This window comes from Telopea speciosissima, chromosome 4 (genome assembly GCF_018873765.1).
Source record: "Telopea speciosissima isolate NSW1024214 ecotype Mountain lineage chromosome 4, Tspe_v1, whole genome shotgun sequence".
Lineage (NCBI taxonomy): Eukaryota > Viridiplantae > Streptophyta > Magnoliopsida > Proteales > Proteaceae > Telopea > Telopea speciosissima.
Window position 1 is genome coordinate 27614786 of NC_057919.1, and position 72089 is coordinate 27686874.

The following is a 72089-nucleotide window of genomic DNA, read 5'->3' on the forward strand; positions in this document are numbered from 1 at the left end:
ATATGATGCTATGAGAGGAGCCCCCTCAGGGTCACAAAGGTAAAAATATAAAGGAACCTTCATTGGGAGGCTGTTCATAAATTACTTCAGTTTAACCAACGCTTGTAGGGTTCAATTGGTTCGAGTGGTCAGAATGCCTTGTTTTGTTTAAATTATAATTGAAATAGAAAATTTTCACACCACCATGCTGCACCATGCTTTACATTTTTAGTAGAGCAGGGGTTAGAACTGACTCAACTCGCCTTGCCCCAAAAAATTCACTTGGCCTGTCACTGAGTCAGGACGAGTCAAGTAATTATATTTATCGAGTGCTCATGAAAAGAACCCTGCTCGGTAGGGTCAGGGTCTTACATGGGGTAGTGAAATCACCACTCGGCCTCTTCCCTTGGATGCCTGTGTGCACACTCGCATTGGCTCCCGTGCTGGCTCCTAGTTACACAGCCCAAGTTTTTTGATGATTTTACCCTTTATCTGATACCGATACTGTGATACCCGATTCAGGATCAACGAGTTATCAGGTATCGGCCTTGATGGATACCGCCATGATCTGGCTGATTTCGATACCTATATATATGACTGGCTATACCTCAAACCATGATGCAGCTTGGCAACAAACTCCTTCCCAAATTAAAAAATATAGAAAATTTGGAAAAAAAAAAAAAGGAAAATAAACTCGAAACTCTTTATGCGTGAGACATGGGTGGATAATTCTTATTTCCGAAGGAGTTTATTATATTAATTGCTAGAGATATGATTGGATACTTCAATTCTTTATTTCTGAAGGAGTTTATACCGGGTAAATCTGTGTTTGCAACCAATATGGTTTACAAATTAAGATGTAACCTCTCCTCTGCCCAACCAATGTCACATGTTTATTGCCTTTACTAAATTGACATTTCATTTGGACTGGACAGTATAAGCTAAAAAGCTAACTTCTTCAGAATCTTTATCATATTTTAGGGGTGGTAAGGTAGTTTCATCAATTTTCTTTTAAGAAAAAAGATTGCACACCGCACATAGCGTTTGCAACACAGGCACGCACCATCGACCAAGGTTTTAGGAAATTAAAGGGTAATTTTGTCCGATACAGCCAATCCAGGCCAATACTGTATTGATATTGTATTGGTTTTTCATGTTGCCAAGATAATCGTTTTGATACCGTGCATTAAAACCATGCCACCGACCACTCAATCTGCATTGATTGGTTCACTATTATCTGATGTTGCAACCGCTGTCTTTCATGCTCTTCAAAACCCCAGCCTCAATTTCAATGGCAACACAATCAACTATCCACTACATCCCAGAAATTTGATCTCTGCCCAGCTCCAGCTCCTAATGCAGCTCTACCCACACTCCACACCCGAGGTTCTAGCTCCAGTTAGAACTCCTGCTTTGCCACCACCGAATGACTCCAACACCAGCTCCACTTCTGCTGGGCTCTGTACATCTCAACCTACATTGCCTACCCAGTGCTGGCGCAGCAGATGTGGGTTCTTGCATAAGATGAAAGTGAAACGTGATTTATGGTCCGAGAAAGTGTTCTTCCATTCTTAAATCTAAAAAGTGTTGGTGCCTTCATTGAAATATGAAAGTGGCCTGAGTTCGAGCCATTAGGGTAGGATTGAAATGAATCGTCCTGCACGTATGTAGTAGATCTTTGTAACTGGGAAGGTATTTGCTGTACCGTTCCCTCCTTTGCCTTATTAGCTTCTGAAATTGTTAGGGTGGGTGGGTAGTTGTCGAAGATGTGCGATGTGAGAGAATTGTAGGTGCCATTGCCAGACTCACTCGGCATAGAAAATGGAGTAAAGCTTGGCTGGCCAATAACATTATTGGGTCTCACTTGAGTTGATGTCTCGCTTTTGAAACAACTGTCTTGTGTTTTTTTTTTACAGAGATTTTTTTCCAAGGTTCATTGTCTCTCTGTTAGTAGAGATTGTTGAGGTTTGGTGTCTTTGACTTCTGATGATTGGATTGGATTGTTATTTTTATAACTTCGTCCTTGTTATGGTTGTCCTGTTTTCATAGTTGGTTGGAGTATTTAGGGTTAAGTTTAAGCCAAGAAATACTTTATATTCTTATTTACTCGATAATCAAAGAAGAAACATCATCTCCGTGAACATAGGCACATTGATTGAACTACGGTAAATCGTTTTATCTGTGTATGTGTGTTCTTCCATTATTGCTATCGATTGCAGGTTCCACATGATGAGCATACTGAACTTTTCATTGCATTGGAAAGCTAATTTGAATACCTCTTTTTTACAAAGCAAAAATTAATGATTGCCTTTGACATTTGGTTAAGTGGTGTCACTACCTGTATGTCACCTCATCCACCTGTCATCATATTGTGGCCCTTTACGATGGGTTAAACTGGCTTCTAATCATTACTAAAAAATTAAAAAAAAATACTGCTTCTTATCTTGCTGTGAGTTTGTGACTGAATATGGGGCAGTGGCAGGTTTTACCAAAGAAAATAAACAGAATCCAACGCATCGCTCAATTTCCTATTCTTTCATGTTCTAGCCCTTTTACCGGAGCAACATTCACACACCTCTTTCACAATATTTATATATTAAAATCCATTAGTTCTTGACAATCGGTTCAAACGATGACGGTGGTGGTTCTTAATGAATTTACTCTTTAGACTTGAAAGTCCCTTGTCTCTCTCTCTTGAGCATATCATGCACAATACATATATATATTTTCCAAACGCATTATAAGTTTCAAGACATTTTTTATCATCCAAAATACAATTCCAAATTTATACATCATAAAAAAATGCCAAAAGTCTTGTTGAATACTCTAACTTGGCTATGATATTGTTCATTGTTGTCTAACATAGCCAACACACTCTCAGAGTAATGCATGTTCAATTAGAGTTGGCAGTCCCAATACTTTAGAAACCATTTTAGTAGACACATCAATTTGTAGCTCAATTTCAAGATCTGTGCATGGAACATGAGTTAAAGGTATCGCCCTTCAAGTCAGCCTTACGTTGCAAAACAATCAGGTCAATCTGAGTTCGGTAAAGAGAGACAGGGTCAATTAAATAAACCATTGTAAGTCTAAAAGGGTGTACCTAGTGCACGATATTCCTGTCACTACAAGGTCTGGGGAGGGTCATAATGTACGCAGTCTTTTGCTTTCATAGAGAGGCTGTTTCCAAACTCGAACTCGTGACTACTTAGTCACAATGGAGCAACATTTACCGTTGTAAGTATAAGGTCTTAAAAAACGCCAAAAAAATAAGAATATATTTGAAACACGTTTACGTGAATTCTTGTTGTTTTTCATTGTTTCCCGTATAATTAGAAAACAAACAACAAAACATGTTTAAAGGAGTAAAAACAGAGGATTCCAATTTAAACTCATTTTTGCTAACTAGGATTGGGACACAGAAGTAATAGGGGAACAAATAGGACGTTGGGGGACAGAAGATGAAAGGTTCAATTCGGAGACCCAACGATTGATGGTAGTCATTATGTCAAAATAAAGTAAACTGGGATAGACAAAAGTGAGAGGAAGAAATTCTTCTCAGCAAGAGAAACAGAAGGATTAGTAAAAATAGAGTTAGCTAAAACAAAAAGGATTCTATTTGGAGTAGGGATGTAAATGGATAACCAAAAATTCGAATCGGTTCCGCATTCATATCCGTTTAGGGACATCCATATTCGTTTAGAGACTTCTGAAAAAAAATCCGAATACTCCAATAAAAATTTGTCAAAAAAGAAATCTGAATATTTAATAATAAAAAAATTAAATAAATAATGATCTTGAGGGTTTTTTAAGATTCAACAGGTTCTAGAATATGAGGAAAAGAGAATCATGATCTAAGAGATATGGATTGAGAGTGAATTGTATCCGCTAGGGAGAGGAAGGTCCGGGTTACACAAGGCAGAGATGAAAACGGATGGTCAAAAATTCGAATTCGATCCGAAATCCGAATCCGTTTAGAGGTATCCGTATTCGGCCATGGAATATCCAGATCCGATCACATCCGATCCGTAACCGAGCCGAATTCAATTCGTTTACATCCCTAATTTGGAGGTACTCAAGCTACTTTTGGTAACTCTCCTGGTGAACAGTTTTTCTGTGCTGCGGGAATAGAAGAACACCCATAATGCCTTTGGTAAACCTGTTTGTTCTTCTATTCCCGTAGCACAAACCGGTTGCCAAATTGAATGGTTTTTGCAAGACAACTTTTTGTTGTTTTTCTCTTTTTCAAGGAAACAACACCAAAATTGTTACCAGTTGTTCACGATAAAACAACCCCTCAAACTCTTTCAAGTGAACTTCATCTTCGAGCTCTCCTGCTACAACAACTCTTTCTCTCTCTCTTGTTAGTAGTTTCTATGTGGACTTAATTAATTACTTGATTAATCAGTTAGTGGGAGGTCTACGCATGAGCCGGTTTGGTTCGTCACACACAAAGATAGGCTAACCCAACTCACTGTGGAAATGAGAATGGGATTGTGATAGTATTATATATACTAATCTTGGGTCCCTGCTTCCTTCGTTAGATTTTCCCCTCTTTCTCCCACAAAGAAGAGACTCGTGAAGTGACGACAGGTTGAGGAAGACTCAAGTCTAAATGTGGTCGACAGTGTTGCGACAAGAGATTCAATAGCCCAATTGTCGTCAACATACGCGGTGCAAGGTGCTTCTAATCATCACATTTGCATTTATGCATTTGTGTTCTAGGTCATTTTGTGGAGTTAGAGTTTCAAGTTTGAAACCAGAATGTTTTCATCTAACAATTGGCATCAGAGCATGACCATACATACCTAGAATCAATGCATTGGCAATTCTTTATTATTACTTTGGATTGCAAAATGGTGCAAGTCGATGTTGTGCTATTAAAAAAAATTTCGAAGCCATGGCTGCAAGAAAATTTCCTTTTTGACTGTAATAATCTATCCATGGCTTATACTTGTTGATAATGGAATGGTGGTGCAAGCTACAGTACTAGAACTTTGAGCACCATTAGAATCTGAAGGTTTGAAGCACATTCTTTATTCTCAAGAATTCATACTCTCTTGCATCTTTGTATTTGGTTCCTCCAATCCAAGCGCAACTCTATTTGTACCTGCCATTCCCATGGCAATGGCTCTTCCTTCTAATTCAGATAGGATATTAGCAAGAATGATACAATTTCATCGTCATTTTTCAAAACAATTTATTTGGTCAATTGGTGGTTAATTAAAATGGAAAAGGATTTTAGTGGGAAGATTTATGGATTAAAAATTTAGATCTATGGGTTTCGCGGCAATGGCTATTTGGGTAACAAAATTTTAGGTCTAGTGTGTTTTTTCAGTGTCTGTGAGTCTGTGATCACTACTCAATAGTCGCCATAATCCCACCTCTGCTTGTTGGGCTTTGTAGGGCCGATGGATATCTGTTTGGACGCTGGTTGCAACACAAAAAAGGGGAGAAACAGGGGTTGGTTTTTTGGATTTTTTGCCGACGGTAGGAGGTTTTTTCAGCCGAAGGATGGCTGGCTACCGTCGCCTGATGTTGGCAATCTTTTTCCGAGCGGTGGCATAGCCGGTGGTGACCTGGTGTACCATTTTCGGTTGTTGCTACAACTTGCGGTTCACAAAACTTAAAGGTTGAAATTGTGGAAAGAGGATAGGGATGAAAACTATAATATTCTTTAGGAATATTTCAGATTCCTTGCCATATAAAAATGAACGGTCAAATGACTTAACCTAGTCAAGGATAAACCGATCAGGCCGATTTTAACCAAACCAAAACTGAAACACAAATTGGAAAGGATAGTAATCTAGGGGTTCCTTCTACCCAAAGGTGATGGAATTTTCAACAGTTATTGTTCTTTTCACGACAAAATATCCTATTCTTTTATAGTTTTGTTTCAGTAGCAAAGTTGGTGACATTTGCCTAAAGATGATGTCATATAAGTTAAAGAAAGCAAATATTGAAAAGAATGTAACCTAAGGGTTCCTTCTGCCCAAAGGTGTTGGATTTCCAAAAATTGTTGTTCCTTTCACGGTAAATGCAAGTTTGAAATGAAAAACAATGCCAAAGAATACTTGGAAGCTGTAAATGCAAAGTTTGAAGTTCACAAAAGTCTGAAAGGGGCAACTTGATGAGTACGCTCACGAATGCCAAGTTTGATGGTAATGGTAGTATGAGAGAGTATAGTTTAGAGTTAGCTTCTATTGCTGGGAAGCTTGAGGATCTTGGGACTACTATAGATGATGATTTTTTGGTCCACATTGTACTTAATTTTCTTCTAGCATAGTATATAATTCTTCAGGTGACACATAATTCACAAAGAGAAAATGAAACCTGAATGGAGCTAATTAACATCTGTACATAGGATGGAGGAGGATGAAACAGAAAAGGATTAAGAGTGTCACTGCGACTATGCATAAGGCACTGAGTGATGGACCTAAGGGTGAGTCTGGCATTGGACCATACCGAAATAAAAGAAGATTTTCAAAGATAGGCAGGTGGAAGCCACGTGATAAGACCAGAGGAACTAAGCCACCCCAGTATGATCAGAATATTGAAGGTTCTTGGGACTTCAGTAACATAGAGTGTTTTTGGTGTGACAAGAAATGACAGTTGAAAAGGGATTGTAGAGCTAGAAAGGCTTGGTTGGATAAGCGGAAGGACTCTGAGGTTCATAAACAAGAGGGTACCAAGCAAGGATGATGTTAGCGTTTTAGTGTAGATCGTGGTCGGGGCCATAGGAGTAGTTAGGATTCATTTGAATTTAGATATCTATGTTGATTTAGAAGATATAATTTAGTTCCCTCCATGAGGAGGAATTAGATTTTTTATTTCAAACTTACTAGAGTTGAATGTTCTTTTGGTTTCAATAAAGATGGCTTTACTTTATCTTATGGTTCTAGTACTATTGGCAATGAATGTATTATTGATGGGCTTTATAAGTTGAACTGTGATCCTATGTTAGTTATGAATGATAGCTCCAAGCATCCCTCGCTTGATGAGCGCTCTTGTCACACACCCAATCCACGCTGAGGTTTTAATGTAACTAGGATGATTACCATCATCCCAAACCACCACCATGATCTCGATGCAGTGGCCTAATCATAGTCAACTCAATATAAATATCACAAGTATATCAGAGTGCGGAAGAAAAGACATTACATTTGCATAAATGTAAATCGAAAGAGAGTGCGAAAACGTTTACAATAATAAAAAGATGTTTATTCGTCGAAGTTATAGATAATTCAATGTATTATATTTTATCTCAAAGACTATCAACAACAAGAACAATAAGATAAGTATACAAAGTTTATACATAAAAAATGGTATAAACCAAAAAGAGTCAAAAGGTATGATTTTCACGGCCATCCATTGTCGTGATCCTCAAATGTCGGTCCTGAGTCATCGGCACCGAATGAGTCATACCCAAAAGAAGGAGCCTTAGAGCTCTTCATCAAAACATCACCTGCAATCACATCTAAAAGATGTACACAAAGGGGGTAAGCTCCACTGAGCCCAGTAACGGGATGGGGAACACACAAGAAATAACACATAGTCCATGATACATGATTTAATTAACATAATTACCACCTAGCAACCATATCTAAGTAGGGATGTAAACGGATCGATTCGGATCGGATACGGATCGATGTGATCGAGTCGATATTCCTACAATTCGATACCTCTAAACGGATTCGGATGCGATCGGATTCGGATTTTGACCATCCGTTACATCTCGCCTTTGTAACCCGGACCTTCCTCCCCTAGTGGATACAATTCACTCTCAATCCATATCTCTTAGATCATGATTTTCTTTTCATCATATTCTAGAACCTATTGAATCTTCAAAACGCAAAATCATTATTTATTTAATTTTTATTATTAAGTATTCGGATTTTTTCGACGGATTTTAATCGGAGTATTCGGATTATTTCCCGGATATCTCTAAACGAATACGGATGCCCCTAAACGGACACGGATGCAGATTCGGATTCGGATTTCGGTTATCCATTTACATCCCTATATCTAAGTCACTTGGTCGATGCTACTACAATAATTCAGAAAACATCCACGGGTCACTTACGCTATCACAGCGATGCAACCTCAACCATTGTATTAGGAGCCCGCTTTCAGTCTCGATTTCGCATACCAACAGTTTGATAGACCCCGATAACCAATGGTCATCCCCCGATAACCATGGTTATCCAACACCTGAACCTTTGTTGGTAAGGGTCGCAGCAAGGGGAACATAACCCTAACCACATGATATTATATGATACTATCATATCAAGAGGTATTCTGGGTGCATCAACGTCCCATACTATCTAGTACCCGGGTACCAGCACGACATGACACATGACAGACCAATTATAACACCTCACATGATCCCGGTGTCAGCATACCCCGATCACCATATCCCATTCCACATATTACCAACCATATTTGCATCGCATAATCATCAACAATATACACGTGAATACAAGCATAGTTAAATAATGCAAGCATGAAGTTATGCATGGAATATGACATACAATCATATATTATAATGCTAAACAATCCCAAATTAAATCACACCCAAACCCACTCACCTAGTAGTTCAAGAATCGGAGTTAGGGTTCGTCGTCCGCTCGTCTCCTAATACGTCTCACCGTAGGTGCATGATAGTAGGTGTTAAGAAGGGTGGAAGAGATCCCCAAGAGATCCCGTCAACAACCCAAAGGTAAGACATTTTTAAAACAAGGGCGGTTGCATCAACAACTAAGACCTTCCCCGCGACCGCCCAATACAATTGCCTCTGATCAATAGTGGTTGCATAAATATTTGCAACCGGCCCTGCAACCGCCCACCTACAGAGGCTAACGGTTGCATGAGCGGTTTGCAACTGATCGTGAGACCACTGAGTACAAAAGCCTTTGGGGGTCTAACGTTCATGTGGTTGCACTGGCGGTTGCATCAGCAACTACAACTGGTTGTGCGATCGCCCGACATCAAACCCAAGAATTTAAAGTCTTGACCTTCCCAAATCCATCCTTCTTGGTTTCTAAAGATTCAAGAACTTGAGGGGAAGTTCCCTAGGGTCTCTAATGGTTCTAGCAACCTATTCAACTCAAGGGATCGAGTGGTTCTAGGGTTAATCCCTCCATGTACCAAATTTAGGGTTTTAAGTGGTTGAAACCCTAGGTTACATAAATGAGGTTTAATGGAGGGTCAAAAGGGCATTAGTAGGTGGGACTTAGCACCACAAAGGTTCACCTAAGAGTCTTACAACCATAGCCTTAGAACCCAAGAAGAACCCAAGCCAAACCCAACCTAGGTTATACCCAAAACCTAAAAGAGGGGAAAGAGATGTAAGGGGGTATCCATGGACTTACCTAATGCCAAGGGTGAGGAGTGCTCCAATGGCTGAGCTCCAAGGTCCCACACCCTCACTTGCTCCCTTCTCTCTCCTCTGATCCTTTCTTGCTCCACGGTTTTTGGTTGGTGGGGAAGTAAATGAGCCAATGTATGCTCAGCTCCCCCCTTTTTTAACCTAAGTAATCACTAGGGTCTGTTTGGCTGTCCCTTTTAATGTTCAAAACCCATTAAAGGCCAAGCTAGGCAAGGTGGGCCCACCTACTTGACCCCACATGGTAAGGAGAGATGTAGATGGGGTCTACGGTGGTCAGGAACTCCAACTCATCGCCTAAAAACACGTGACAAGTGGGTCCCATGAGATCCCTCACTTGGAGTCTCACAGCCCAGGCGGTTGCAAGCCCGGTTAGATCCGCAAGTACAACTGCCCATGCGACCGCCCTTGCTGAAAATGGTCTTTTCACTAAACAATTACCCCTGAGCCTTGGCCCACACTTCAAGGGAGGTATGTATACATAACATTCAGGGGTAAAAGCTCACCTTTGGGTGGTCTCATCGCCCATTAAGGTGGAATTCCATCCTTTTGATTAATAATTCTATCCTTGGGTACTACGGCTCAAGGTCACCAGTGTCGACAGTTGCCCGTGCCGCAACATCTAATATTAAAATTTCAAATTAGCATGGATTTTTGGGCACGTGTATAACAGCTCTTTTATGCTTTGGCGTAGATGTTTGAGTCATTTCTCTACATAGAGAATGGAGAAACTTGTAAAGGACGGGATTTTGAGTATTGATCTTGGGTTTACCCCTCCTCCACCCATACTCTACTATGATAATATTTAGGCCACATACCTTGCGGTGAATCCACTATTCCATGCACGCACTAAACACATCAAAGTTGACTATCATTTCATACGTGAGCAAGTCGCTTTGGTCATCTTTGCGTTTAGTTTGTTACCACTCTTGACCAAATTGCAAATACATGATCAAGAGCCTTCTTGCCTCGAGGTTTCACACTCTCTGAACTCTGGGACAAGCTCCCCATTCGTAGACAACCTCTTCATTTGCGAGGGCATATTACGAATCATCAGTCTGTTACCCAAGATGGCGTGGCTAAACTCAAGACTCAATCAAACATGTCATCTCTAGTTCCCGTCTCAAACTGTTTGACAGCTAAGAGCTTCTTATCTCTTGTAATTAACACTTATCATTTGTAATCTCTTATAACCATTTTTCAAACTCACTATGAATACAAACAGTAAACCCATCGTCAAATATAGGAGAATAATTAAATTAATATATTTTGTTATCAGTTTGCAATTAAAGAAAGAAGGAGAAAACAAAGAGTAATAGAGCTTTCCTATGGGGAGAATAGAACTAAGAAACTCCCAATCAAATTGCTACAATTAAAATCCAACATAATTCCACAAATCATGAGAATTTGAGTCTCTTTTCTTCCTTGATCCTGTCAAAGAAGAATAAACTAAGAAGATAGGTTGCTCTTTCTAAAGAAAAATAAACAAAGAGGACGATAAGAAAACTCTATGAGTGTAACACCCCCAAATCCGTCAAGGTGTTCATTAACGGTCCACAAGATCGATAGTCTTAGCCAAAAGGAAATGTGAAACACATATAAATCATCATAGCCTCAAATTACAGTGGCAGCGGAACTAAACATAATCATTTAAATAAACACAGCGGAAATCTTTAATTCAAACCATAAATCTTTTACTCCAAAAGTCATAATCAAACCATTACATTGTCTCCTAACCAAAACTAAACCGAAATTATATCCTTCCAACCTTAAACCAAAAGTAAATCAAACAAATATATACAAATAAGGTTAGTCCGCGCAACAATTCACCTTTAACCTCTTGATTCCTCTTGTAGTTTGATTTACTTTTGGTTTAAGGTTGGAATGATGTAATTTCAATTTAATTTTGGTTCAGAGACAATGTAATGGTTTGATTATGAGTTTTGGAGTAAATGATTTATGGTTTGAATTAGAGACTTCTGTTGTGTTTATTTGAATGGTTATGTTTAGTTCTGTTGCCATTGTAATTTGAGGCTATGATGATTTATAATTGATTCACACTCTGGTTCCTTTTTGCTAAGACTATCGATCTTGTGGATCGTTAATGACATAAACTCCTGGACGAATTTAGGGACGTTACAATGACAACACTCAAAAGTCTAGGGGTCCCTAATAACTAATCTACATAATAATATCTCACTTGAGCAGGCAAGGTTCAAATGGATAATGCTTTCTTATGGAGGCCTTCGACTCCTCAGTTCAAGTAAATAGATACTTTTCAATTATCAAGTGAATCAAGTACGTAAAAAAATCATAATCTTTTGTTGAGATTGGACGATGCATGTCATCAATCAAATTTTCTCACAATAAAAATTTATTGACTTCTCTTTGTATTCAAGTTAATAAAAGTTTTGGTTTTACCCATAATTCAATTAACTAATTGACTTCCAAGTCAAGAGGAGCTAATCCATTAATTATCAGGCCGGTATCCTTAGCTTGATAGACTTTTAAGGTAGTAAATGTTTTGCATTGTAAAACACTGTAGGTATGTCTTATTGCTACTAACCATTTGTACACACCATAGTTCATAATAATCTTCATCAACAAAATATGCCCATATGAATAATACAAGTTAGACACAAAACTTGTTTTTCACAAAAGATTAAGGATAATCTTTTTTTTTTTTTATGGGAATTGCTTTTCAGCACTAATGGTGTAAGAAAGATTTTGAAAATTCATGACGCAAAGGGATGATCTAGTCATTTAAACTATTGGATGGAACTGAGTGTTATCTAGATTTTTTTTTTTTTTGGATAAGTGTGTTATCTAGATTAGTCACATAAAATTGGCAAAAGTTTTCCTTCACCAATGGGGGAGGAAGAATCCCTAGCTCACTAGTGATGTGACCATATAATTAACTCCCACCCCAATTGACGAATTCAAAAAAACTTTTACCCTTGATCATCTGACGATAATTGATGACCATGAACAATGGATTCTTCTTTTACCATGGGTAAAGGAAAAGGTGGCCCTATAAAATTAGTTGGAAGGGAAAAAAATCTGAAGAATAGTTTTCTACGCACAGTAGGATTAAAATTTTTTATTTTTGTAATGAGGAACCTATGACCAACCATAATTTTATTGAATTTTTTATACATTTGGATTGAAATATTTTTTTTTTCTAACGAGGAACCTATAGCAGACCCTAATTTTGTTGGATAGACTGGGTAAACCTGAGCTCATGTAAGACCCTGCAACCCACATGAACTGGGAAAAACCGAGAATCATGAAACCTCATGTAGGTGACTCCAACTCTGGAGCTCTAATTCCTTAGGCATGGTCTCTTGTCATCTGAGCTTTACCCATTGGGGTTCACTAGGATTTATATTAAAATGGAAACGGTTTGCTATCAGGTTACACTGGCGCAGGGGCCAATGGGATCGCACACATGGGCATCCAAGTGGAGGGGCGGGGTGATCATTTCATTGCCCCTTGTGAGAGGGCACATGAGATGTTGTTGGGCAGCGTTCTTTTTCCTTTAAATTAATGATCATCTTAAGTTGCGCTTCTTTGCTCAGAGAAGTAGGGCTTTTTGATGGAAGACATGTTTTTTAAATGAGAAAGATTATTATGCTTAATTTCGTGCATTGTTTACCATCAGAAAACTCTTTAACTTCTTGCTGAGTGCGCTAGTGTGTCCAACATTCTTACTTTGAAGGGGGTAGCTCGCAAGCATGCAGCAAACAGTGATAGGGTTTCCGGGTGCCCTAACTGGACTACTCTACTTCGGCTTCCTTTCTGTCTAGAATGGCGGGCATTAAGAGCCTCGACTAGATTGGCTCGTTTCCGAGTCGAAGACCAGAAAGAGCATAGAAAACATCCATCATTCATATGGCAATTAACATCAATCAAGAAAAAGATCTGATACACCATATTGTATCCAACCAATTATTGGATGACACGTGGCAGAGTGGGGGGGGGACTTAGAAGCATATTCCTTCGAGGACTCCTACATCCTAAGAGGCAAGGAAAATATGGAGGGACACGTTAGCAGAGTTAGTTAGAAAGAATCCTGAGGCCGTTAAGAATGGAAAACGCACTCCATGTATGGAAAGACTCTTAATGACTAAAATTTAGGAAGAGATCACTCCTCCAAAGGGAATCCAAAGCTTAGAAGCACTTAATCATCCGGAGAAGAAGGAAGGCAATTTTGCATGTCTTTGGAATAAGAATCGTGGGGGAAACATGTATAAATAGAGGCCATAGTGCCATAAGAAAAGGATCGATCACTGAATCAATAAAACTTTTTTGCAGAGTTCTTCGTTTCCAATACAATCTTTTGTGTTGCAAAGAGGAAAACCTCGCTTCTTTCTTTGTGCAACAGGATCAAAATACTAATGCATGTCATTGATGAGTAATCTTGATTTGCAAAACTTCTAGCCCCCTACCAATTGGAATAGAAGAAGCACTAAAGCAAATATTGCAATCACTCAATTACCTAATTCAAATGACTTCCCCCACTTGTTGCTGCTCCGACTTGGGGGATAGAGAGGTAGGTTTGAAACCTAATCAAGACATTTCTTTGATTTCTCCTGCAACCCGACAACTGGACTCACCATTGTCGACACATCAAAATGACGAACTTTATGACTCACCAGTTCTTGATAAGCCCAAAAATTCTTTCACAAAACAATCCATCCTTTTCCGATTTATTGGTTTCAACTTATTGGAATCCTCTAAAGCTTCACGTCTCCACCACGTAGTTTTTTACTCAGCTGCCATGACTTTCTAATTGTGAATTACGAATTGGTCCCTTTTAATATCACGATAAAATCCATATACTCAAAAGATCAAATTAATCAATACTAAATCCTTCAACCTAGATAAGATTTTAACTAAAAACTATCAAGATCGTTGATAAGATATAAACTTGCATGGCACTTGACGCGGACGAAAGCATCCTATCTTATGTTACCTACCTTCTTGCCGAAAGGTCTCTCAACTCAGATTCTACTTTCAGTTTTAGTTTGATTTTTTTTTTTGAATGTTGACGTGTAGTTGTTGGTTGGTTTTAGCTTCTTTTCTTTGGAAGTGCCTTGAAATTTCCCTAGTGGGCCCCCTATGACCCATCCACCAAAATTTGGATATAAACATAAACCCACCGGCCAAAGCCAAGAATATTTCCACCCACAAAGTAATCTCATCTCTTAAAGTGCACCTCAGTCAAAGTATATGTCTCTCTTTGTATTATTTTTTATTTGTCTGATATAATCTTTGTCCATGACCTCACACACACACAAAACAAAATATATAAATTCAACCATTGACCTGAATTTTATTTCAGAATTTTTTTTATGTTTATATATACTTGAGATAGGAGTGAAGGATACTATTATACAATAAGCTAAAATGATTCCAAAGCCACCCTTCCATCTTTGCTTGCTTAAGACAGTCTTCCACTTTTTATCGAAAAAAAAAAAAAAAACAAAAAACCAGTCGTCTACCTGTTGACAATCCGTCCAAATTATTGGAAAGACAAAATTCTTATTCAATACGATGCTTTTGTATACGCTCCCATTTATCAACACACGTGTGTAGCCTCTAAAGGCCAATTAACAACGATCTCTTTCCCATAAAACATTCAATAGTATTAGACCAATTTAAAACATGGGTTTTTTTGATTATTTTAGCATTTGTTCATTCAGCATGATATTGGAATTGGTGAGTAGCGAATCCGATTTGGGCGATATGATACCAAACCTCAAACCATGCGTACAATACTCTCGGAGCCCGATTTAATGATACATTCCGATTCATTAGACCAGAGTCACCGGACAACCCCAGAATTGTTGAGTTTCAGTAAATATGAAAAAATTTCAAGGGTAAATTTGTATTTCCGTAAGCGTGTTTCCCGTGTCGATTGTGTACTTACTGACAGCATACCGTAACAGGGGACACTCATACCTTTCCCGCCTCTGACACTACGAAAAGTCATGCAACGTCAACGTCATCAATGGCATTACCGTTATTCAAATAGTAATCCAAGGGTATTTATGTCAATTCAAATGACGAAAAACATCAAAAGCTTTTGAGTACTTACTTAATGCTTTCCTGTGTCTTTGTCTATGTTCTTGTCTTCTTCGTCTTCTCTCTCTGCTATGCTACTTTTTCTGTGCTGTTGTTGTTTTTGTTCCTGCAAGAGCTGTTTGAAGTAAAGGATTTAAAATAAATTAATGAAAAGAAAACGAAGGAGAGGAAAGAATCCAAGTACATTGAAGAAAAAAGAAGAAACCCTTACCCTTGAAATCTAAATAATGACAAGAAACAGAAATCGATGAAGATAGATGGGGAACCGTATTTGCAGGTCTAGGAGGAGTACCGTCGAAGACCGATTCACGAGGCCACAGAGACTAGTTCGTGAGCCTTCTGACTTTGATTACAAGAAGCTTCGTAAGCTTATCCTTTCAGAGAAGCTTGCACCTTGCTTTGATGGAGTTGAAGACTCAAATAATCCTGACCTTGAAGAATGCCCTATCTGTTTCTTCGTAAATGCTTTCTTCTGACTTTTGGGTTCTTATCAAAATCTCTACTTTTTTATTATGAATTCATGGTTTTGGATGGTTGTTTTGATGTTGTGGGTTTTTGGGATTTTCAGTATTTCCCGAGCTTGAACCGGTCGAAATGTTGCTTGAAAGGGATTTGCACTGGTGAGTTACTGGTTTTTGTTAACTACGAGAGTCATTCTTAATGGTTTTGTCACTAATTTAGGTTTTGTTTATATGGGGGTTTATTGCAGAATGCTTTCTGCAGATGAAGCCTTCGGGTGCTACACTTAATGCACAGTATCCTCTCTCATCTGACCATCTTCGTAATTGCCTTGGAATATTTTCTTTCTCTTTATTTATCTTCTCAATATGTGGGTTGCGTTTGGTTCCTTTATATTTATCTTTTTGTTATCTTTCATAAAATCTTCTGTTTCTGCGTTGGTATCTTGTTTCTCTTACTCTTGTAGTTCCTTCCCCCCCCCCCCCCCCCCCTTTCTTTTGAACAGTTGAGACTCTATTTTGGAGTTGTCTCTTGGTGGCTCATGTAAAGTGGTGATTATTCCGAACAGATTACAGTTGATTCCCAAAAGTGTGTATTACAGACTTTCCTCTGTTATTTTTTTTCAATGAAATGATTTCAATATAAACTGACTCCAAATAATAAGTATTTGGTCAATTTAAGCAAGAACAGGGAAGGAGTCGAGGAGATCTTCTGAAAAGAAAATAAAAAAAATGTCAAATGGACTTAATTCAATGACTTTAATCTAATCTGTCTAATAATTTTACATAAAAACAGGGGAAGGGCGTCTGTCGAAAATGAATATAATTGTGATTTTATTCTTCAGTCTAAACTCTAAACAGAGTTTGTAATGATGAGTATTTGGTAAAATGACACTTTATGTTAAATAAGGGACTGCCCTGTTTCAACTTGAGAGGTTAACATGGAAGTGGAAAATCTGAGATCTCCTGATAGATAATGTGGTTGAAAACCATGTCGAGTCCAAATTTGAAAGATTGTTTGGACTTTGACTAACTCCGGACTCATTAGAAATCCTTTCCCATAGGTACTGTTCCTGTTCTGTTACAGCTACGAAAGTAATTTTTGGAAATATAATTTTGAAATTGAGAGGAGGTATGTAGAAAATAAACCATGATATTATTTGATCATAACAGGGTTGTGCTTTTTGCAAGACACTGAATTAGAGAGTTGGATCCTGATAAAGTTTGATCTATACCATTTGTTTCATGTATAACTCTGCTATTTAGTCGATGGACGTAATATACATACTTTTTCTTTTTGAAGCAATAAATATTTTTAGATTGATATCCTTAGCTGTTGAAGATGCCCATTTTGTAAAACTCCAAGCTATGCTGTTGAGTACCGTGGTGCCAGGACCCAGGAAGAAAAGGGCTTGGAGCAAGCTGTATGGGTCTTTATCTCTGATTGGTACTTTGTTCTTGTGATATAGAGATAGACTTGGATTGTGTGGATAGTGTGATAGGCCACTAGAAATCTGACTATTCTTTTCCTGTTTTAATATTTTGTCGTACAGGAAGAACAAAAGGTCATTGAGGCCAAAATAAGAATGCAACTGCGGGAATCACAAAATGCAAATCAGGTCAACTTAGTCAACCAAAATTCATCACCAGTGGAAATCCTGTCTACAACATCAGGCTCCATCGAGCCATCTAATGGTGTTTCTGCTAACCTTGAACGATTAGATTTGTTATGCATTTGTATGGGTGCTTCAGATGGATTTAGGCATTTAGCATTGTTCACATAATTGGAGGATTTTTTTTTTTTTTTGGTGGATGCTTTGCCCCTATCCTCATTATACTGAGCTCTATTTGGTGGAACAAATAGGTGGTGAACAGAATTTAAGAGGCTCGGAGCTGTCTTTATCAGGTGGAATTGTTGAGGTTGCTGGATCTCCTGTAAATGCCTGGAATGAAAGGTTTGCGTTTCTTGTGCCTCAATTTATGTTATTGGGATTTCTTAAATGGAATTATTTCAACCAAGTAATTGTGCTTAATTAAATTCTGTTTGGAATGATACCTTAGCATGAGAACTTCAATCTAATAACATGAGTATCTTGACTCTTGAGTTGATTTTTGAGTTTAAAATGATAAAAATTAGGAATAATGTTAGTTTACCATGATGTTGTAATTAACCCACCTTATGGTTGGCTAGTAAATCACAGAAATGGGCTTGTTTTAGTGGAATACATACTTACACATGTGAGGGGCCTATGGTCCAATGGGTTGTTTGATTGAGAGGAATAATTAAACTGCCGGTGTGACAGACCTATTCTATTTATAATATGTGACATACAGGTACAAGTACAATAATGCCCCTATGAACAGATTTACCCTTATTCCCATATTTCACCCAATATTACAACTCTCCCCCTCAAGTTGGTGCATACATGGTACACATGCCCAACTTGCACACAATAGGATGAAACAGCTTACTACTTAACCTCTTTGTAAAAACATTTGCTAAATGATCTCCAGATTTTACTAAAGGAACACAAATCAGTCCTTGATCTATAATTTTTCTTTGATGAATTGACAATCTATCTCCACATGCTTGGTGTGATCGTCCTGGACTGGATTGTGGGCAATACTAATCGCGGACTTGTTGTCACAATAAAGCATCATAGGAAGGGAAATGGGAAGGTCTAGGTCTTTCAAGAGACCTTGAAGTCACATCAACTCATAGATGCCATGTCACTAAATTAAGCTTCAGCATTGAACCGAGCAACAGCTGCTTGCTTCTTACTTCTCCAAGTAACCAGGTTGCCTCCCACAAAAGTGCCATAACAGGTGTTAGATTGCCGATCATCTAGAGAGCTGGCCCAATCATCATTAGTAAGGCCTCAACTCGTAAATGGCCATGAGAAGAGAGGAGGATTCCCTTTCCTGGTGCAGACTTCATGTAGCACAAGATCCGGAACACAACTTCTAAGTGTGAGGAGTGAGGATCATGCATTGATCTTAAGCCTCCTTTGATTGACAATAGATAGTCCAGGCAAAGCTTCTACTTTGCTTGCGCGAAGGCTTGGAGTCCTTTTCACTATGTCCAAAAGCTTCCGTCAAAGTGAAAGATCTGATCCAACAGAAAATCAGAAATCCCGATACTAGCATATCAGATTAACAGAAAAGGCAATGACAGGACGAGTATAAGATAGCTAAATCAGCTTTCCAACCAATTGCTGATATTGTGCCTTATCCACTAGATCACCAATCTTACTAGTGAGATGAACATTCGCTTCAAGAGGAGTATCTGAAGGCCTACAACCCAGCATCCCTATCTCAGATAGAAGATTGAGGTTATATTTTCGTTGAGATAGAAAGATACCCTTGGTAGAGTGGGCAACCTCAATACCAAGAAAGTAACGCAACTTACGTAGGTCCTTGATCTCAAACTCTTGACCAAGGTAAGTCTTTAGGCGAGAAATTTCCTCCATGTCACTTCCAGTAACAACAATGTGATCAATATACACAATGAAAATAGCAATTTTGGATCTAGTCTGCTTAATAAACATGGTGTGATCAGCATTGCTTTGAGTGTAATCTACAGACACCATAGCTTTGTGAAATCTCCCGAAACGAGGCACGAGGAGATTGCTTCAACCCGTACAGAGCTCTCTTGAGCTTGCAAACCTTTCCCTTGGTTTTTTGACATGAGCAACCAGGAGGAATTTCCATGTACACCTCTTCTTCTAGTTTACCATGTATAAGTGCGTTCTTGACGTAAAGTTGTTGCACATCCCATCCTAGATTCACAGCACAAGAAAGAATCACACGGATTTTGCATCTAGGTAAACGTCTGCGGGTAATCCAGACCATAAGTCTGGGTAGGTCCTCCTGCAACCAGCCTAGCCTTGTACCAGTCCACTGTCCCATCCATATTTTGCTTTACGGTGAAAACCCATTTGCTACTCACTGTCCTTTTCTGTGGTGGAAGAGAGACCAGATCCCAAGTACCATTCTTTTTCAAGGCTTGCATTTCTTCAATCATGGCTTCCTTCCATTCTGGTTCTGTGATACCTTCCTGCCAATTCTGGGGAATGGAAGTAGATGACAAAGAAGACACAAAGGTATGATATGAAGGAGAAAGAGAATTTTACGAAACTACCTTAGCAATAGGGTGTTGAGTATAAGATCTCGTTCCCTTTTGAATAGCAATGGGTAAGTCAAGAGATGAAATAATAGGAGAATTAGAGTAAGTATTACCTGGATCATGAGATGACGGCTGGCTAGGTGCTGTTGAGGTGTCACAGGTGCCACTGGGGTGGTGTTTATTTGTTGTTCACGATGACGATGGACATATACTTTCATAGGCGGCTGAACGTGAATAGGAGAAGACTCCCCCTGGACTGAAGGAATTGGAGAAATAGAGTCATAGCCAAGAATAGGGACTGTTGGAGGCACATCTTCACCAAATAGAGAAGTATCCCCCTCCCCATGAAGAGGTGCTAGAGAGTAGTAGGCTGCAGCCTCATGGAATACAACATCCATAGAGACAAAGACTCGACGAGAAGGGGGGTGATAATACTTGTAGCCCTTGTAGGTAGCAGAGTATCTGTTGAAAACACACTTAATTCCCCAATGATCTAACTTGCCATAAAGATGGTGATTCCGGATAAAACAAGCACATCCGAGGACTTTAGGTGGGATAAGAAAGGTGGAAGAACCCTGGAGAACCGCAATAGGAGCCTTGAAGTTAAGGACACGAGTTGGCATCCGGTTGATGAGATAAGCAACAGTAAGAATTTCTTCACTCCAGTACTGAGGAGGATCATTCATTGGCCACCTCCAACAGATGCCTATTTTTGCGTTCAACCACACCATTTTGAGCTGGTGTATCAACACAACTGGTCTGATTGATAATCTCCTGAGTGGCAAGATAAGACTAAAAGGAACTCTCAAAATATTCTGTCATATCACTACGGACAATTTTGATGGTAGAGTTAAACTGGGTATGGACCATGATGTAAAATAGTTGAAAACAACGAAACATCTCAATTTTTTTATGCATCAAATAAATCCAAGTAACCCGTGTATGACAATCAATAAAAATCACAAACCAACGATAACCAATAACGGAAGAACAATGGGCAGAGCCCCATACATCAGAGTGAATTAACAATTACATAAAAGGAGAACTTCTACTATTCAAACTGGAATATGTTACATGAGTTTGCTTGGCTAAAACACAAGCATCACAAAAGGAATCCCTGGGATTACAGTACTAAAATCAACTAGGAAAATTTTGACCATGTACCTACCATAGCCAATTGTTTTGTCTGTCACCAGATCCTGAAAAACACAGTGGGAATGGAAAAAAGTTACTTTACAATTCATGTCAGTTATGAGACAGCTGATAGAAAGAAGATTAGTAGAAAAATCTGAAGCATAAAGAATAGATGCTAAAGATAAAGAGGGAGAACAAGTGATAAAACCCTTTCCAGAAACTGTAGAGAGGGAACCATCGGCCACTCTAACCTTGTCTTTATCAAAACAAGTGGAATACCAAAAAAAGAGACTAGAAGAGCTTGTCATATGATCAGTGGCACTGGAGTCAATAATCCAGGGACGAGAGACGACCGATGCACAATGACCACCAAAAGGAATACCTGAGTAGCCAAGGTAGGAGTCAGAGGAAACCATTGTAGATGTAGAGGCGGAAGCAGGAGCGGTGGAAGGCTCCAAGTGAGTCATCAAACGCCTGAGCATGGTAAGTTCATCTTAGGAAAGAGAGGAACTTGTATTATTCTGAGCAGGTTCGGAAGCCTCTATGTGATGTGCATCCTGGGAGGAAAGACCACGGCCATGGCCTTGTGAGAAGGAGGTAGGCCGGCCATGCGGCTCAACAAAAGTCCTCGGTATGGCGTTCCTTACCACGAGTAGTCACACATGGACCGGTTCCTATCGGAGGAGACACGTTGATAGAACGATCGCTGGATCGAGGACCACCTTTAGGTGAGTAGACCCAGAGTAAAGCTGATCGGTCTTGAGTAGTATGTTGTAACATAGCATTACGGCGGCTGTCCTCGAACTGGATCATTGAATAAGACTGCTCTAAGGTAGGGTCCCGACTAAGAACTGGGGCTCGAATCTGATCATACTCAACATTCAGCCCAGCTAGAAAATCATAAACCCGAAACTTATCTTCCCATTTCTTGAAGGCAGTAGTCGTAGCGAGCATTGCCGAAAGTTATAGAATCGAGCTCTTCGCCACGTACTACGCAACTTAGAATAGTATTGAGAAAGAGTCGGTCCCATTCTTCTCTGTTTCATGAAACTTTCGCAGCCTCATAAACCTAGGCATCATTCCCAACCCGAGAGTATGTGTCCCGAGTTTCTCGCCCAATAAGAGATAACCTCGAGCAATACGAGGTTGCATAGAGTTGATGAGAAAGGCCATTACCAAGGAGTTATCTCGAACTCCACTTCCTTTGTGAGGCAAGCGGTAGTAGTAGGCTTTGCAGTTTCACCCGTCAAGTAACTTGCATAGCCACGTGAATCAATGGAGAAGTAACAGGAGCGAGACCACACCAAATAATTGCTCCCATCTAATAAAAAAGAGCTAACATGGAATGAAGGAAAATCATTATGAGTCCCACGACTAAATACTTCAATTCCAATGGATGCAGTAGAGTTGGCCGACATAGTTACCACTCTGGTTGATGGAAAGAACGTAGAATTATCAAAAGAGAGAGGTTGAGGCCGTAAAGGGATCGATGATCATCACAAAGGACCAACAAGAGGTCGAAAGAGGGTGCAAAACCTTGGAAAATATTGATCCAGGCCTCAAAAAACCTGAAAAAGTCTATCTCGAAAGCTGAAAAAATCGATTGGAATATAGGAGGGTTTCTCATATCATTTATTCAAGAGGGATCTAAGAACCCAAAAAAGGAGGGGATGACCCTCAGTGGCCTAGGAGATAGACCCTCCGAAGGTGAGAAGGAGAGAGAAAGAGAGTGGCGGCTGCTAGGGCTGGGATCCCTAGATGGATCTCAGCTCTGATACCATGTTTGATTGATAGGAATAATTAGACTGCTGGTGTGACAGCTCTATTCTATTTATACTGAGTGACATACAGGTACAAGTACAATAATGCCCCTTTGGACTGATTTACCCTTATACCCATATTACACCCAATATTACAACAGATTTTAATTTTAGTGGGGTACTTAATGTGCCTAAGATATGGGTAGGACTGTAGGAGGTAGGAATACGGAATTTATTAGTTAGTTAAGTTGGAGTCTTAGTAGTTATCTGTGGATAGATTTAAAATTAGGGAAAGCTTGGATGATATATTCATGCCAAGCACTCTTTATTTATAAGAGTAATAAAACAGAAGAAACATCTCAGATGTAGCAATGTGGGACTAAACCACATAATACAAAACTAATAAAATAACAAAGAAAAGAGGTCCAAAATACCCCCACGGTATTCTCGCCATATATCTAACACTCCCCTCAAGTTGGAGCATATGTATCATGCATGCCCAACTTGACTAAGATAGGATGAAACACTTGCTACTCGGTCCCTTAGTGAACACATCACCACTGATCAAGAGACTTCACAAAGGGAACACAAATGAGGCCGGCCTCAAGCTTCTCCTTGATGAAATGTCGGTCAACCTCCACGTGTTTAGTATGATCATGTTGGACAGGGTTACGAGCAATGTTAATGGCCGCTTTATTGTGACAATAAAGCATCACGGGAAGATGGACAAAGAATACCGATATCCCGCAATAATCCTCTAAGCCACGAAGTTCACAAATTCCTTGGGCCATCGCACGAAACTCCGGCTTCAAGATCGACCTGCCACAACATTCTCGCTTCGCTACGCCATGTGACAAGGTTCCCACCAACAAAGGAACAAGAACTGAGATAGATTTCTGTCAGAGAACCAACCCAATCGGCATCAAGATAGGCTTCAATCTTCGGTGACCGTGGGAGATAGAAGGATTCCCTTTCCGGAGCGGACTTCAAATACCTCAAAATACGACGACTACATCCATATGAGAGGAATAGGGATCATGCATCGTGCTCACCAAACTCCAAAGAATCGCAATGTCGTCGTGTGTGAGAAAGGTAGATTAACTTGCCCACTAACCGATAAACACCCTTGTCAACAGGCTCACCCTCTTTCTCCCTAAGTTTTGTAGTAGCTTCCATAGGAGTATCTCAAGGATGACAGCAGCCTGCTTTTACTCAATAGATCAAGGATATATTTTCTTTGAGAAAGAAAGATGCCCTTTCAAGAGCGAGCAACTTCTATCCCTAGAAAATATTTCAGAGGACCAAGATCTTTGACCTCAAACTCACGGCCAAGGAGGAGCTTCAAATCCCGATAGCATCACCATCATTACCAAGTGACCACAATATCATCCACATAGACTATGAGAAGAGTTACCTTGTCACCAACTCATCTGATAAACAAAGTGTGATCAGCATTACTCTGCCTATAACCTGTGAAATCATAGCCTTGTGAAATCTGCCAAACCATGCCCTAGGTGACTGTTTCAGCCCATAAAGTGCACGCTGATCCACGGACCTTGCCTCTGGTCAACAGAGAAGCCTGGTGGAATGTCCATATATACCTCCTCCTCAAGCTCCCATGGAGGAAGGCATTCTTTACATCTAACGTGAAGATCCCACCCAAGATTTACAAAGACAAGATAATAGCACCTGACAGTGTTGAGCCCATCGGCGTGCAAAGTCTCCCGATAGTCAACTCTATAAGTTTGAGTGAACCCCTTTGCAACCAGGACGTGCCTTATATCGATCCACGTAACCATCAACCTTGTTTGACCACGAAGACCCATCTACATCCAATCGGTTTCTTTCCGGAGGAAGAGTCACAAGCTCCCATATATTATTTTTATGTAGTGCTCTCATTTCTTCCAACATTGCTGCCTTTCACTTTCCATCTGTAGATGCTTCCTGCCAAGTTTTAGGAATCGAAACAGAAGAAAGAGAAGATACAAAAGCACGAAAAGATGGAGAAAGAGAACTATAAGAAACAACACGAGATATGGGATGTAAAGTACAAGTCCTAGTACCTTTGCGGTGAGCAATAGGTAGGTCGGAAGAAGAGGGATTACCAGGAGATGGAGGATCTGGATCTGGAGCCGGCAATTGGATGGGTATTGGTGCTAAAGTGGATTGCAACTGCCCTCTGTTGGTTCTACCCCTTGTGTAGGTGAGTATGTTGGAGTTGTCAATTCTCTTCTGAAATTCACCAATAGTTCTCTGGACTGGAGTCAGCTCCCCCTGAATAGGAACATTAGCAACACTATTTTCTATGGTCTCCCCCTGTAAAGGATTCCCATTAGGTGAGGGAGGAACAGCCGGAGGAGGTTGGATATCATCCAAAGGAGGTTGGGCATCAGTCAAAGGAGGCTGGGCAGCAGCCGTGGGTGCCGTCAAAGGAGGCTGGACAGCAGCCAGAGGAACCTCTAGTGGAGGAATCTCAAAGGGCACATCTTCACTAGAACTCTCCCCTTGAAGAGGTGGTGAAGAATAATAAGAAAGGGTCTCATGAAAAACAACATCCATACTCACCAAGGTACGACGGGAAGGGGGATAGTAACACTTATAACCTTTCTGGGTTGGAGAATAACCCAAGAAAATACAACGGAGCCCACGAGGCTCAAGCTTGCCTGGAGATCTGGTATCCCTAGCATAACACACACACCCAAATACTTTGGGAGGGACAATAAAGGAGGAATGGCCCAATAAAATATCAGAGGGGGTACGGGAATTAAGAACCCGAGAAGGGAGCCTATTGATGAGATAGGCGGCAGTGAGAACCGCATCCCCCCAATATTGAGAAGGAACATTCCTCGCAAACATCAAAGCCCAGGCCATTTCCAACAAGTGGCGGTTTTTTTCTTTCTGCCACACCATTCTGGGCAGGGGTATCAACACAACTAGTTTGGTGAATAATGCCATGATCAACCAAATATTTTTGAAATTGTGATTCAGTAAACTCGGTTCCAGTATCACTTCTCAATATTTGGAGAGTAGCCTGGAACTGAGTTTGAATCATCGTATGAAAATGCTGAAAACATGAGAAAACCTGATTTTTAGTGTGCAAAAGATATACCCAAGTGTTCCGAGAATGACAATCAATAAAAGAGATAAACCAGCGATGACCAGAAATAGAGGGCTTGCGACTAGGGCCCCAAACATCAGAATGTACCAAATTAAAACAAGAAGAACTCCTTTTATTGGAAATAGGATAAGTTGAACGTGTCTGTTTGGCCAGAACACAAGCCTCACAAAAAAAGTCATCCTTAGTATGTAGGGTGACCAAACTAGGAAATAAATGAGCTAAAATTCCTAAAGGGGGGTGACCTAACCGAGAGTGCCACCGTAAAGTTCGTAAGAGACCAAGGAGTTCGATGCGCGGAGAAGGCAATGGTGGTGGAGAGAAGCGACCGTCATCAAGCGTGCAAGCCACCATGCACTTTACCCAATCCAATCGTCTTCCCGCAGTCAGATCCTCGAAAACACACAATGAGATGGAAAAAAGGTGACTTTGCAGTTAAGATCACGAGTAATACTACTAATGGAAAGAAGGTTAGTAGTAAAATTAAGAATATGTAAAACAGAAGACAAGGGAAGAGAGGAAGTGCAGTTGATGAGTCCTTTTCCAGATATTGAAGAAAGGGACCCATCAGCCACTTTGACCTTATTTTTCCCAGAAGTGGGAGAATATCTGTGAAACAGACTAGAGGAACCGGTCATATGATCTGTAGCTCCAGAATCTATGATCCAAGGATGGGAAGCCACAGAAGCACAATGACCTACAAATGGAATACCTGACCCGGCAAAGTGTGAACCTGAAGGAGCCGAGGAATTGGCAAAGAGTCGATGTAGTAGAGGCAGCAAATGGGAAGTCCTGAAAGCATACGTAGGAGGGCCTGTAGATCATCCTGGGATAGACCAGTGTCAGTAGTAGGGGCTGCAGTAACAGTCTCAGTCTGATGGGCCTTGGTCTTTGTCTTTATCTTTGTCTTGGCAGTCTGTTTAGCTTCAAAATCAGCCGGTTTCCCATGAAGTTTCCAGCACTTCTCTTTGGTGTGATAGGGTTTGTGACAGTACTCATAAACAACAGTCCCTGTAGTAGAATCACCAAGAGAAGCAGTGCCACTAGGTGCAGAAGGGGCCGGGGCAGCAGCCTTGAGAGCTGATCTATCAGTAATAGGAGGGTGCAACATGGCAGCCCTACGGTTCTCCTCAGATGAAACCAATGCATAAGATTGTTCGAGTGTGGGAAAAGGCTTATGGCCCAACACTTGAACACGAATTGGATCATACTCCACATTTAAGCCAGCCAAAAAATCATAGACCCTGATCTTGTCCACATGCTTCTTATAGGAAGCAATATCAGCAACTTTAGACGGGTGGAAGTCAGAGAAGTGGTCTAATTGCTGCCACAGACTGCGTAGAGTAGCATAGTACTTCGAAACTGAAAGTTCACCTTGAGTGGTATGGAGGACCTTCTGCCTAAGTTCATATACCTGGGCATCATTGCCAAGCTGCCCGTAGGTTTCCTTGCAAGCAGCCCAAATCTGTGCAGCTGTGTCTAGAAGAAGAAAGTTATGTTGCAAATCTGTAGTCATTGAACCAATTAAGTAGGACATGAGAACACCATTATTAGCAAGCCACCTGTCCTGAGCAGGGCCTGGGGCAGTAGGTTGAACACTAGTGCCATTAATATGGTTGATGAGACCACGGCCAACAATGGCAAAAGAGGCAGATCTGGACCATAAAAGGTAATTCGAGCCATCAAGTTTAATAGGATTTGGTGTGAAGCTGTGGTAGTCAGCCTTGTGGTGTCCATCGGTAGGTGGCTGATCTGAAGTAGCTGAAGAATCGAGAGAGTCACCCATACTGCTAGTAAAGAAGTCCAATAATGTCTTTAAGTGAAGGCTGAACTAACTCCAAAAAACAGAGACAACAGCAGTGAAGAGTCCTATATCGATAATGTCAGGTTTTTTTTTATAAAACCTGAATTGCTGAAATTGATGAGGATAATAAGGAGTCCAAAAATTCTGCAGAAAAATGGCTTCAACTAAGGTCAATTAACCCTCTATACTGAAAGAAACAGCCTGCAGAAAAATCAAGAACACTGGGCTGCAACAACTCCAAGATTGATAGGTGTCAGGGTTTTGCAAAAAACCCTGTGATAGTAGGATCGATCTCAAGGAGGTCTTCAAATCTGTAGATAAGAACTGAACCAATAAAAAAGGAATCCTGCTGCAGTTTGTGGTCTTCAAAGGAAGGAGTTAATGCCTTGTAGTTGTTGTAGAAGCAAGCTCCAAAAAAAAACTAAAGATCCAATATCGCAGACAGGCTTGGCAGGTCTTTATTGAGCAGAATTATAGTGCATAAAAGAGGTAATGGGGGCAGCTACTGGATCGTATGATCACCTCATCAGTGCTGCCCTATATGGGAATGGAGAACAAGGGAGAAGAAAGAGAGAACTAGAAGAGAAGAAGATCGAAAGAGAGAGGGAGAAGAAAACTGAAATTCGAAGGAGGGGTTTTGTCCCTAACTTGAAATCTGCTCTGATACCATGTGGACAGATTTAAAATTAGGGAAAGCTTGGATGATCTATTCATCCCAAGCACTCTTTATTTATAAGAGTAATAAAACAGTAAACATCTGTACGGTAGCAATGTGGGACTAAACCACATAATACAAAACTAATAAAATAACAAAGAAAAGAGGTCCAGAATACCCCCACGGTATTCTGGCCATATATCTAACATTATCTATTTCACTTCTTATTTATTATTTAGGAGAGGGTTTCTGACAAGGGCAGTGTAAGAAGGAATCTGCATGCTACACCAATGAGGGGCTGGAGAATGGTATTATCCATATGGGGTCCACATGGGACCCACATGGTCAGAATAGGAGAGAGAGTGTGTGCCAGTGTGGGCCCCACTGTTTATTATGTGAGAAGGGTATAAAGGAATCTGGACAAGGGTGGCTCATGCTTCCTTTTTCCCCTTATTCTTTTATCTTATCTTTAGGTTGAATAGGCTTGATGTTAGCAATCCAGCCTATCTTAATCTTATCACTGTTTAAAATCAATTGCTGTTTTTTTATTAAATTCTTTGGATAAAGTTATATGTAATCAGTTTTTATGTCATCCTACTTGGGTTAGCTCACCTTTAAAATAGATGTAAAGGTCATAGGCCTCCCAAGGTTTTGAAATAATATCAGTAAAGTTTTTTTTTTTGAATTTTTGTTGTTGTGGATTCATTAGCTGCTACAAGTCTACAATGCATTTAGTAGTGTGCTTGGTGGATTCCAAGTGAAAGCTAAGGTTGATTCCTTAGTGGAAGAGTAAATTATCTTCATGGGTTATGGTGGAGTCCATAACCACTGCAAGTGGATTTCTGCGTCATTATCCCTTTTATCTTTCTATCAATTTTATTCAAGTTCACAGATCAGATTTGTGTCAAATCATTCACCTTGCGGCATCTCTGTTTTCCATCAATTTTCTGCTTTGATCCCCTGTTCTGCTACTTGTTTGTACTAGTCTCTAACTGGGTTTTTCTGGTTCGGGATTAGTCTACATTATTATTCGTTCTCATGTTGACTCTCAATTTAATTCTAAGCCACCTGAACTAATTATGCAATTCATTTGAGCTCTCATTTCTAACTTTGTTAATACTAGTTCCAAATATTGCTCGCTTGTCAGTTAGTTTCTGAGTAGAATTTTCTGTGGAAACCTTTTTCCCTTGAGAATTTTCATTTTCTTGTTTTGTTCCCTCAAATTTTCTTTTCATCTGCTAGTACCTCACAAGATTGAAAAATATTGTAGATGTATTTGCTCAAGATTTTTTCCCATCTTTAATTATTTCGGTTTGTGTTTTGGTTTGTTGGCTAGTAACTTCAGATTTCAATTCACACCCCCTGGGTTGCAACCTTCATACAAAGGGTTAACCTTTTGCTTATTTTGTTTTAATACAGTGACTGTGGTCTATTCATAAACAGCTCTTTGATAGATTATGATTCTTTCAAGCGTCATGGAGAAGGATGTCATCTTCTCATCTTGTGTTTTTTTTTTTAATATATTCTTTTTCCTATTAAAAGTTGTTCTTGTGATGGGAAACAAGTTACACTTGGGGATTGCGACCCCAGGCCGTGCTCCTTGGCAAAAGGTTCAAAACACTTGCCCAATTATTTTCATCTTTTGCCATGCTTTAACTGACCTTGTTCCTTCACAAGTGCTGCCAAGTTTTGTCTGTATTCCTCAAGTAATAGTTACTATAGATTTCTGGAGTAATTTTGCCCATTCCTTTCATGTCTGTCTTTTCCTTTCATTTGAGATTCAGCTAAACAACCTGTTGCTGATCCCCCCCCCCCCTCCCCTCTCCAGCAAATTGGTTGATGATTAATAGTGTGCAATTGAAAGAAGAGAGGCATGGAAGAGGGAAGGTAGAAGCTAGTGAATGTCTCTTTTATATGACTGTTGACTAGATTAATTTTCATTGGCTAAGGATTATTGTATATATATATATATGGTGCATCTTGTCACCAAGTAGGTGAACTAAGAAGTTGTAACCTTACTTTTTACCTCGTCTTATTCCCAAAATCTATTTATTGTAGGGGCAATCTTGTCATTTCACATGGACAATGACAGCTTTTGAAAATGACATAATGATAAGTCACTTTCAACTTATTTTGAAAACCCTTTTTTACACATGACTAAAATAAGTTTTGAGAATAAAATCTGGGGCAAAAGAGTAAGGTTATAATCTTGTTGTAACCAACCTTGGCTACAACAAGATTTTCCCATATATATAGTGTATCTTGTTGTCTCCAAGTTGGTGAATTAACAAGTTATAACTTTACTTTTTAACCCCTTGTCTTATTCCTTAAATCATTTAATGCATATTTAATGTAAGGGTAAAAAGGGGTTTTCAAAAAGTTGAAAGTCATTTAATGCAGATCCTATTTGAAAACAACTTTTTACCCTTGCAATAAATGCAACATTAAATGACTTTTGGAAATAAGATGAGGGGTAAAAAAGTAAGGTTACAATCTTGTTGTAACCAAGATTTTTCCATATATACATAGATGGGATTTTCTTCTTGACACCCCTCAAGTTGTCAAATAATTTGTAACCTTACTTTTTTGCCCTTTTAGTATGATACACAATTTTTTCCAACGAGGATCATAGTGTCATTTCATATGTGTACTTGAAAAATGTGCATGACAATGACACCTTTTGGTATGATACATCTTTTGCATACATACATATGTATATGTATATGTAATATGTGTATGTATATATATAGGGAGTGTCTGAATGACACCTCTATAGGTGTATTTAGAACTTGATACCTTTGAATTGCCCATTGTCTTATTCCAAAAAGTTCTTTAAGATAGGGGTATAAAAGGTTTTCAAAAAAATTTTGAAAGTGACATATCATTATGTCATTATCAAAAGGTGTCATTTTCATGCACATTTTTCCAGTATATATGTGAAATGACACTATTATTCTGGTTGGAAAAAAATTGTGTATCATACTAAAAGGGCAAAAAAGTAATGTTATAAATTATTTGACAACTTGAGGGGTGTCAAGAAGAAAATCCCATATGTATATATATATATATATACCAACCTTGGTTACAACAAGATTGTAACCTTATTTTTTTGCCCCTTGTCTTATTTCCTATAGAGGTGTCATTTAGACGCTCCCTATACATATAGAGAATTTTGTTGCAACCAAGATTGGTTACAACAGAATCCTTACTTTTTTACCCCTTGTCTTATTCCCAAAAGTTATTTTAGTCATTGGTAAAAAAGGTTTTTAAAATAAATTGAAAGTAACTTGTTATTATGTGATTTTTAAAATCTGTCATTGTCCATGTGAAATGACAAGATTACCCCTGCATTAAATAACTTTTGGAATAAGACAAGTGGGCAAAAAAGTGAGGTTACTACTTCTTAGTTCACCTACTTGGTGACAACAAGATGCACCAATATATATATATATACATATAAGATTCTCTGAGAGTAAGGCGTATATTGCGTCTCTTCACATCCTATTTTTTACTGTTTTTCTCTCTCCTTGAATAAATAAAAAAACAATGTATATGTGAGGGTGGAGAGTACCCTGCTTGCTCAGAGAACCCTACATGTGTGTGTGTGTGACAGGGTTGGTGAACTGTATCATGCTCTATTCTGCCCAAGCCTGTCCAACGACACAACAAGCAAGGTCTATGGTCAACCAAAGCTGTGAGTTTCAAAAAGGCCCAAACTGATCTGGTCTAATGCAACCAAATTCCATGGGTCTGGGCTTCACTGTTGGTTATAGATTCTTTCGCTTGATTGTTTCATAATTTTGGATCTAATCATGGCACATTTAAATGTGAGTCTTCATCCTGGATCACAAGCTTGTAGTTTTAGTCCAAGCTCAGGATTTTCTGATAGCAATAGGCACTAACAATACCTTTGTGCACTGGACCCCTTAGGATTGGGGTAAAGCTCAGTAAAGACCCATCTAGTGTATGTGTTTTTTTAATTTTTTTTTCCTTTGTCTCATTTTGGTACTACGGCCCACACTATGATTTATTTTAATTGTCTATTTATGTTTGGTTTTTGTTTCTCATTTTAATTCAAGTATCCCATAGTTGACCTTTAGTTTCCAATGCTATTCTACTCCATTTCAACTGTGTTTCTGTTGAATAAGGTGCTCGTACTCATCCTCTTGTTCCAGTATTTAAAGAATTATCATCGACACCTTTTGTCAAAGAAGCTGCATCCTCAGTGCCACTTCTTAGAGTGAAAAACAATTTCTTGACATTAATCACTGGTATCTCATATCTTTTTAACAATCCTTTAGGTCTCTATTCATGAACCCCTCTATAAATTGCTTTGGAAATTTGTAGTGCTTGAATCACGATGCACATCAGAGGTCTTAAAGCTACTTTGAAAATCTTTATTCTTTCATGTACAACAATTGCCTTAGTATCATTTTGTTCAAATTCCATTGAGGCCAGATATGGTAGTCAGTTTCTCACTGTTTTTGTGTTTAGTGGGTTCTGAGGGTAGACCTTATTTGAAATTGCTTGTTGTCATTCCATTTAGGCTTAAATTCTCAGATCGCTTTTAATCATCATATGATTACTAGCATGCTGATCCTGTAATTTCTTTGGAATTTGAATTCCAAATCATGTGGATTTGGTCTTCCCTAGCCTAATGAAACTGCCTTTCTTTTTTGGAATATCTTTATAACGTTTAACATCCAGAAATTACAATGGAAGACTTTCTCATTGGAATATCACCCCATCCCCGTCTTCCTTATTCCTCACCAGGAGCAAAAAGAACAGATCTCCACAAAAATATTCCTGTTCATTACTATGCTTGCCTATTTGGTCTCAAAGTCTTTCCAGAACCATGATGGTCAACAGCCACATTTGTTTACTTCATCATTCAAATTTCTCTCTTTTGAATAAAAAATTGTGCAAACAACCGCTTGGTCGGTTGGTTGGTGGCTTGCCAGTAGGACCGGATGCCTCCTAGGAGGTCAATGTATCGACTCTCCTGGTTTGCATATTTGTGCCAGAAATAAAGGCACCCCCTCCCCCCACATTGTGGTTAGATATCTCTTGTAATTGGTAGTTAAAGTCCAATTGGGAAGATAGATAGGATAGACAAAAAAAAAATGATTCTGATTTTCTACAAGTTTGTCAGTGAACTTGTAATTATTTTATGGGAAAATGATGGCCACACTGACAGCATCATTTGCCCTCCCACACTCTCTCTCCTCCCTGACATATGGGCCCCCCTGTATATGAACCATGCGGCGTCTGCTCTCGTGTCCTATTGACTTGGCATGGGGGTTCCATTCCACACCGGCAGCGTGGCAATCCCCTAACCTTATTTATCTAGAATTTCTTGATGCAACTTCTAGGATTAACTGATGATAGTGATTTCTGTTCTGCAGGAGTGATGAATTTGGTCTGGATCTTGAAGAAATCATGGTAATGGAAGCTATCTGGCAATCTATCCAGGTGGGTCTACTTTGATTTTTCCCTCTGCTCTTTTAGTTGCATTCTGTAAAACAAAATATAGGATAGTTAAAGGGTGATTGTATTTCTGGAATTTGAACCATAATCACACCTCAATTATTTCTCAGGATTCTAGCATAGCCAAATGCACAACTCAGCAATCTTCACGTTCAAATGGCACAGGAGGTGAGACCCGTAGATCAAATCAAGGCACTGTATCATTGGCATCGGTTCATCAAGAAGAGTTACGATCCACAGGTTCAGTGACCGGTGGAATTGCAGTTGCAATTGCGAGAATGGCTGAAAGTAACATTCTTCATCCAGAAAATTCTCAGTCAATCCATGACAATGAGATGGTTCAAGACCAAAATGAAAATTCTGTAGGACATCAGAGCTGCACCCCGAGCCCCATATTTGAGGGAGGACCTGTTACATCTGATACGGAGCCAGATTTTGATGATGTGCATTCAGAAAATGCTTGCCTGGAAAGTTGTTTTTCTGCGACTGAGGATGAGTCCTGGGGATTGCACTCAGCCTATTCCTTTAATGGGAGTGAATGCTCATCAGATGGGTCAATCTCTGATGATGAACTGGCAGCAGAGGAGTTCCCTGATATTGAATCTTCCTGTCTGAGCAGTGTCCACACAATCTCTGATTCATCTTGTGAAAGCCCAAATTGCTCCGACACAGGTGGGCAACTGACCGATTCACATCTTTCAGTTGAAAGGCATCAAAGACAGTTTTCCAGCTATTATTGTTATTCAATGTCCCACTTTTAAATTAGCATCAATGGTGAGATATATGCCTTTGTTCTTATTGGTTTCACCTGATTTGCTGTATAGCTACTTCATATTCCTATATTTTCTTGACAGATATATGATGGTGGGGGCAAAAACCTGGAGCCATTATTTGGCCTTTGGAGAATATAAGGCAGGATGTGGAGAATTCAAAGAATGAATGTCCTACTCAATAAAGTTTTGTGTCCTTCCCCACTTTCGTGGAGTGCTTGTCCGTCGTATGAAGATTGCTTCAGCATCATAAGAGCATGGCTGGTACATGTGACTGTGAAGTGTTGGTGTGTGTGGTTGTACATGATTGGTATGTGAATCGGTATATATGAATGAGCTTGTTACAGGTATCAAAACGAACCCACAGGCCTTGCTATTATACATTTACTAAGATATAAAAGGGAACAATAAATAGGTTTGCAAAATTGTATAATAAGTTGATAAAGTTATGTACTAGGAAATGTTTGGATCTGTATTTTTCATTACAAGGTATTGTTCTTATTGGGGAGCTTCAGAATGTACTCTAACTTTTAAATCAGTTTTAAATTGATTTGGCTTTGAACTGATTATTTATATATTTCTCTCCTCTTTTTCTTCACAAATTTCTTGATGGTTCCGTTTGGTTGCAAGGGAAATTGAAGGGAAGGGAAGTGAAATTTTCGATCCAAATAAAGAAACTTTGTAATCATTAGTCCACATGGTTATGGTTATAATTCCAATCATTTTATATTTGATTATTAAATTTCGCTTTACTTTGCATATAATTCTTTGGATTTGAAATGTAAAATAAAATTACATATAAAAAAGTGTCATTACCAAATATGGTGAAGAGAACATTGTCATTTATGAAATCATGTTGGGTAATGATAACAAAAGTTAATTTTTTAAGTTTGAAAATGTCCACATCTCATCCCTTCCGTTCAATTTCTCTTGCAATCAAATAGAGCCTAAAGTTTTTGTTGATGTAATCAAATCAAGATTAAACTATTCATCAAAAAATCCTCACAAAGGAAATCGCAATGCCTATGATAAGGAAAGAAGCATCTTCATGTAGCAAACTCAATTTTGCATCACAAATGAAGGGTCTAAGGTGAGAGGTTGTATAAATCTTAACGAGATTATAAGAGAAGAGGTTAGCATTGAAGGAAGGTCCAATATTTTCTCCCCTCATCATAAAAAATGAAAGAAATTGATCAAAACTTCACATTTCTAGAGCCTCAAGAAAAAAAAATCTCTTTAGCATAAAAAAAACCTAGTATTTCTATCCACAACATTGATGAAGGAAACACGAAATTTTGGAAACTAAACCAAAAAATCTCTTCAGCTTCTAAGATCCAAAAAAAATTGACCAACAACCTACGATAATTGAGAAGAAACATCATATGTAGGAGCTAAAGCCTCAAGAAAATAATATTTCTCAAATAAAAATAGCTCAAGTTGAAAAATGTTGCCAGAACCTCTTCATTTAAAAAAACAAAGCTCTAAGAGAAGGATCAGGAGGGATATAAATCCCGACAAACACCCATTCGGCTACTTCATAAGTAGTATTTGAAGAAATATACTTGCATTTTCTCCCATTATGTACAAAGAACATGTCGAAATTCACAAAAACTACAAAGTTAACTCCTAGATCTGCTATAAGCACACTCCCTCTAATGGGATTATTTTTGGAGTGCATGAGTTTTACCCTAGCAGAGGAGGGTGGGACTGTGGGAGACCCCAGACTTCCCAATTCATTTGAATTGCATTAGGGCAGCCAAGGATATGAACAAACTGCGTAATACAACTTTTGGAGAAAGAATTAAAAGGAATCGATAAAACTTGAACCTAGACAGGAAAATACTAAATCCTTGGATATTATTCAAAGGGGATTAGAAACACATCAGAAGAATAAAGGCAAAAGCTGAAGCAAGTGGTTAGAACCATAGTTCAAAATCTCGCTGAAATTTCGGCGAAATTTTGGATATTTCAGTGGATCCGAGACGAGATGGTAGGTTGAAATGAAAAATGCAATATTTCGGAAATTTTGGTCATCTTGTTTCGAAAATTTCGGTCTAAAAAATGCACTGTTTCGTCGAAATTTTGATCATTTCGTTTCTGTATTTCACTCATTTCAACATTTTGCACCCCAAAATGGCCAAACAAAACTCATAGAAAAAATACAAATTTTCAGCGAAATTTCAATATCTCAAAAATTTTGGTTTGACCAAAATGATCTTCCGAGACAAGATGGTTAGAACACTACCAAGGGGATGCGTTGATCACTACATCCCTCACATTACTGTTAGAGAATTTCATAGTGAATGAGGAACAAACTAAAATTGATATGGAAATCACTCTAATTGGAACCATAGGATGCAAATAAACTCCTTTAACAAGCAAGGAGGAGGACAAGGCTAACTTACACCAAAACAAGAAAGCATAAAAGAATGATATCTCTGCCTAGGAACAGGCAACACAAGTGCTTCAATGCTTGATATTATGGGGGCTCGAGAGACGCACCATCAGGATGATCGGTTCCTTGAAAAGCCCTTTGGATAGAAGAATGATATCTCTGCCTTGTTGATCTCGACTTATGAGTCGGCTCTCGACAAGTTTTATAATTTCAAACTTGATGTCGCTGACAACAGACATAGCGGTGGACTGGTCGACAACTAGCACTACCTCGATGTTGCTCAGAGCCATAAGCAGAATAATAAGGATCTCCAAAGTGACCTTAAGTTATTTTAAAACAAACACTAAACAAAACACAAGACAGAAACAAAAAACAGAGCAAGATGGCATAGAGATTTAACGTGATTCACACTCCAATATGATGTGCTATGTCCATGAGTGAAGCTGAAGATGTTTCACTATGTAATGGAAGATAGTTACAATGGAGATCTCTCAAGACCGCCCAAAATGGCACTGCTGCTTCAATCTTCTCCAAACCCTAACATGAAAAACCCCAAAATTGACTTATTTACAACAAAACGGGTAAAAAATATAAATACTTCTCCATCGGGTCGGGTTGAACCATACCACGAGGGTGAAACACTGAAACTGTTAATGCCCTCCACTACCATCACAGATCTTAGAAAAAATCTCATTCAGGTCATCACCAAAATATGTCAGAGCGGGTCAATCTTCGAAACATATACATGAATTCAAAACACACATAACAAGTTATTAATAGATTGAGCTACGAAACCTCCCTTTCTACCATACTCATAAGCTTACCACACAATCAGACTGCACTATACCACAATCATCACAACAATACGATCTTAGAACACAGCTAGAGAGGGGTTCACAGACCCAATGAGAGACAAAGCTCCTCACTACTCCCAAACCCTTAAAACATAAATGAAGGAAACACAAATAGAAATGTTAGAGAAAGAGCAAATCAAGGTAAAGACTAGAGAAGAGAGATCATCATGTGAAATCCCCAAAGAACATCAACACATGTCCGAGATGTGCCGAAGAAGGAACAAATGAAAAGTAAATAGGGCAAAAGTTGTGGAAGGACAGTAAAGGAGGAATCTAGATGCTACACCAGCTTCTCATACTATATTATGATGTAAATGCTCTCTCTCTCTTTCCCCATTGGCATTATTCATGTGGGCCCCTGTATATGTGTTACACCCTCTATTTACAAAAGTTGTTTCGGTTATGGATGCCTTAAGGCCGTGCACTGCACGTTGCCTTCAAAGAGGTTCCGTTTTTGAATGACAAAGTGGGAAGGTGGTACAAGAGATGGTGGGTAGTTACTCAACCACCTGGACACATCATGGAAGTGGCTGGAACTACCACAACCGCTAAGGGGGCAATTATAAAAGAAGAGAGTACTAAGAAGAAAGGACAAGACAATCAACAACACAACACTCTACAATAGAGTTTTTGAGGCAGGACAAACCCTGGAAGCTAGGGAATCCCACAATAGGACAGGATTACAGGTGTAACACCCTAGTGGGGACTTAATACAAGGGCTGGAATTCGCACAACGCCACATTCAACATCAGACATAAAAACAGAATTTACTAATGGCAATTATCAATAGAAATCAAATGAATGAACACCAATAGGTCTTAGGAATCAATTCTAGCAACCTATATGGTGAATTCCACAAGGTTAGGTAAGTAAATTCATGGCATTACATTCAAGGGTTCAGTAGGCATGCATGACAGTCCATATAAGATAATAAGCCATTGATAATAAGCATTAGAAATATATGCAATACCAAAATAGCACAACTAGTATAGGAGAAATACTGTTTTAGGTATGAAATTAGTGGGAAATCATGCAAACATGATCAAAATAAAATTCTGTTTCTAGGTTTAAAGAAAGGATGGGTTTTAGTGGTTAGTTTGGGGGTTAAGATTTCAAGGTGAAGTTTGGAAATGGGGTTGGGATGGTTAGGGATTGGTTTAGGAAGGGGAAACAAGAGTTTTGGCTAACAGAGGAGGGGAATGGAGGGAATAATTTTAATGGGGCTGGGGGTGCTTCGGTTACAAGGACAGGGAAGGGAAAAGGGGGTTATGACTATGGGAATGGAAGGGAAGTGGTGGAGATAGAGGTTGGGTTATTTTGGTTGCAAGGGGCAGGAGGGGATGGGGGTTTTGGCAACAGCAGGGAGGGAAAGAAAGGAATCACGACAGCAGCAGGGGAGGGGAAAGAGGTACCACGATAGCAGGGGAAAGAGAAAGAAGAGAAAGGGGAGACGTGGGGGAAAGGAAAGAGAAAGAAAGAGGAAGAGATAAGAGGGAGAGAGATCGTACCTTTGAGAGGGAGAGAAATCACAAGGGGAGGGGGCGAGAGTCACAGCAACTGCTTGCAAATCTTTCTTTCTTCATTCGTTGCTTGCAAAGAAAGTCTCAATACAACTTAAATAAAGACTACATATGTAAATACCAGAAATACCCCTAATCTAATTAAAACCCAAATAAACAACCAAAGTACCTAAAGTGCCCTCACATAAGTTATGAGGCTAAAACAAAAGCTACAGAAATATATAAATAAAAAAATACTAAAACACCCTTCACTTATTTGACATAAGTACTAAGATAAAAAGACCAAAATAACCCTAGAAGTCTAAACAGCCCCGCACTGGCCAGTGGCCTCTGAAAGCATCGTCGAACCATAGTAACTGGCTCCGTGGTAGTCTCCTGCGCCTCTGGTAGTGCTGCACAAAGGGCCTCCAATAATGGTGCGACATGATGTCCCCATCAATCCTCCCCGCCCACGAAGAATTCACCTCCGGTGAATAAAAACTCTGGTAGAGCTCTAGGAGGTCGGGATCAATGCTCTGGAAGTCATCAAATGGAATCCAAGAATTGTCGCTCACCGGTCTTCCACTCCACTTTACAAGGAACTCTCGTCTCCCCCCTTGGGTGGTGGATATAACTCTCTCATTACGTACATCCTCAATCTCTTTGGGCCTGGTGGTAAAACGAGGTAAAGGAGGGGGGTAGTGCTAGGTAGGGTAGGGGTATGCTGGCTAATGTCAAAAGGGGAGTCGTCCAATGCATCTGGGTAAGGTGAAGGTGTGGTGTTTGGTCCATGATAGGGAGCAAGGTCTTCAGCATTGAATATATTACTAATCCCCATATCAGCTGGCAAATCAATCACATATGCATTGGCACCAAGCCTTTTGATTACCTTGAATGGGCCTGCCCCACGAGCATGAAGCTTGCTCGCTCTTCCTCTAACAAACCTAGTTGGATGGACCTGGACCATTACCAAGTCGCCTTCTTCGAACTCTTGCAACCGACGGTGAACATCTGCATAAGATTTATACTGATCATTGTTAGAAGCAATCTGTTGTCTTATCTCTGCATGCAAATCATGTAAGCGCTGTGTAAAAGACTCGGTCGACTCGCTAACTCTAGAATTGACTAGTGCAGGGGTAAGATCTATGGGTGCTTTAGGCTGTGTGCCCAAGCATATCTCAAAGGGAGACAGACCAGTTGACCAGTTCTTGAACATGTTATAGGCAAACTCAGCATGAGACAGGTCACGATCCCAAGTACCTAGACTCTCACCTACGAGACATCGAAGAGGGTTACCAAGACTCCTATTGAAAACCTCAGTCTGAGGGTAGAATGCAGACGAAAATCAAAGTTTAGTACCTAACATGTGCCACAGGGTTCTCCAAAAATGGCTAGTGAACTTGACATCTCTGTCAGACACTATAGTGAGAGGAAGCCCATGATATTTGAAGACATTATGAAAGAATAATTTTGCCACCGCAGAAGCATTAGATCTCTTCGAACATGGAATGAAATGGGCCATCTTTGAGAATCGATCTACAACCACAAAGATCGAGCCATTGCCTCTCGCAGTCTTGGGCAGACCAAGCATGAAATCCATGCTAAGGTCCTGCCATGGGGCATGGGGCACATGCAAAGGAGTGTAAAGACCAGTGTTCTGTTTCTGTTGTTTTGTAGTCTGACAAGCACGACACTGGCGAACAACTCTTGCCACATCTCTCTGTAGACCAGGCCAATAGAATCGGTCCTCAACAAGGGGAATGGTCTTGTCTCGACCAAAATGGCCAACAGCTCCCCCGCTATGCAATTCCCAGATCAGATGATCCCTTAGTGAAGTCCTGGGAATGTAAAGGCGGCTCCCTTTGAACAGGAACCCGTCCCTCAGAACATAATCAAGATGAGTCACCGATGGGTCCCTGCTGAGGGAAGTAAAAACTACTCCAAAATCAGGATAAGTGGGGTACTGGTCCTTCATCCGATCAAAACCAACAACTTGCACACTCAGACTATGTAGGAGGGACTTCACACGACCAGATGTACTGTAAAGCTTTAATAAAGCATTGACTGGACTCAAGGCATCGATGACTTTGTTCTCCACCCCAGGCTTGTGCTTAAGCACAAAAGTTTACTCCTGCAGAAATTCAACCCACTTGGCATGTCTAGGGTTCAGTTTCTTTTGGGAGTTCAAATATCGTAGGGCCTGATGATCAAAAAACAGGACGAATTCTTGCGGTAGCAAATAGTATCGCCAATAGCGTAAAGCCTGAACTACCGCATAGAATTCCTTATCGTACGTCGAGTATAGTTGCTTGGCTTCATTCAGTTTCTCACTGAAGTAAGCAACGGGGTGTGCTTCTTGACTAAAGACACCTCCTATTCCGACCCCTGATGCATCACAAGCTATTTCAAAAACTTTGGAGAAATCAGGTAAACGTAGAACTGGGGGTTCTGTTATTGATTTCTTAATTTCCTGGAAGGCCAATGAGGCACTCTTAGTCCACTTGAACTCCCCTTTTCTGATGCAATCTGTAATGGGAGCCATGATAGAACTAAACCTCTAGATGAACCGCCTATAGAAAGTGGCTAAACCATGGAAACTTCTCACCTCATGAATAGTTGTTGGTTCAGGCCACTCTACTATTGCCTTAACTTTTTTGGGGTCGGCTGACACTCTGTTCGTCGATACAACAAAACCCAAGAAAATCACCTGGTCGCTTAGAAAGGTATATTTCTTAAGATTAGCATAAAGCTTCTCTTTCAGAAGGGTTTAGAAAATCTGACTCAGGTGATCAAGGTGAGCTTTCTTGGTCTTGCTGTAGATAAGATTATCAACGATGTAGACCACAAGAAACTTCCCCATGAATGGTCGTAACACCTCCGTCATGATCCTCATGAAGGTACTGGGGGCGTTTGACAGATCAAATGGCATGACTAGCCATTCATAAAGGCCATCCTTTGTTTTAAAGGCGGTCTTCCACTCATCCCCCGGTCTAAGCCTTATTTGGTGGTACCCACTCTTTAAGTCAATCTTGAAAAAGATTGCAGCGCCAGCCATCATGTCAAGCATATCGTCAAGCCTAGGTATAGGAAACTTATACTTAATAGTAATCTTATTAATGGCCCTACTATCTACACATATACGCCACGTGCAATCTTTCTTTGGCGTGAGCAAGGCGGGTACCGCACATGGGCTAAGACCCTCTCGAATGAAGCCCTTTTGGAGTAGCTCATCCACTTACCTTTTTAGTTCAGCATGTTCTTTCGGGTTCATACGGTAGTGAGGTAAATTTGGCAGGGAGGAGCTTGACACTAAATCGATAGCGTGCTGAATGTCACGCATAGGTGGTAACTCGTCCGGTAACTCCTCAGGGAACGACTGCTCAAATTTCCTCAACAGCGGTTGTACGTCCTTGGGTGCCTCAGTGAGTAAGCGTGATACATCTGTATTACTCTGTATGGCAACTAAAGCATAAACAACCTTTGATTCTTTACACTCATTTTCAAATTGCTTCTGACTTAAGATGTTAAGTGTCTTCTTGGGGGGTTTGTTTGGAAGTACTACCTTTATTCTCTGGAGCTTTCACATCCTTAGGGGCACTAGGGTTCAATCAAATTTTCTTCCCGTTGAATTGGAACACACAAGTGTTGGACCTTCCATAATTAGTGACATCTCTATCATATAGCCAAGGTCTCCGTAGGATGATATGGGCGACATTCATGTCTAGGAAATCACACCATACTCTATCCTCATAGCCCACAAAGTGTAAGGGGACTAAACACCTCAATGTAATGGGAATAGTGGACTGATCAACCCATGCAACCTTATAAGACTTTGGGTGAGCCTCAAGTTTAAGCCCCATTCTGGACACAACATTTTGGACAACCACATTCATGCAACTCCCACTGTCAATGGCAACACGACAGTTTTTACCCTGGTGGCAAGTATAGGTAATAAAAATATTGGTCCGCCGCCAGTCATCGCTGCCCTTGGGTTGTGAGACCATGCAACGCACAACACCTAGACGAGAGATATCAACTACCTCAAGCTCATCGTCGGGTAGGGTCTGTGGTACCATGCATCGCACAACTCCTAACCTAGAAGTGTCAGTATCCTCATCGACCTCTTCATAAAAAATGAACTCATTGGGATTATGATCATCGTAGTCACCATCCTGATCATCACCCTGATCATAGTCCTCAAAATTCCCCGCATAGAGATTTTGGGTAGGGCACTCTTTAGCTGCGTGTCCAATACCTTAACATTTAAAACACGGTGTTTGACCTCCAACTGATGGTTTTGCTCCCAAGACACCCTTATCTTTGCTGTCAAAATTTCTTGGTGGGTTATTGGTAGGCTTTGAGGGGTTTGTGGAAGACTGTGGAGATCTTCTAAAGCTCGAGTCTCCAGTCAAGAAACTCTTCTTTAGGGGAAAGGATCTCATGGACTTTTTAATCTCTAAAGTTGTTCTAAAGGCTTGGGGAACATCATGCACCAGGTGGGGTGCCATGTGTAACTGGATCTCAGAATGGAGTCCAGTTAAGAGTCTAGACAATGTCTGCTCCCGATCCTCACAGGTACGACTCCTAATCTTTAACTCATTGAATTTAGCCATGTACTCCATCATGGACAGCTTACCTTGCTTCAAGGAATTCATGTCATTTAGGAGTTGCAGCCTATAAGTGATAGGCAAGAACTCCCCTTTGAGCCTTTCCTGCATTTCAGCCCAAGTAGACACTAGCTCCAGACCTTGATCATGTTCCAGGTACTCAAGTTCAGTCAAAAATTCCTGTGCGGCTCTAGTTAGCTTCATCTTAGCAAACCCGAAATGAACTTCTTTGGACATACCATAAAAATCAAAGTACCGGTCCATTTGCCTAATCCAGTCAAGCAGGACTTTGGCATCGATCTAGCCATCATAAGAGGGTGCATCTACCTTCACCAGCCTCCTGACATCAAATCCTCTATCATATGGCTCAAAGTCTTCATCATCCCTGTGTGGAGGATAGTTTCTATGAGCACAATGCCCACGGGGAGCATGACCTCTACCTTACCTCTGCCACGACCATTCCCTAGGACGGGAACCTCTAATCTGCCTTCAGCCTCAGAGTAGGCATCATCATGTTCGTCGTGGCTCGGTTGCTTGTCGATGCGTGGGACTGATGTTTCCACAACAGTAAGCCTCTCGGTAAGGGTTAGAATGTTCCGCTCGAGGGTACGGAGGTTATCGGTGTGAGCTTCTCGAGCTTCTCTGCTGGCATGTAGCTCAGCTTGAATTTCCCTAACTAGTGCTTCAAAGTTGGGGGGTGGATCCATAGGTTGATATAACCTACCACTACGAGAGGTCATGCATGGGAAGACATGGGAGATCCTAAGACACTTTGTCCCTAGAATGAAATAAAAGAAAGCTAGACTTCTAGACCATGCTCTGATACTAGGTTGATGTAAGACAAACCCTAGAAGCTAGGGAATCCCACAATAGGACAGGATTACAGGTGTAACACCCTAGTGGGGACTTAATACAAGGGTTGAAATCCGCACAATGCCACATTCAACATCAGACATAAAAATAGAATTTACTAATGACAATTATCAATAGAAATCAAATGAATAATGAACACCAATAGGTCTTAGGAATCAATTCTAGCAACCTATATGGTGAATTCCACAAGGTTAGGTAAGTAAATTCATGGCATTACATTCAAGGGTTCAGTAGGCATGCATGACAGTCCATATAAGATAATAAGCCATTGATAATAAGCATTAGAAATATATGCAATACCAAAACAACACAACTAGTATAGGAGAAAAACTATTTCAGGTCTGAAATTAGTGGGAAATCATGCAAACATGATCAAAATAAAATTCTGTTTCCAGGTTTAAAGAAAGGATGGGTTGTAGGGGTTAGTTTGGGGGTTAAGATTTCAAGGTGAAATTTGGAAATGGGGTTGGGATGGTTAGGGACTGATTTAGGAAGGGGAAACAAGAGTTTTGGCTAACAGAGAAGGAGGGGAATGGAGTGAATAATTTTAATGGGGCTGGGGATGCTTCGGTTACAAGGACAGGGCAGGGAAAAGGGGGTTACGACTGTGGGAATGGAAGGGGAGTGGTGGAGATGGAGGTTGGGTTATTTCGGTTGCAAGGGGCAGGAGGGGATGGGGGGTTTTTGACAACAACAGGGAGGGGAAGAAAGGAATCATGACAACAGCAGGGGGGAAAGAGGTACCACGATAGCAAGGGAAAGAGAAAGAAGAGAAAGGGGAAATGTGGGGGAAAGGGAAGAGAAAGAAAGAGGAAGAGATAAGAGGGAGAGAGTTCATACCTTTGAGAGGGAGAGAAATCGCAAGGGGAGGGGGAGAGAGTCGCAGCAACTGCTTGCAAATCTTTCTTTCTTCATTCGTTGCTTGCAAACAAAGTCTCAATATAACTTAAATAAAGACTACATATATAAATACCAGAAATACCCCTAATCTAATTAAAACCCAAATAAATAACCAAAGTACCTAAAGTGCCCTCACATAAGTTATAAGGCTGAAACAAAAATTGTAGAAATAAATAAAAAAAAAATAAAATACTAAAACACCCTTCACTTATTTAACATAAGTACTAAGATAAAATGACCAAAATAACCCTAGAAGTCTAAACAGCCCCGCGCTAGCCTAAAGCCTCTGAAAGCATCGTCGAACCATAGTAACTGGCTCCGTGGTAGTCTCCTGCGCCTCTGGTAGTGGTGCACAAAGGCCTCCGGTAATGGTGCGGCATGATGTCCCCATCAGTTTTTATCTTTCAAGATGTAGATCTCTCATCTTATCATCTAATTTTTGCTGGAGTCGGCTTCCAGCCACCGATGCCTCATTGGCTTGTGTTTCAAGGGGCATTCATGTAGGTCTTGCTTGGAGAATAACTCCAGCAACCATGTCTTTTGGCCCGTGTTTCAGAAGACAATCATCGTCATCAAGTTGCAAGCTTCATCAATCCGTGGCTGGCAGAGTTGTGGAAGCTTCATCAAAACCATTTTTGGGGGATGCTTGGAGAATAACTCTAGCAATCTTGTCTTTTGGCCCGTGTTTCAGAAGACGACCATTAACATCAAGTTGCAATCTCCATCAATCCATGGTTGGCAGAGTTGTGGAAGCTTCATCAAATCCGTTTTTGGGAGGTTATGCGATTTGGTCATAGAACAGTTGTAGTGTAAACACCAAGTTGTAAACCTCATCAATGTCGGATTTCACAAGTTGTACTGACTCCAATCGGATACAGACTGCAAATAAGCAATTTGATTTTTCAATCTTTTTCCTTTGCTTCGTCCATCGCGATTTCTTTTACCCAAAAGACTTTAGAGCTACTCAGGTACAGAACCCCTTCTCGTCCTGGTTAGACGTCAAAACAGGCCGTTTCTGGCCTCTTGGAACAGGCTGTTTCGCCAGTTAGAATAGGCCATTTTGGCCTGGCTGAAAGTTAGAACATGCCGTTTAGTCATTTAGAACAGACTGTTTCGTCCTAGTCGAAAGTCAGAACATGCCTTTTCGTCCTGGTTGGAAGCCTGGATAGGCCATTTTCAGTTCTGTTTGGGCCTGCGTCAAAGGCTCTAGCACGCCTGCGTTACCTCCACCACGTGCGTTGTGCCCCTGTGTGTAGATGTTGGATTTTTCACCAACAATATGATATATTATGAATAGTGAGGCACTCCCTCCAGTGTGCCCATTGGTTTGACCCCGCCCCACAACCCCCAAAAAAAAAAAAAAAAAAAAAAAAAAAAAAAAAAAAAAAATATATATATATATATATATATATATATATAAACCAAAATTATAAAATCTTGATTGGATCGATTAGCCCATATCAAGATCGAGGGTCTTCAATAAAAATCCTTCATTTTTAGCAAAACAAAAATAAAAATAAATATCCTTAATTACTTTTTGAACGTCTCAAAAAAGCATTGTTGGAAAACCAGGTTTTCTGATTCGACTCATCTTCTAGAAAAACTTGGTGACTCAACCTTGTCAAACCTAGTCAAGACAAGCCACGTATTTTAATTTTATAATGCAATAAATATATATACATTAGTAAAAAATCATAAAAATACAGAAAAATATAGGGAAAAAATTCAAATAATCACATATCAATGCATTTTGAGTCTATACCATTGAACAAGAGAACGGAGTCGAGGAGTTGAGGCTTTCTTATTGTTTTAGATTATGGATTTATTATTTAGTTAACTCCGTTTCTAAGTGAACTAGTTTTATAGTTCTTTTAAAAACGACTAAACTCGCCAATTTTGTCATGACTCGGGTAAAAAATACCGAGTCTTATTTGACTCGGACCATTTATGACCTAGTTCTCGTCATTTTTTACCCTAGCCTGTGGTTTTCCAACTATGCAAAAAAGTAGTTATAGTTTTTTTTTTTGGGTGCAAAGTAGTTTTAGGTTGAAAAGGGTGTCAAACGGTTGGTTTGGTCTGGTTTCAATCGGTTTTTTTCTTCATATAATGGTTTGGTCTATAAAATTCGATCCGAAACCGATAACTCTTATAGCCTAATTAGTTTCGATCTGTTATCGTTTCTTTGATCAGTCCTTTTTCGATCCGCTCTTGGTTGTTCAAATATATTTAATTTTATCGATTTAATTTGTTTTTTTCCTTCTTGTTATTATCGGTCTTTTCTGGTTTCAATCCAAATGGTCGGTCTTATTAATCATTTTGGTTCGATCTAATTGATTTGGTTGGTTCAATCTATCCGGTCTCATTTTTTTGACACCCTAACTGCCTACTTGTATTTGTTGCTTTTTCTAACCTCGGGCATTCCTCGAATTTTTATCACCTCCTATTTGCTGTCCGCTCCAATTCCCTCCAATTTGCTGTCCGCTCCAATTCCCTCCAATCACTCACATAGGAGCAGAAATGACCACCCTACCCCACCTTGGGCAGTGTGTTCGGGCAGTGGGTAAGGTGGTCATTTCCGTTCCTATGTGAGAGATTGGAGGGAATTGGAGCGGGCAGAAATTGTGGGTGATAACGATTCGGCATTCCTCTGCCTCAGGGATAATTGTATTTTGGTTCGGTTTGGGACCGTTGAAACCCGACCACAATCCCTTAATCCAAATATTGAATCCAATTGCCCGTTGATACGGTTACAGAATTGTAAAGAAATTAGCCTTTGCACGTGCTAGTTAATCGTTCGGACAAACCAATAGGGCCATAGGCGACCCCTTCGGTTCCCTATTCCAATTGGATTTCTCCGATTCTCTCTCTCTGCCCTTTAAAACCACCATTTCACAGCCCCCCCCATAAAAAAATAAAAATAAAAATAAAACCACCAATCTGTTCTTCAATTTTGCGTCTGCAAAGCGTTCGTAGTTTGATCTGATCGGAAAATGGCGGAGGTCAGCTCAACCATTCCTTCCTTTAACTGCTTTAATATCGTTCCCTATTCGCCCCTTTAATTCCTGTTTTCTTTGAAACAGAAAAATTACGTGAACTTTGGTAATTTCAGTGTTATTGTTTTGCCCTCGCGATGATGACCCAATCTCCCTCATAAGTTTTGGCGTATTTAAAGAATTTTTTATCCGATTATGAGAAAAGTTAAGATTTTGTTTTTATATCTCATACAATCCCTTTGTTTGTTTGGGAACTCTGGTTCTGCTTTGTGCATGTTCATTTCTAGATGTGGGTTTTGATGTGTTCTTTCTTTTTGGTAGTGCTGTTCATATTTAGGTGAAAATGTTTGTACTTTTATTTAAATTTTCGCTCAATGGAATGTGGAAAAGGCCATTGAAAGTTTTTAGATACAGAGTCAAGCGAAGGACGTTCTAGGATTGTTCTTGAAGTTTGGATTGATGATTGAAATTCCATTTTTTTCTTTGATCTAATTGATTAGGTTAAGATAAGATATTCTTGCATTTGTCATTGATGGATAGCAGTAAGGTTATACTTCTATTGGCTACAGTCTTGGTTCACAACTCGCTAGGTTGGCTAGTTCAACTAAAGGGTTAATTCAGTGTGTATGACATAGGTGTTGGGAATACTAGCCAAATCATGTTTGGCTCATATAATTTGAACATCTTATTATGCTTGGGACTTGAATGCCACTATCATGTTAGATGGGAAAAGTTCTCGCATATATAACATATGGTTCTCTTTTTCATGGGGGGGGGGGGGGGGGACCCATCTTGCTTAAAAATATCACTCATCTTCCTTGCTTATAATTAGGTTGGAAGCAATCACGCAGAAATGGATAATCTTGTCTAGCTGACTTACATATTTTGAGTTCTCAATGTCTGTGGTTACCCAAAATTACTTAATGAAAAGATATTTGTATTTTTCCAGCCTTGTACTCTTGGTTCTGGAGCATCTGTTGCATAGCTAATATGGGGAATCCATGACTCCTCAATTCAACTTTTTGTTAACCCCAGACATCCATGGGAACATATGAAGGGTCTGACTCCTAAGTGCATCTTAGTATTCCATTTTGTATTTGTATTTATTTGTTTGGTGGGGCTGAAATGGTTGTCCTAGATTATGAGGTTACTATTTAGCATATCAATTTAGTATTAGTAGTTTTTAGTCTGTAAGGGGAATTGTGCTTTCTAAAAAGTCCTCAGGTAATTAGAAATGTAGATTTAGATGGCGTTAGTAGGACTTGTTCTAGCAGTTTTGAGAGGTTCAATACAATTTTAAGGAACTCCTAGACTTACATTTTTTTTGGAACAGCTGGTACTTATTGGGAGAATAGTTGACTCTGGAACTTTTCTTTATTTGGTTTTCGATTCTTTTTCTTTTTGATTGGAAACATTGAAAGATTATAAAAAAGAAAGAGGATAACAAAGGCTCACATTTCAGAAGGTTCAGAGGCAACTCCATACAGAAATGAAAATGGACGTGTTAGCAGATACTGAAAATACCTGGTACTGACACTGCATGGAGCCATGGACACAGCGACATGGTTCCAAACTAATTTTGAATTTTCCATGTTAATTGCTGAGGTTAGCAAGAAGCAACTGATAAATGCAAGTACAGAGAAGTTAGAATGGCCAGTGATGCGAGGAAGTACATGTCACTATTATCCACTCCACTCTTAACAAGCACTCCCATCCAACCATTTACTGACCTAGGCAACCAAGTTGACAAGATGTTCAACCTGGACACCATGGTATGGGCCTCTTTTAGGTGTGTGTCTGTTTTTCAGTAGGTGAATGGGTCTTGATTTGGTTTTAGCCAATTACCCACAAAATGTTGCAAATGTTGGTGGAAGCTGAAGATTTCTGCGTGCAGAGAATGAAGAGGAACGAGAGATAGTGATGTATGACAGGTTAAGATTACACATATGTGGGAAAATTCAAAGGAGAATTTGATATAGAAGAGGGTTCATAGGTTTAATGAGCTTCTGGAATTACGTAGGAACTAATAGTAGCCTGAGCTGTGTACTCTTCAGAAAGTACAATCAACTGAAGCTGATTGCAAGACATAAACAAATATATAGAATAGAGATCGGTGCTTGGTTGCGTGGCCCTGCACCAGCGTGGGGGCCAATGAGAGTGTGCACAGGAGCATAAATATGGATGGGATTTTTTATCATGGGGGGCGAGGTGGTAACTTCATGCGCTCATGTGTCTGGGCGAAGGAACCATGCAACCAGGCAGAGTACTTTTTCCCTATAGAATAATAGAAATTGAAATGGAGGTAAACAAAGAAAACAAATTATATTAATGCTGATTAGAATAAGTGGAGTGTTAAGAATGTCACAAAGGGGTTGGAGATCAACATAGATGGAGTAGAAGAATAGAGAGGTGAAGATGAGTCCTTTCCTAGGCAGGCCTAGGGATTCACATGAACAACAGCTCAAAAACCAAACATTGTTCCTTCCATAAGGGTAAAAGAAAATAAAAAATTTCCATGCTCTGGATTAGGAGTTTATTTAAACGCCTTTAGCAACTCCTATGATGTTAATTATCCTGAGAGAGTTGAACAAGTCCAACAAGGACCCAACAACTAGGAAACTGGGAAAGCCTCTTGAAAACGTAGAACAAACTGTCTTATTATAAAAACCACCCACATGACCACGCTGAAGACTACACCTATTTAACTAATACTCAAAACAGAAACCAAATTGATAACTTCCCCACCCAAAATTGAAGGATTTAGACTCAGCCTTACATATTTGGGTTTGGGCCTCCTATGGGCTTGTTTTTTCAAGCTACTGAAGGACTATTTCATCAGACATAGAAATGTAATGTAAGAAGCAGAGTCTTAAGCACTCTTAACAACCAGTAAGCATCTATAGAATGGAGTCACATACTCACGTTACTGAAGAGTAGGTGAACCTCATAGAGAAGCCTCAACTGGCACATGAAACAATATAACTGCTCTGCAAAATGAGATGGGAGGGTTTATGTAGGGATCCATCAAGGTATGTGGTGGTCTTCGTTTTTAAGCAGGAGTAGGTGCTAGTACGCTTAATCATCTAAGAAAAGTCATACTTTGAAACTCTTACTTGAAAGCGGCAATCAATCTGAATCATAGTTGTCAAGGCATTGCCGATGCACCCTTGCTGGAAGGGCGCCTTGGTATTGCCTTGATTTTTTCCCTCCTCCAACACCTAGGATTGCTTGTATACCATGACAACTGACAACTATGATCTGAATTGTAGAAAGGCTATTGTGTTAGCAACAAGCAGTTACTTGAAGTAATGAACAGATGGAAGCAAGATTTAATAGTAACTCAAATTCAGAAATTTCTAATGGTAATTTGAAAAGAAAATCAAGGATTAACATATGGAATAGAGGCTGCAAAGTACAAAATTTAAAACATAAACCCATTGTGTAACTCTCACATTATCTGTAATGTGTTTGTTGTTTGTTCGCATCATATCCCACTTTTGCAACTTTATGCTGGTTTGGTAATTGGATAAATTCTTTAAACAGTAGAGATAAAGGTATTGTAGCATGCCGGAAACTTGTATTTCAAGGTAGCTCTTCCTATGCAATACTTCTTCATCTCTTTTTTCTTTGAACCCCAGTTGTTGGTCTCAAAATTTTCATGTGCAGTTGAAGTTCCCATTAGATTCTGTTTATATCAAACGAAAAGAAATCACCACATGCGCCTGTGCCTACTTTTGCGTTCTCCAAAATTTCTGAATATCTGGTTTTAAATTCATTCATCAACTGTTCAGGAGAAGTTAACCTCTGCCATTATACTGCTAAAATTTAATTCAGTTTTTATTTAGGTTTCATATTTTTGTATCCTGTTTTCAATGCTGTACTAGTTTACTCACTGAAAAAATATGTATACAGGATAAACACATACCATACATTTTTTTGACAATTAAGGAAATTTTGTCTCTATTATTAAAATATATTTTGATCAAATTCCTTTAGCATGGAGGAAGTTGACTCTGTTGACCCTTCTAGCACTGGAAATTTCCTACAGATGTCCTTATTCTTTCTCTTATCTTCAGGTTCATGTTCTGTTGCTTAGAAAGGCAAACATGAACATAAGATTTCATCTGTATTGACTAGTAATCACTTAGGAGTCATTTTGCAATATTTTTCATAGATTTTGAGGTTACACATCAACACAATGTCTTTTAAGCCAATATAGCTGTTATTGTGGGGGCAGTTCAACCTTGTCCACATGATGCCCGGAACATATCAGGCTTCACAAAGTAGTGAACTTTAATTTTTATTATTGAATGAAGTGGAGATATTGTGATTTAGGACATGTTTGGGAAACCACATCTTTCATCACAGTCGGTACTATTCCAGCCAAACAAGTATTATTTATTGGGGTTTACAGCTGCTGTAGTTGAAAGAAATAATGGAAAGGACTTGAGAATTGAAAATGGGGGTGGGAGAAATATGATAATTAAATAGGGATAGTTTTCTGTAGGTATAGAGTTTGAAAGAGAGGAATAGATAGAAGAAGAACATCTTGGCGAGTCACTCCATCTTGGCTTCACACCATCTTGAATTGCATAGAATCACTCATGCTTTCATTCCTTGCTTGCTTGCTTCTTATCTTCCATCTCCAAATACAGTCTTTTTAAACCTCAAAAGAAAAAAAGAACCTAATAACCAGCGTTTAAAGTATCGTATCGGTTGAGTGATTTTAAGAGATGCATCGTATCGTATCGTATCGTATATACGTATCGAACACTACAGATGCGCATCGAAATGGTCAAGATACACATGGAAATTCACTTTTGGAACAAAAAAATATAAATAAGCAATCTATAACAAGTCTCATGCATAACTACTAAAATGGAGAATAATGTATAACCAAACAAGTGCATTAAATTGAAATTGTTATAAAAGATGAGGTTTCTTACATGTTGTAATCGTCTATACCCATGAAGAGTATTGGATGATGCAAAGAATGATGTTGTAGCACTCCTTGATTCGTTTTTTAGTCTAGAAGTGTGAAAAACCAAGATTAAATGTAAGATTTTAGACTCTTGGTTGAGAGTTTTCCTTTATTTATTCGTTAGAACTGTATCGAGTCTATGAGTGAAAATGGTTTTTTTATTTTTATTTTTTTTATGGAAGATACGTATTAAACCACCCACAGAATCCTTTACTGGACGTATCGATGGTATCGATATATATACATAGTTATCAAGGTGGCCAAGCGACCCAAGGCGTTGGAGGGGTGTCTAAGCGCTTAGACAACAAAGTACCCGCCTAGGCGTCGCCTAAGCGATCAAGGCGCCCCCAAGTGTTATTTTTTATTTCCCCCTTTTCTAACAGTATTTAGTATGCTAGTAATATTTTAGTATGCTACAATATATACCTTATATCATCACAAATCAACATTAAGCCTTCTCAAGTCATAAAAAATCAACATTAAGCCACATTAAGTCACATCAAGTCATCAAAAATCAATATTAAGCCACATCAAGTCATAAAAAATCAACATAGAACTAGAAGACAATAGAATTGAAGAAGCAAGCTATTGGAAGTTTGAAATAATCAAACATACATCTGGTTTATACTAGTCTCACATTTGGTTTGATCTTATCTATAAATAATTAAATTGTTCTCGATTTAGAAAAATGTTCTTGTTCTCTAAGAAGTTTGACTAGTTAGATGATTTTATTTTTACATGAGACTTTTAGTATTAGTTAGAGCACAAAATCAGCAGTCCAACAAATCCAAAATTGCTTAAATCTGATTTATATTGAAGAAGTTATGTTCCGGTCAAACCTTATTTGGTATGCGCGAATGCTGTCAAAAATGCTTTGAATGAAAATATTTTTTTAGATATCAATAAAAATGAATATTTTACTGCACTTTTGGTTTTTAGCAATGTTTTACCATATTAAGATTTATAGAATTTTTAGATTTGAGAAAAACCCCAACATTAGAAAGTTGAAAATTTTACCTACCGTCGAAAATCCGGTTTTTGTTATTGAACTTGGGGGGGTTGACTTTTTATCCTTTTGGAATTTTATTTTTTACCTATTTTTATTGGATTCAAGGAGGGGGTATTTGCTTATTTATGAATAATATCTTAAGTAAATGAAATACCAAATATAAAACATTTATTTAAATGAAATTTGGCATAAATAAGGGCCAATACCGGGTTCGATACCAATAAAAACCAGTGCAAGGCACCTTGCAATAAGGCGGAGGTTGCCTAGGACCCAACAAAACCGCCTGGACGCCTAGGCAACGCCTTGACAACTATGTATATATGTCGGTCGTATCGTATCATATCGGCCCGTATCGGCCGATACATTTTGATACAATCCGAGATAGTCCATTTTTTAAAAAGAGACGTATCGGTACCAACCGATACCAATATGTATCGGCCGATACGATACGATACGTATCGATACTTTAAACCATGCTAATAACTACTTTTCTATCAATAACTACTTCTCCAGCAATAACTCCCTTACAACATTAGTACACAACAATTCTGGCCCCAAATAAAAATACAACAAAATAATAAAAAGAACTACATGTTATGCTGGTCATTTATCCAGAATGAAGTGACATGTGGCTGCATAAATCCCTGAGTTATGTCTTCATCATATTGCTATCATGGTTTTGGCACTTGAGTTCCTAATGCTCTAATTGTTTCTTGCAGCAATCTTAGTGAGCTGTATCTACTTATCTTTCTCTTCTTCTATTGCTGCTTCGTACTTGTATGTTTATTACTTGTTTGCTGGATCCATTCCTATCCATAACCAGCCCTTTTCTCTTCATTGTTTTCCTCTCAAAGTCTACCTGTAACCTGCCCAATTCAACCTCAGACAGATCTAAAACCTGAATACCCTTGTATGTTCTGCTATTTTCTGTTATCACATGAAGTCATGATCCTTTGCAGCCCCTTAACCCACCATTCATCTTCATAAACTTTACTCTTACCATGGACCCTAACCTTTTTTTTCATCTACTCATCATCTAAAACGTTGTTTTCTGCATAAAGCCTAGTTTTTAATCTTTCTCACCAGGTTTTTGCATAAAACCTAGTTTTAATCTTTCTGTAAAAGCATAGGATTAGATTAGAATCTTGGAAGATTGGATCTTTAACGAGTAAGAGTCTAGAATAGATAGATGTTATGAGGAGAAGAAGAATTAACATAGCTTGTATTCAAGAGACTAGATATAAGGGTAAAAAAGCAAGGGGTTGGACGACTCTAAACTTTGGTATACGAGGGATAAAAGTAAGAGAAGTGGAGTGGGTATTGTAGTGGATAAAGATTTAAAGAATGGCGTGGTGGATGTTAAAAGATTTGGAGATAGGATTATATTCATCAAGCTTATGTTGGAGAAAGAGGTTTTAATATAATTAGCGCTTACGTACCCCAAGTAGGATTGGATGAAAGTAGTTAGTTACAATTTTGGGAACACATGGATGGATTAGTGCAAGGTCTTATTCAAGGAAAAAAGATTATTATAGGGGTTGATCTGAATGGACATGTTGGGAGAGATCATAGAGGTTATGAAGGTGTACATGGAGGATATGGTTTTGGAGAGAGGAATGAGGAGGGGATCTCAGTTTTAAATTTTGCTGTGGCTTGTGATTTATCTATTGTAAACACTTACTTTGAAAAGAAAGAGAAGCATTTAGTTACCTTCTAAAGTGAGCATCATAGTAGCCAAATATATTTCTTCCTAACTAGAAGGTCCGATAGATTGTTATGTAAGGACTGTAAGGTTATGCCAGGGGAGAGCCTAACCACACGACATAGATTAGTGGTCATGGATATGTGCTTCACAACACATAATTGTAAGAAAGGTAAGCTTATACCTTTAAATCATATATCATATACTGATAAAGTGGTTAAACAAGGAATGTGGGATTTTGAGGGAGACACTAATACGATGTGGAATAAAATGATTACTTGTATTAAGAAGGTTGCTAAAGATGTCCTAGAAGAATCAAAAGGAAAATATCATTCCTTTAGGGAGACGTGGTGGTGGGTTGATGAGGTTCAATCAACAATTAAGACTAGGAAAGCTAGTTTTAAGACATGGCAATGGCAAAGGACGGAGGATGTAGTGGATCTAAAAAGGTATAAACTTGCCAAGAATGAAGTAAAGAAGAAATTAGGAAAAACAAGAGCGAAGAAACATGAAGATCTTTATACCAATTTGAGTAGAAAGGAGGGGGAAAAAGCTATCCACAAGATAGCTAAAATGAGGGAAAGGAAGAGTAGAGATCTCGACATGTTAAATCTATTAAAACTAAAGATGGTAAAGTACTAATAAGGGACGAAGACATTAAGGAGAGATGGAAAGATTATTTCTATAACCTACTAAATGAAGCCGTTTCGAATAATAGTGTCCTAGAAGACTGCATTACCTATCAAGACACCACATGTTGTAGATATATACAAAAAATTAGGGTGTCTGAAGTAAAAGAAGCTCTGAGGAGGATGAAAGTAGGGAATGCACTAGGCCCAGATGAGATCCCAATGGAAGTGTGGAAAAACTTAGGAATATGTGGTTTATCTTGGCTAACCAAGCTGGTTAATAAGATTTTGAGCACAAGGAAAATGTGATGCAAATAAGTCACCTAAAGGGCTTATTTTTTTTTGAAAATAAGCTTTGGGCTGTGTTATTTAGTTGTTGGGCTTTTGATCCCATTGGTTTACTTTGTAATTGGCCAATTTAATAAGCATAAAAGATGGGTAGAAAGTACGAAAACGGGTTTTATGTAATTAGTTTAGTTAGAATCTTGATTTGAGAATGTTTCTTTAATATTTCACTTTCCTAGTCAATTTAGGTTACCTTATTAGTTAAGGATTGGGTTAGTCCTTTCCTTTTTATTGTCTAAGTCTATGTTTGAGTCTTCTATATAAGTTTGTTAGGGTGGCCAGCATTGTATACGAATTTGATTAATGAAATGTTGGCTTGAGCCTTTTCTTTTATTCTGTTTGGAGAACCAAATTGGTTTTATGTCATGAAGATCCATAAGTCATACTAGGAATTATGGGAGAGGGTTATTGAAACCCACCTAAGATAAGAAACTACTATTACGGAAAACCAATTTGGTTTTATGCCTTGAAGACCCAGAAGCTATTTACTTAGGAGACTTATAGAAAGATTTGGAGACTGTAAGAAGGATCTCCATATGGTCTTTATCACCTGGAAAAAACTTATGACAAAGTCCCTAGAGAGTAAATCTGGCAAGTACTAGAGAAGAGAAGTGTTTCAAGTAAATATGTGAACATAATTAAAGATATGTATGATGGTGTGGTGACTAGTATAAGAACTATGGGGCGTCAAGATAGTGAATTCCCAATTACAATTGGGTTACATCAAGGATCAGCTTTAAGCCCTTTTTTGTGTGTGCTTATCATGGATGATTTAACCAGAGATATTCAAGATGGGGTTCCTTGGTGTATATTTTTTGCTGATGATATTGTTTTGGTGGATGAGACAAAATTAGGGATTAATACCAAGTTTGAGTTATGGAGATCAACCTTGGAGTCAAAAGGTTTTAAGATAAATAGAACGAAGACAAAGTATATGAGGTGCAACTTTAGTTGCACTCATAGTACAAAAACTAGTGAAATCTCGGTCGAGATCTCAAGAATTTCGAGTATCTTGACCAGGGCGAAACGAAATGATACTTCGATATGAAAAAAATGCTAAATCTCGATCGAGATTTTGATCATCTCGTGATATGTTACATCTCGCTAGATATCAAGATTCCCCTTTTAAATCACTTAATACAAAAGACAGAAACTCGTTAGTCTCGGTCGAAATTTCGACTGAGACTCACAAGGCTGCTCTTTTGTGGTTTTTTCTTTTGTGTTCTTTATTCTTCACCTTCTCTTTGCTGATTTGTGTACCGGCCTTCAAATCTTCGCCGCATCTACGCTGGAAGCACTTGGAGAACACAGGATTGAATACGGGTTAGGGGCTCCCACCCCTGAACCCCTGCTCATGGGTGGGGAAGAGAGACCAGTACTTCCCTTGCTAATAACTCCAATAATGATTACCTTCAACATGTTGATGATGCAATTTACATGGCAACTGTGGATGACTACACTCGTTTCTTGTTCCAGACTATGACGTGGCATTCATATGTCCTACAGTCGGAGAACAATGCATGTCGGCTCCATCGAACTATGAGCGGGGCCGATCCTGGACGACGGAGTAATTATTATTAGAATATTTGTAAACATTTGAGTCACTTGATGACTACTTGACTTGTATTGGGAATTTGGGATATTGATATCATCTTGTTAAGTTGTTATTGTTATTGACTTATTGTTCTTAATATTATGACTTAAGTTATGACTTATGAGTCATTAAATTTATGTTTCCAAGTGAATTTACTTGTTTAAATTGCTTATTAGTTATTTTGTGACTTATTTCTTCTAGTACTTAAAGTATTAAACAATGTGTATGTGTAATTAACTAAGTTATACATTAGGATTCGATCGTATACTGCCAATTAATGGTGCAAATCCAAAACACCATTTTGGGTGACTATTTTTGTAATTTGGACATTTACACGTGTTTATATAGCCTAAAATAGGGTTTCCATAAAGTTTCAGGCCTTAACTTGGCCTAAAACCTACCGAAACCTTGTTGAAAAAGTACAATATTTCGACCGAAATATCCGAAACCAAAATTTTGGATATTTCAGATATTTTGGTTAGCCCGAAATACCAAAACGAAACGAGTTTTCGAATCATGGTTGAACTAGGACGGATAATGAGGTGGTGAAAATTGATCTGAGGGAGATTCCGTAAAGTAATTATTTTAGGTATTGGGGCTCAATCATAAATAAAGAATATGATATAGAGGACAATGTTTCATAGAAAATTAAAATAGGATGGAAAAGTGGAGAGGTGCGTCTGGAGTGTTGTGTGATCGACGAATTCTTTCAAGGAAAATTTTATAGGATAGTCATAAGACTGGTTATGTTGTATGGGGCGGAGTGTTGTGCAGTTAAGAAGCACCATATAGATAAACTTAGTGTAGCAGAGATGAAGATGTTAAGATGGCTGAGTGGCAAAACTAGGAAGGATTGATTAAAGAATGATTTTCTTCGAGCTGATTTGAGAGTGGTGGCTTTGATACATGATAAGCTACGAGAAAGTCATTTGAGGTGGCATGGCCATGTTGAATGGAGGCCTTTGGATGCTCCAGTACGGAGGAGTGATTTGATTCAGATTGAAGGAACTAAAAGAGTCAGAGGCAGACCTAAAATTACCCTAGGAGAAGTGGTGGGGAAATACATTCATAGCTTAGGCCTTGTATCAAGTATGACTTCTAATAGAGCTGATTGAAGGGTAGGGGTCCATGTAGCCGACCCCATTTAGTTAGATAAGGCGAGTTGTTGTTGTTGTACTTGTAAAGTTGTATATAACCTTAATTGCAACTATTCTCTCTCCTAATTTATGTAACTAATTGCAATCCTTGAGATATTTGGGGCTAGATTTCACCTTTTGTCCATACATACTGCTGTGGGAACTCAGGCCTACATTGTCACACCTAAAAGTGCTATCCCTATTTTAGATACCAAAATATGATATTGGACATGGTAGAGCCATTACCCAGTGCTGGTCCCACCTATGTGGAGTCCTGGGAGGGTTGAGTAGTCGGTCCTATCCTTTGGACATGGTATGACTGTAAAATTCTTGAAATTAGAGAAATTGTGTTTGAGGAGTTTGAACTATTGCAGGATCAAAGCGCTATGGTTTGGGTAGTCTGAAGAAGGTTTGCTATGGTGTTGATTGGAACAAGCGAAAATTGATGGGCTGGTCCAATACATAGCGGCACTGGGAGATATTAGCTTTAGGTCCTTGCAAAATTAGAAGGATGATAATAGTTTAGCTCTTAGAAGGAGCTTAGGGAAGGTATCACACCAAACTGAATTGATACTGCAGCCTCTAAAAGGAAGGGACCGTTAGTCATGGCTGCAGGTCATGTAGAAGTTGAGAGATGGTTGCGTTTCCTTTATAAAATTGGACTAAGATATAGGATGGTGTGTTCTCTCGTTGACTTTATGACTTGTCTGATTCCGAACTTTACCTCATTTCGAATTAAGAATCCAAAATAATTTCTACATTCATCATTAAAGGAATTCAAAGTAGCAAATGGTCTCCTTCTTCTTTTATAATAACCCTTTTGTGGATCTATTTTTCAGATTGAATTGAAAACAGCACCAGCTGATATTCGTTTCCCTACCACAAATCAAACTAGACATTGTTTCACTCGCTACATTGAGTTTCACAGGTTTGTTTTTTTGGTATTGAAGAAGTTTTTGTGACCCAAGGCTGGTTGTGTTAATGTAATTTTATGGTTAAGTTTATCAATAACTTGTTCATGGAAATGTTTCTTACCAAGAACTTCTCTTCGAAATATTTAGCAAGATTTCCTTTTTCTTTTCAAATGCAGGTGTCTGGCAACAAAAGGTGAGGAATCTGCTGATTGTGAAAAGTTCGCAAGATACTACCGTTCCCTCTGCCCTGGTGAATGGGTGAGTAACATGTCTGTTATACTGGATCCTGAATTCACAATGAAGGATGATATGATCTCTCTATCTATCTGTCTGCCTATACACATTAATATGCAAAGGCTAGTTGATGTTGAATTCCAGCAAGAAGAAAAGATGGGTTTGGTTTAGTTCTTTGGGTCCAACTAAACCTATGGTTCAAATGTGGTTTAAGTTAGGCTTAATTTGAGTGCTCAGTTGTATGACAATGACCGATGGACTTAGTATTTTTGGTCATAGTTATCAAGGCGGCTAGGAGACCCAAGACGGTGGAGGGGGGGGGGAAACAAAGGCAATAACAGCAAGACGACTAGGCATCAACTAGTCAATGCCTAGGCGATCAATGTGCCCTTCGAGCAAAGGGACCCTGGATGCCTAGGCGACACATTGACAACCATGTTTTTGGGTATACTATTGTAATGGGTCAATTGTATAAGCCCAAATATTAGTGATCAAGTCCTATACAGGTTTATGTATTTTCTTTTTGGGTGATTGTTCTCTTCCTGGGAGCATAGGCTGCGCCAAGACACATGGAGCGGCCATTCAGGAGGGCGGGGCGGTCATTTTTCCCACCCCCATGTGTCTGAGCACATCCTGCATCCTCGGCACAGAGAGCATTTGGCCTTTCTTTTTGTAGGTATATAGTAGTTAGTTTCTATGTTTTAATGTTCTAGAATAGTTCCTATTTTGAAGAGAGACTTAGGTTGTAAGAGATTCCTCTTACCATACTTAGGGTTTCCTACTTTAGTAATTGCTATGGTGTTGTAAATAAAGGAGAAGGGCATAGTGATGCAGATAAGTCACCTAAATTAAAGGGCTTATTTTATTGGAAATTAGCCTTGGGTTGGGTTATGTAAGTGTTGGGTCTTTGATCCCATGAGTTTTTCTTTGTAATGGGCCACTTTCATGGCCTAAAATATGGGTAGAATGTAAACGGGATTTACATCATTAGTTTATTTAGAGTCATGTTTTGAGCCAGTTTTGACGGAGACAGAATATTAGATCTGAAAAATAATGGCCAGATCTGAAATAAGGGGGATAACAAATAGAATTAAAGAGGGGAAAAAGGTAACCACAGGTGATGGAGAAGATGAAGGTTAGATGAAGATAGAAGAAGAGATAGGGGGATGAGAGGGAGTATCGTGAGAGAGAGGAGAAGAGATGAGATTGAGAGGGGGAGAGAAAGAAGAGAAGATGTTGAGGAGAGGGGAAGGGGCCTGCTTCAACGCAGGTCTGGCCACTAAGGCTCCAACTTTTGTTTCGTTCAATAATTCAATTCAACATGTTACAAAAGGTTGGATACATAGGTATTTAAAGAAGAAAATGACTCTTGGGCTTTAACCAGAAACATTAATGACTAGAACACTATTCTAAACTAATTACTCACCTAGAAACTAACTCCCATAAAACATTAAATACTAGCCTTCAATCTCTTGGACTCGTAATCTAAGAATTTAAATAGACACATTAATACACCGAGGAATACGAATAGACAAAAGAAGAAAAAGGAAAAGACTATCTAATTTATTATTCCAGAGAATTTCAAGGGCCATGTGGGGCCCACTTCAGTCCACCATGCAGAGGAGTGAACCTGGCCAGCATAGAGGCCACAGAAGAAGGCTGGCTGGTGCTCGGTTGGCCACGTAGGGGGCCTGGGCTGGGGGGCTCTCCTGGCTTGCCCACGGTTTCTAGTCTTCGGCCAAAAATGCACTGCATCAAGTTTCCTTCATTATTTTAGTTTCCTAGTCATTATTTTAGGATCATAATGTACACAGCCTTACCCCCGCTTCGCGGAGAGGCTGTTTCCAGAGACTCGAACCCGTGATCACTTGGTCACAATGGAGCAACCTTACCGTTGCACCAAGGTCCACCCTCTAGGATACTAATATAATGACGTTGCAGGAGCCTCCTGCACTGGGTACGCTGCCCTTTTTAGTTAGTTTATGTTACCTTATTAGTTAAGGTTGGGTTAGGCCTTTCTCTTTTAGTGTTTGAGCCTGTTTTTGAGTCTGCTGTATAAGTTTATAAGTGGCTACAGCCTTGAACACGAATTTGATTAATGAGATTGAAGAGGGGGGGGGGGGGAGAAATTGCTTTGTGCTTTGCTCCGTGAGAGAGTATGGTGAGAAACCATTGGTGAGAGACCAAAATACAGTGAGAGGTCGTGGGTGAGAAACCGAATCTGAGAAAGACTACCTGATGTAGATCACAAGTCCATATGTACCTGCAGGAACAAGCCCCAAAACCAGCCCAACAAGGTTGTGGGATTTGACTGCTGTGAGAGGCAGCCTGGTCTGATGATGTGGCAAGTTTTTTGTTGGTTCGATGGAGCATCACCTAAGGCAGCCCCAGCCCAGAGAGAAGCATGAAGAAGATAAGAGACCAAGACAGAATTAAAAAAAAAAAAAAATTAATGTTCACATGAACAGCACCCAAGTTACTGTTCACGTGAACAGTGATTTGGGGAGCAGATATGGAGAATTTGGTGGAGATTGAATGCAACATTGAAGACTTCTAGAAGACTTTCTAATTTATTTAGTTTCTATTTTAGTGTCCTTCCTTTTGTTTTAGAAGGCTGTAATATAAAGCCTTAGTAGTTTCTAATTCTAGTTAATTTCTATTTTCAATAAGTTGCCATTGTCACTAGTTGCTGGTTTAGTAGTTTCTATTTCCTACTTTCTATTTTCAGTTAGTTTCTATTTTCTACCTTCTATTTTCAGTTAGTTTCTATTGTCTACCTTGTTGCCATTGGTTATGGGAGAAATTCCATGTTTCAACAGCTGGGATGGCTGTGGGTGAGAGACCCAGGCTGAGAGAGCCATTCCCCTACCCCCCCCTTCTCTTCTCTATCGTCTTCTCCTTTCTTCTTATCCTTTTATGTTCTCCATTCATATGTAATAGAAAACAACAATAAAAAAAATAGAGTTTTAGTTATTTAATTTGTTCCTTATCGTGTGGATTCTGGCTGCAATCGATCTCCCGTTGGTTTCCCTGGTTCGAGGTCGACTATTGCATTACTACCCTATCTTCTTTTTCCCTTCTTCAATTTAATGTTTTTTCATTTTATTTTTCTGAAATTTCCTGCAAATCTGAGAACTGACAGTATTTTACTATTACTGGACCTGAAGTTTGCGATCCTCTTGTGGACTGGTTATCACTTGTGACTGGTCTACATTACCTAGACTGTCCAACGATTTTTTGACAGGAATTATAACTCTTTGCTTCATTTTCTGTGAGATACAGTTTGCTCTTGTGAGATGCAATGACAACCTTGGTGGGATGCTAAGGTAGCTTGTTGGGAAGCCAAGTAGACTGGTGAAATGCTGATCAAGTTTTTGGTGGGAGGCCTGGTCCATATTCCTTTCTTTTCTATCTTATTCTTCTTTTCTTCCTTCACCTAAGGTCATATTTTGATTACTTTAACATCCTGCTCATTCAACTGTTTAATCTTTGAGCTACTTTTTTGATTCCTAACATTGTTCCTCTTAGTTTCAGATCTGGATTTCTGCAGCAGATACAGCCTTCTTCTATTAGTCCATCGTGTCCCTGTTTGTCAGCAGCAGTTCACTGTCTGGTCTTGAGTGCTGTTATAGCACTGTTGTCCCCCTTTGCTTCTATTTCCAACAAGTTACTAAATCTATTACTTTCTGTTTCGATACTGTTCGGTTATTAAATCTTTTGAGTTTGTAATACGGTTTTCACTTGTTATTTCTTGATTTAGTCACTAAATTTCTGTAGTTACTAAATCTCAATATCTATTTTCAGCAACTTTCTAATTGGTAATCTTTTCATTTTTCTGAATCTGGGCGTTAGATTAGCCCCAAACTTTTTTTATCTTAATCTATATTTTCTCTAGGCCTTTTGATTTGACTATGGATAAGATCTGAAACCCCTTGGCCTGGTTGCGGGTTTTTCTTTATGTGGGTATTGCTTGACCTGAGGTTCTAGATCATGTGTTGGTTTGATGTAAACAAGTTCTATTCCAAGCAGTACCATCACATGAAAGGTTGAACAAGGTCTCTACCTTTGCCTTCAGTTCCTTAATGAACCTATTCTGCTTCAACTAAACCAGGTTCAGTTGGTTCAAACCAGGCCAAACAGGTCTGGGTGTTTTCTGGTTCACCCAAAACCAGTCCTACTTAATCCACTCCAAGTCTTCATCAAAGAAGGGTCAAAAGTAATTACTGCATGTTTGAAGAATTTGAGAAGTATTATTTAGGTAGTTACAACCAAGGTAAGTATCGGTATCGGGTATTGTATAGGTCGGGCGATTTTAAGAGACGTATTGTATCATATTGTATCGTATCGCATCGGAGATACGTATTGATTGGTGCAGAAACGCATGAAAATGATCAAAATACACATGGAAATACACTTTTCGACATAAAAAAACAATATAAACAAGCAATATATGTCATATATCATGCATATACACTAAGAATTGTGAATAATATATAACCAGACAAGTGCGGCACTGTGAAATTGTTATAAAAGATGAGATTTCTTACATGTAGAGTCACTCTATTGCCATGAAGAATGTCGGGGTGGATCAAACTCATGTCTGTAAGGGTCTTCAAGAATAAGAGCAACTAGGATGATGTTGTGTATTGACCGAACATAAGCACAACACTGACCCTTAAGCCATTTTCGGTTTTGGTTGAAAAATGGTGGATTTGAGTTCAAAACTTTGCAAAAGTATACAAAGCATGCATCTAATAGTTAGTTGAACCTATTCTCCTTGAATCATAGAAAAAAAAAAGAACTAGAATGCAAGATTTGAAGCAAAAGATCAAGTATTTTTTTTGAAAAAAACCTACCTTTCCCTTTAAGTGTTGAGTATGTCTTGTATTCCAAGGATTTGAGTGTGATGTGGATCCGACCCGACCCGACCCGACATATTTTGTGGCGTGACTCGAAGGGAGAAAAAGTTGAGATTTAGTTTGTGAAGCGGAGGGTTTGGCCGATACATATCAATACGTACCGATACATTTAAAAACCCAAACAAAAGCTAATATTATTACGTATCGATATGTATCGACCGTATTGTATTGTATCGACACATATTGGTCGAAACATTCGATACAATCCAATTTTTTTAAAAAAAAGCGACATATCGGTCTGAGTATCATATCGACACCGAACGATACTTTAAACCATGGTTACAACTATTATCCAAAATTTTAGAAGATATTATTTTAGTCAATAAATCAATTCATTGATGGTTGTGTAAGTCGTTGAAAATGTTAGTCAATTAATTGATGGCTGTGTAAGTTATTGAAAATGTAAGTCAAAGGGTTGCCTGTCACGATTTTGAACAAGTGAAAAAGTTGAATGAAATTTCTGGTTTTATGCCAGTAGTTGTGAGATGCAGTGAAGCCTAGTGAGATGCTAACCTAGGCCTTGGTGAAAATTCTTTGTCAATATCCCTTTTATCTCTTTCTTACTTCTGCCATTAAAAATGCTCAATTCTGGTTAAGGATTCTGATTTTAATTCAAGGACTGAACCGGGATCCCATTATGGTTTCTAATACTTAGCCTTTAGGTGATTGGTTACCCACCACTAGGTCTTCCAGCTTTGGAGCAATAAAGAATGAACTAGAGTTGGTATGTGAAAAAGAAAAGAGAGCTTTGATCAGAAAAGAGAGGATTTGCAGTGGGAAAGTGTCAAAAGAAGGTTGGCCAAACAGCCATGAAAGACTGTCGGTAAAAGTCAATGCTGGAAGGCTGCTGGAAGGGCTCCTTGAAGAGATAGGATTTAATTTGAGGACGAAGTAAACATGGCTGAAGGGCTAGGATTTTATGTTGGGACTCCCCAGTTTGATATAGGATTTGAGAAAGCACAATGGGCTAAGGTTTTGATGGCTTGAATTTAATTACAGCTTAGATTTGAATAGAGTTGTGGGAAAAGTAAAATAGGATTTAAGAAGAAGAAGAAAAACTATGAAATCTGTCATAATGTTTCTAGGTGAATATGCCAAGAAAAGGTAGAAGCAATCATGTTTCCATGTGTGCACTCTGAAGCTTTATTAAACTCAGTAGATTTTCATTTTACTTTGAAAGAGAAACCTTGAAAAAAGGGTTTTTGGCCTTGCCTTGGATGTCCATTCACCCTACTCCCTACCATTACTTAAATTAAAAGCTACGTGGTATAGAAAATTACCATTTTTTGACTAAACAAATAAAACTATAAGTCTATATTAACATGTAATATCCTAATTGACCAAATACCAAGTTCTAAATCTTGTTTCATTTCGGTGTTTCGGTCAGGTTGAAACTACTGAAACACCGAAATTTCGGCAAAATCTCGCTGGAACTATGCTTTTTTTCTCAGCTTATTGCAATTTGATGTTTCGGTTGGCAAACGTCCATAGTAGGCTCTGAAATTTTATGGAAACCTTGTTTTATGCTAAATAAACATATGTAAACTTTCAAATTGCAAAAAAAATCACACAAAGTGGAATTTTGGATGTTCACCTTTGGTTGGCAGTAAGCTTCGAACCCTATTGTATACTTTATGTAATATTTCCTATTCTACACATTGTCCCTATTGTATACTTTATGTAATATTTCCTATTCTACACATTGTTTTAGTACTATTAGACATAATTGGCAAGTAAAACTAGTAAATTATGCAAGAATGGATGAAGGAACATAATATTGATTCATTATGGGTAAATTTCACGTACCTCCCCTGAGGTTTGACCTAATTACACTTTCACCCGTGAGGTTTGGAAAATTTCACGTGCCTCTCGAGGTTCAAACTAAGTAACAAAAGCTCCCACTCCGTTAACGGTAGACGTTAAACGTTACAGTTATATTTTAATTGACCAAAATGTCCTCATCTTCCCCAATTTCCCCAAAACCTGAAACCCTAAACACATTTCCCTATTATTCGATCCGACAAACCTCCGATTAGAATCATGAACCTTCTTCAACAGCATCTGCACTAGCACAAGCTGCCAAAACAGCAAGGAAGGTCTGTCCATCAGGCCTCAATCCCAACTGCCTCATCTGTTCAAACAAGTGCAGCCCGTCATCTCCTAGCCCATTTGTTGCTTATCCATTTATCATCAAATGCCAGGAATCCATTTTTCTTGCAGGAGTATGATCAAACACTCTGCGTGCATCTACCATACACATATGCAGTGTGTCTCCATCACTTATGACTCAACTGATCATCACCCTTAAACGGAGACCGCAGCAAGAAATCGTGGACCTTTTTGCCTTCTTCGAGCAACTTTGAGTTCCCACAAGAGGTCAGTAGCGCAAAAAAGGTATGAGGATTGGCACGAACACCTTGACTCATGAACTCAATGGCTTCTTTGATCTTACCCTCTGGCACAAACTCATCAAATCAACGTTGGCAGGGGCAGCTGCTACATTAGGGGCTCCATTATCAACGACCTGTCTCGGGTTCTGATCTTGAGGATTCCATTGGTTAGGGTTTCCACGCTGAGGGTAATTCTGGTTCCAGATCTGTGAATGTAAACGGAACAAAATCAGAGAGTAAAACTATAATAGAAAATCCAATCAGCGAGGACAGATCAGTATCTGGTTGGGGATTAAAATAGTAAGAAATAAAAACAGATCATCCCTTAACACAGAGGAGATTGCAGAGCTTATCCAGAGTTGCTTAAAATCCAGGCAGCAATTAAATATTGGTAGAGATAGTTGGACACACAATATGTTAGAAAATCCAACAGAAACAGAGCACTAGAATTGATCTGGAAGAAAAGAAAATTTCTGCCCCGTCTGCAACTGATAAATTGAACTTGAATGATCTGAAATTTGAAGTAGAAGTTGACTATTATAGAAGAATAGCTGCAGGGAATCCACCCTGAAACTGAGAAACATGGGAATTCCTGGCTGGCAACAGGCATTCATGTCCACTGTGCTTCTTGCCGGCGAATGTGGGTTCTTCTTCAACGATTTTCTTGGCCGTTCAAGAATGCAATCAGTGGGTAGTGGTGGTGGCTGCGGCAATGGTGGGTGGTGGTGGAGTAAAAGAAGAAGAAGAAGAGGGCATTAGTGTCATTTTACCCTTTCAAGGGTATATTGGTCATAACAGGACTTAAAAATTCCTACCGTTAGCAGCTAACGTGTACAGTTAACAGAGTGGGTGTTTTGGTTACTTAGTTTGAATCTCGGGAGGTACGTGAAATTTACCCATTAATTATTTCAGAAATAGTTAAAGTAGAAACTACAAACTGAAAGTAGAGTGAACAATACATAGACACCCATTGAAACAGGTGGTACCAATGAGTTCTGGTCAAAATTTCGACCTGAACTTGCGAGATGGGGTATATTAATACCTTGCATTGTGTCATTTTAGTGAAACGGTACAAACAGTACCAAAATTTTGTGAAATTTTGAATATTTCGGTCAAAACATTGCTAGTCTTATATTTCGCATATTGTTTTGTCTCGGTCACTTCGAAACTACTCGCATATGTATTTGGCAAGTTTTCAAACTATGCCAAATACATATAGGAAGACCTTTTTATTCATAGGTTAAGGGCCAATTTTAGCAAATGGTGCAACCTAGGGTTCCAAAAAACTCTAATTTAGGTCACTATGGGCCCACCCAAAGTGATGAAATCTGGGTAGAGTGTACAGTGTCAATTCTGTAATTTCTAGACAGTTCCGGATCCTTTTGGGAAAGGCAAACAGAATCTGGGATTGAACAGTCAAAATATGTAGGAAAGGAACTTTCTGGAATTTCAAATTAGACTGGGTGTAAGACAGAAACAACTTATGAAAAGGTGGGCTTTTGAGAAATTTAAGATAAGTTCTGTCCTTGTTAGCAAATGACAGAACTTGTCATCTTCTACCTCACAACAGGACAGGAACACGATAAAACCATTTTTGATTTCAGATGAGAGATCTTACCCATGTGGACTCCAAACAAGGTGAAATTTCAGGATGAGCTTCCTAATCCCCAACCCTCTTGAATCCACTCGGTATTCACCCAGAAGTGGTGACAGGAAAATTAAATATAATTATGCAAGAGGTACCAGAAGGTAGTTGCAGGTTCAGATGTGGTTGGAGATTGATAACTCAGAGCAGAGATTCTAATTGGGGTGAAGATTATAGGGTTGTAATTAGTTGCTACGTACTAATCCTACGGTACCAGGCAATGGAACAACAGTTAATCGATGGAAGGGTATTGTATGCTCCTTATGAGATAAAAATAGTAACTTACAGTCCACAAGACAAACCATCCATTGGATATGGCTGAGAACAAAGTCAAGGGGAAAGCCCACTGAAGGTATTGCACTCTCAAAGTTTGGGATGAAACTGTTGGCCAGAACTGGAGTTATAGGGGGCTGAAGCTTGCTGTAGTAGGAGACCACCAAACAATGCTGCCAGGACAGTATCAAGTTGGGTTTGTTTCTGATGATCGATGAGCAGTCCACAGTGAACGTTTTCAGCCAATGGTTTGATGTGTAGACTGGATGTTGGCTCATTCTGGCTTTTTGGTGGCAGTCTAATGGTCCATTAGTGCAGTTTAATAGTCAAAATGGCACGATTCAACTTTAATTTTGTTAAACTTGCCCTGCAAGTGAGGGATTGAATGTTTATATAAATTTGAGGTGTGAATATCAAATCCCTATTTTTAGCACACATCTATTTTAACAATTAACAAATTCGATTTTAAATATATCTTTTCCAGTGGTTCAACCGCATAGTTTGGATAATCCAAACATAACAATCACTGGACAGATGGTCCATTTACTGGTCAATTGTTTCCAAAGGAGATAAGTTCCATAAGTTGGTCTCTGTAGGGCCTGGTTGTATGTCAAACTAGTGCTGGATTGATCCTAAGCATATTCCATTTGATGGTGTATGCTGTGAGTAGATAACTATTGCAGAATCTCTAAAATCATTGAATTATCCTTTTTGTTTCTTAGTTGGCTAGTTCAATCCCCCTGAGATTGTTCAACTACATTTATGTTATGGATACCGCATGTCTTTTATATCAAAGATGTTTGAATAACCTTAAGTTAGTCTTTTCCTCATGTGTATCATATTATTACTAGTCATTTTCGTCGTGTGTATATTATATTGAACTCCATCAACAATGTAAATGAAAAATGTCAGCTTTTGGTAGGTTCTTCTGTATAACCAGCCTTTTCTCCTCTTTTCTACTGCTGCAGATTGAGAGATGGGAGGATCAGAGGGCTCAGGGAACTTTCCCCGGTCCTCTGTGATTGCCCTGCTTGCTTTGTTTTCTGTGGCCAGTTCTGCATGGGAACTATGGATTGATCAACTTTCACTTCAGACTTCTTGTGATTTTTGAAGAAAGCAATTGACATAATAAAATGATATTGGAAACAGTTTGGAGTTGTTTTAACTCTAGTGCTAGATCATGGGGCTGACCTGGTTGAAATGCACCCAGATCTTTTCAGATGTTCTTCAAATTATGATTTCGTGGTTTTTAGCGAAATATGTTTCTTCATTACCATCCCTACTCCTTTCCTACCCACCTGCCTTTCTTTTCATTTGCTTCTTATAATAACTGGGGACAATTGATTCTACTTGGCAACCATTGATGTGCTGGGCTTATGTGATTCACAGGTCCCAGGGCTCATTGTTAGATTGAGAAATGAGCCTTATGGTATTAGG

The 72089-nt window shown here is 39.1% G+C and overlaps 3 protein-coding genes across 4 annotated transcripts in view; all 3 read left to right on the forward strand.

Moving 5' to 3' along the window:
• Positions 1 to 175, forward strand: part of LOC122658475 (protein FLX-like 4) — a 1512-nt gene extending 1337 nt beyond the window's left edge. The window contains exon 4 of the mRNA XM_043853452.1: positions 1 to 175. This exon is cut by the window's left edge and continues 94 nt beyond it. Within this exon, the coding sequence (XP_043709387.1) occupies positions 1 to 43 (43 nt within the window). The 3' untranslated portion in view covers positions 44 to 175.
• A 15368-nt stretch (positions 176 to 15543) lies between these two features.
• On the forward strand, positions 15544 to 34989 carry LOC122658474 (E3 ubiquitin-protein ligase DA2L-like). Of its 2 annotated transcripts, none has more exons than XM_043853449.1 (8): positions 15544 to 15909; positions 16020 to 16071; positions 16161 to 16206; positions 17252 to 17333; positions 17463 to 17604; positions 17771 to 17864; positions 33909 to 33975; positions 34101 to 34989. In XM_043853449.1, the coding sequence occupies exons 1-8, from the start codon at positions 15709 to 15711 to the stop codon at positions 34749 to 34751; spliced, it is 1335 nt and encodes a 444-aa protein (XP_043709384.1). In that variant the 5' UTR covers positions 15544 to 15708; the 3' UTR covers positions 34752 to 34989. The 2 variants fall into 2 exon arrangements, with proteins under 2 accessions (XP_043709384.1, XP_043709385.1); XM_043853450.1 differs by having other exon boundaries at positions 15546 to 15909; positions 17774 to 17864; positions 34101 to 34987.
• Positions 34990 to 48810: 13821 nt separating this feature from the next.
• Positions 48811 to 71902, forward strand: LOC122660324 (cytochrome c oxidase subunit 6b-2-like). The gene is made up of 4 exons (XM_043855578.1): positions 48811 to 48887; positions 61117 to 61205; positions 61368 to 61449; positions 71621 to 71902. The coding sequence occupies exons 1-4, from the start codon at positions 48879 to 48881 to the stop codon at positions 71672 to 71674; spliced, it is 234 nt and encodes a 77-aa protein (XP_043711513.1). The 5' UTR covers positions 48811 to 48878; the 3' UTR covers positions 71675 to 71902.
• Positions 71903 to 72089: the final 187 nt, after the last annotated feature.

Bases quoted from the DNA above. Each gene is read 5' to 3' on its own strand.
- LOC122658474 (XM_043853449.1), top strand. From the start codon at position 15,709: ATGGGGAACCGTATTTGCAGGTCTAGGAGGAGTACCGTCGAAGACCGA. The intron at 15,910-16,019 runs GTAAATGCTTTC...TGGGATTTTCAG, and splicing joins AATGCCCTATCTGTTTCTTC to TATTTCCCGAGCTTGAACCG. The intron at 17,605-17,770 runs GTGTTTCTGCTA...TGGTGGAACAAA, and splicing joins CTCCATCGAGCCATCTAATG to TAGGTGGTGAACAGAATTTA.
- LOC122660324 (XM_043855578.1), top strand. The intron at 61,206-61,367 runs GTTTGTTTTTTT...TTTCAAATGCAG, and splicing joins CGCTACATTGAGTTTCACAG to GTGTCTGGCAACAAAAGGTG. The intron at 61,450-71,620 runs GTGAGTAACATG...CTACTGCTGCAG, and splicing joins CCCTCTGCCCTGGTGAATGG to ATTGAGAGATGGGAGGATCA.